We start from the raw sequence: 72,089 nt of genomic DNA, 5'->3' as shown, positions 1-72,089 counted from the left end.
TTATCAATAGTTGGATCAGTCGCCCATTCCGCACTTCTCGCAAACTTGAATCCTCAATGCGATTGGCTATGCCTACTACATAAAGAGAGTCAGATACAACATTCAACGGAACATCTTTCCATTTTACAAACGCCCATACTACTGCGAACAGTTCTAGTGTCTGTAATGAATCCTCTTTCTGAGCTTGCAAAATCTGATGCTGCCAGCCCTGCTCATCCTTCCATGTCACTGCAGCAGTTCTGGAGCGCTTACCTGCATCTGTAAAGACTGTTACTGCATCTGCAATCGGTTGGGGTGATCGCTTTGGTCTGCTTATCCAGCCCTGGTTTTTCATCCAGGACAAGACAGGAGATTGTAACGATTTTGCTATTAATGTGGCTCCATCCTGCAATAGAGCAGTTTGCAGTTCTTCAGAATTTTGTATATACCATTCCAGATCACTTGATCTTACAGGTAGCCATATGGTGTTAGGAGGGACCCCGTCTATTTGCAAAATTCTGCTTCGTCCCTTTTTAATTAATTCTGCTAATGTGGTGATTTTTTCTTGAATTGTCCGTCGTGGCTGCAACGGAGGAGCTAGCCATTCTAATACCACCGTCTCTCCCTGCTTCTCCCCCGTTTTTATTTTTTGCTGTGTTATTGCACCCATCAAATATTGGGGGCCACACATTATTGTTAGATCAAGAGGCGCACCCTCTATACGCCGATGTGTAGCCCGAGTTGTAATCATTGAGGCTATTAGTTGTAATACTTGCTTTTGTTGGTCTGTAAGCTGAATTGGTGCTGCGGGGTCTGTCCCTCGTAGCAAAGGTCGTAGTTGATTTAACAGTTCGTTAGGAATACCAACCACTGGTCGAATCCATTGCAAATCACCCATCAACTTCTGAGCGTCGTTAAGAGTCTTAAGGTCTGATTGTATTGTCAATTTCTGCGGTTGAATCGTAGCATCAGTGATATGCCACCCAAGATATTTCCATGGGCTTGTCTCCTGTACCTTCTCGGGGGCAACTACTAATCCTCTCTGTTTAAGTTGCTCCGTCAGTTCATCCTTTTGTTGTGAAGAAAATGGTGTTGACTGTGCTAATAGAATATCGTCCATATAATGATAGATTATTGTTCCTGACCATTTTCGTCGCAACGGCTGTAACGCATCGTCGACATAGAGCTGACATAGAGTCGGCGAATTTCTCATTCCCTGCGGCAGGACCGTCCACTCAAACCTCTGGTCCGGCCCTTCCCGGTTTATTGCAGGAAGTGTAAAAGCAAACCTGTGCCTATCATTTTCATGAAGTGCAATCGTGAAAAAACAGTCCTTTAAGTCCACTATGAGTAAATACCATCCCTCAGGTATCATCGCAGGATTAGGTAACCCTGGCTGCACTGCTCCCATATCGTACATCTGCTTATTAACTGCACGCAGATCGTGGAGCAGTCGATACTTTCCCGATTTCTTTTTAATCACAAAGATAGGTGTATTCCACGGGCTTGTTGACAACCTTAAGTGCCCCTGTTGAAATTGTTCTTTAACCAGCTTATGTGCTTGTACCAGACTTTCCCTTTTTAACGGCCATTGCTCGACCCACACTGGATTATCGTTCTTCCACCGGAGTGGGATCGGGAAAGTCCAAACAATGGCCATATCTATAAAGGGTGTTCTGAGGTAAGAACCATCCCCACTTGAGCAAGGATGTCTCGCCCTATTAGTGCGTGCACCCCATCAGGCAACGGAATAACAGAGACACAACATTTCACCACTTTGTCCCCTATTGTCCACTGCAGGGGTGGTGACTGACGGGCAAGTGTCAGGCCTCCGACCCCGGCTACCGTGGTATTAGTTTCAAATGTTGGCCAATGCTGCGGCCAGTTTTGTGTGCTAATTATAGATACATCGGCTCCTGTGTCAAGTAAGGCATTGATTGTTATGGTTTCTGCTTTATACTGCACTGTGACCATGTGTCGTGGTCTTTGCTGTAACCCCACAGTTAACAAAGCCACATTTCCCGTAGAGCCAAATGCTCCCTGCCCTCGCGGTTGCTCCTGCGTGGGCAAAATGCCTTCCGCAAGATGTGATAACGGAAGCAATTGTGCTATCTTGGTGCCCTTAGGCACAAATAACGGCGGAAACAACGTTTGAACCATTATTTGAATTTCTCCTTGACAGTCTTTATCAATAAGTCCCACTAATACTTGAAGTCCCAGCATGGTCGCTGATGACCTCCCTATAAGTAATGCACCCACAGCTTGTCCATTAATACAAATTGGTCCCTTGACACCTGTAGGAATGCGAACAGGTTTTGAATCCATCAACGTGCAATCTACTGCTGTTGCCAGGTCCAGGCCGAGGCTTCCTCTTGTGGCTGGTCGGAGAGGAACGGGTTCCCCCTCGGTGTTGCTGTGTATGCGGCCGCATTTTTTGTCGTCGCGGGGCGACTCTTCCCGCTGTTTTGGCCGTTTCCCGGCACGTTGCGTCTACATGCCACTTCATTGTGATTAGTCGACTGACAATTTGGGCACCATACTGCCCCAGCTCTGCAGTTTCGTCTCACGTGCCCAAAAGCACCACAACGATAACATCGGCAGCGATGTGGTGATGGGTCACTAGAGGGTGGTACTCGACCACCAGAGCGTGAACCGGGGGTTTTCAAAGGAGCAAGAGCTGCAAGGACCTGACTCTGTGTAGACTGAACATGCTGTTTCACAGCCTGTGCCTGTTCTCTCATGCTGTCACCTAATTGCTTTACTGCTTCTATTAACATAGCCTGTGGGCCTACTGGTACCTGAGCCATTCTTTCCAACCCTTCCTCAATTGTCCATGTCCCGGGTAGGGAAGCTAGTATAGTGCGAGTAGAGGGGTTGCAATTCTGAATTGCGCACTGTTTTAATATCATGCCCTTGAGGTAATCGGGCACCCCTGCCGCCTGTATGGCATTTGCAACGCGATCAATAAAAAGCCCAAATGGTTCCTCTCTACCCTGTTTGATTCCCATGTAGGAAGGTATTCCCCCTGGCTCCTTTATCCGATCCAATGCTCTTCTGGCCAGTTTCATTGATTCCTTGGCTTTATCAGGTCCCAGCAATGCCTGTGCTTCTGTCCTAAAATACGGTCCTATTCCCATCAATTCTTCCAGTGTGACCCCATGTAAAGGGTCTCCCGGTGCTCTTATCACTGCAACTGCTTCTTGACAAGCAGCGTGCCAATGGGCATTAAATAACAGCTGCTGGTGTTGGGTCAGAATTAGCTTCATTATACTGCGTATGTCCCCTGGAAGCAAGATATTTGTTCCCCAAATGTAGTCCAGCATCTGTCTCGTAGGTTCACCTTTCAGACCTGAGTCATTTACTGTGGACCGCAGCTGAGTTAACAATTTCCAGTCCAAATTCACTAGATTAACTGTAACATTACCCTGGGCGTCCGGTGGTGAATATATTACCGGGAAGGCCTCAGGAGTCAATTGTGTAGCTATCTCGTGTTCCCCCTCGCATAGGGCCTCATTTACTATTTGGTTCCACATCCTCTGCCTCTGTTGAACACCGTCTGTAAACGGGTTCGTATTTTTACTGTCTAGTTTTTGCTCTCTTATTTCCTCGGCTATCTCCCCAATTTCGTGAGTAGGAGTCAGTGGTGGAGCTGTCGGTGGCGGGGGCACGGATAACGGTTCAGAGGATGGCAGCGTTATCGTTCTCACTGAAGGGGGCAATGGGCAATCCTCAGCTCCCTTCATCTCTCCCAGTTGAGGGTTAACACTACCAGCTTTTTCCGGTAAACCCAGTCGCTCTGTAGCAGCAGCAGCGATTTTTTGCTCAGCCTGATGTGCAGCTAAGGCATAAGTGACTGCTTTCCAAGGCTTCAATAATTTTTTAGCAGTCTTATTGTCATTAATAACTTCATAAAACAATTTGTCCCCGAATTTGCGCCACTCTGCTTGTTCAAAAATTGTATCCGGATTGATAAAACAACCCTGTGCCAAACCGTATGTTAACAATCCTGGTAACTCCTTTTTGCAGTTTATTCCCTGCGTGCCTCGCTTTTCTAAGAAACATTTGAGCAAATCATAGGCCGCTTGTCTCTCCATGCCTTCGTTTATACTGTTACAACCTTTGCAAGACAAGTGACTGGCAGGGACCGTCTATAGGTGCTCCTGGGCGTTCCCGGGTGCGGGGATTACGCGTTTACGTCCCTTTCACCTGTCAGAGTGCAGGTGCGGGGATTATCGTCCCTTTTACCTCTACCGCAATTACTTCAGTGTGTCGCGATTACTTCAATGTCCTGCGCGGTACCGTACCCCGCGTCTCTCACCGTGAGTCCCCGCGTCCCCGCGTGTCCCGCGTCTGTCACCGTAAGTCCCCGCGGCCCACCGTGTTTCGCGTCTCTCACCGGGAGTACCGCGTTTTCCGCGTCTCTGACCGGGAGTAGCGCGTCTCACCGTAAGTCCTGTGTGCAGCGTTTGCGGCTCGGTGTCTGGCTACAGCGCCGGTCCGATGTCCGCTCCGATGTCCGGTCCGATGTTCCGGCGGCGCTCCGATGTCCCGCGCCGATCCGATGTCTCAGTCTCGGGCTCAGGCTCAGCGCTGTGAGGTCGCGGCGCCGCTGGCCCCGGTGCCGCACCGATGTCCCGGCGCTCGGCAGTGCTGATCCCCGATGTCCCGGCGCCGCTGGTTCCCGCGCCGCACCGATGTCTCAGCGCCCGGCGCTGCTGGGCCCCGATGTCCCGGCGCCGCTGGTACCCGCGCCGCACCGATGTCCCGGCACCCGGCGCCGCTGGTTCCCGATGTACCTGGTCTCCCGCTTTACCTGCGTTCGGATGTGCCGGTGCCGCCGGTGTCCCGCTGCGCTGCGATGTTCGCCCCGGCGCCGCTGCGATGTCCGCTCCGGTGCTGCGATGTCCTGCTCCGGTGCGATGTCCGTCTCGCTGCGATGTCCTGTTCAGGCCCTGTTCAGGTCTCAGCCTGTTCGGGCGCCATTTGTTGCGAAGCACGGACGAAAGCACGACAGACACCAGCAGAGTCAGATCATGCTTCGCCATTTTATTGCCCGAATAGCCCAACTTTTATAGTGAATTTTACAGGGGTGGACAGTGTTTCACACAAGATTATTGGTCAAAAGCACTCAGACAAACAGTTATAAGAAAATAACACCACCTGCAAGAAAAGAACCCCCCTTTTTGATTAGAAGTTAGGAAAACAACCCCCTTTGTGCTTAACGGTCACGTAGGCCTAGTCCTTGAGGCCAGCTGCTGATAACAGTATTTTCTGAGTTCCTTAATTGGGTGATGTGGGAGTCTTTGCCGTGGGAGCTTCTCACAGTTACTCTGGCAGCCTGGTTTGCTCAGCTACAGCAGGCCCTGAGATTTCTAAGGCCTACTCTGGTTGCTTAAAGCAAGCTTAGATCGAACAATTATATCAATTCCCAACACTAAAGGTTCTTGTATTGGGTTTATGTGGCAAAGTTTTGGTAGTGGGGGAGCTGCAGCAGGGGCCTCTGTGAGCAGAGCCCCATGTCAGAGCAGAGCCAGCTCCAGCCAGCTCCAAAAGGGACCTGCTGCTGGCCAGAGCCGAGCCAGGGAGTGATGCTGGGTGGGCCTCTGGGAGAGCAGAGTTAAGGAACGGGAAAAACACCATGCAGCAGCAGCTGGGAGAGAGGAGTAAGAACATGTGAGGGAACCAGCCCTGCAGACCCATAAGCCTTTTTTCAATCAGATTTTCTCCCCCTCTTTCTTCTGAGGAGGGGGAGTGAGAGAGCCGTGTGGTGGTGCTGAGCTACCTACCCGTGCATTCTGCAAGTGATCCATTCCTCCTCTAGGCTCTACTGTGTTTCTACCTAGGGAAGAAAAATGTACTTGGAACTTTGCAGAATTTTAGGAGATCTCTACTCTAGAATCCAATCTGAGAGATGTAAAAGTAACAGCTGATCATTATCTTAGTTGATCACTGGTTGCAGATTTATCATTTGCACGATGTGAAACTTTTCACACTGTGTAGGAACTACTTCTAAACTGCTGCATGACACATAAAGGCTGCATGATGGAGTTTTGCAGTGTTGGCCACATGCAAAATTAGAATAAAAGCGGTGGTTAGTGAAGAATTTATCAAGGGCAGACAAAGGCAGAGCTGCTCAATCTGTGTGTGTAGTCTCTGAATCGGAACACAGCAGGTTGTGCTGGCAGGCATCATATAAACTACAGCAGCAGAAGTGCTGTATGCAGCCTGTGAATCAAGGCATTTCATATCTCGTGCTAAAAGTATGAGTGCTTTGTTCCTGCTTCTGATGTCATATTAGAGATCAGCTGTTGTTTGAGGTAAAACAGTGTGTTTTTCCTACAGCATTTGAAACAATTTCTTGCTACCTATAATGGCAAAAAATTAGTGCTGCTGGTGAAATACACATTTAAACAAATGTTTGTATGTCAGAGAAAGATTAACTGTTCTCTTCTGCAATGAATTGGATAGTGTATGAATCAAGCTATGAAAAGTGTTGCTATTTGCAGGTAATAGATCTCTTTTTGGATCTGTGAAATTTCTAGGTGGTGGCTGCCTAGAGCTGTGCATAAAATATTCCCAAATTTATAAAAATGTTACTTATAATGGCTTTGTGATATAATCAGTTCTGTTTGGAATGTAAGTACCTTTCCTGTCGCAATGACAGCTTGCACAGTTGGCACAGTTACATTGGATATGTGGATGTTTAATTTCAAAAATCCTGGGAAGAATGCTGTACTCTGTTAGAAATAGTTTTGGAAAAATGTTAACCTTGTGTTTCCTGTTTCCATAAGAAAATGTACTGCTTGTAAACACCTGCTTTATGTCATTTGTGAATGAAAATGTTTCATAGGAAAATATAAATCTACAACTTCTAAGTTGTGCAATGTATTATTCCTTTTAGGTACGTTTGAGATATCATATGATGGGGTTGTGTTACTTAACATAACAACTTCCAGTGGAGTGGTGGATCCTGAAAGGTGGTTGAAGTGGCTATCTGTACAGATGTCCCAAGAGTCATCAAAGAAGTGATAAAGTGAGTGAGTATGGTTGATGGAATCCAGGTCTATATATTTCAAAAAATTAATTCTAAAGACTTTACTATGAATTTGTTTAATACATATACATATACATATACAAATACATATATATATATATATATATCTTCCAAGTGTCAATTCCCGTCTTCAACGCTTATTTTCATTAAATGAACTTGATGTTTATATTATCTCTGTGGAACAGTGATACACAGGTTGTGTACATGGCTGTTTTTTAGAATTTTCTTGTAAGTTGTAATTACATGGCATGTGTGCACATCTCTGTGTGCTGCTAACAAAGAGCTTCTGCATCTTCTATCTGCAGTGTTCCTGTACCTTCCACACCACCAATTTTTTCTGGATTTCTATAACTTTGCTCTTTTTCTCTTGGTTGGATGTGTTTCACTAGTCTCAGAAAACGTTACGATGTCTATTGGTGTCCATTTTCAACAGAAGGAATCTGTTCACAACCATTACCTCTTTCAAGAATACACTATTTTTAAGTTCCCACCTTGTTGTCTTTCAAATTGTAAATACAGACTTTTTAGGCACTATCAGAATTTGGAGTTGATACAAATCTGGAAAACCCTTTTCAATCCTTTATTCTTCTAGTAGCAAAAAGGGTATGTGTGTTACTTTTTTCTAGTCTGTTTCATTATATTACTTAAATTAAGAAGATCTTTGAAGTAAAGTTCTTAAAAGTGCTTAGGTTATCTATGGAGATGACAACTTGAGTTTAAATGCTTTGATTTGACTTAGTTTTGCATAATACAAAATGATTATTTCTAACATTTTTGTACATTACCTGTTACTTGCTACTGTTACTTGCTACTGTTACTGACAGAGTGGAGTTGGAAGGACGTGGCTGCACTGAAGTATGGATCAAAGCTGTTGTGGTTGAACAAATTCTGAAAGTTCTAGGAGTGTCTTCTGGAAATGTATTGGAATGCATTAATTTTGGATCGGTTTACTTTGGGTCTTCAAAGACTGAACAAATATGTTTATACAATAAAAGTCCAGAGTGTATGGACTGGGTAGCAATACTGGAAGACAATAGCATCGGAGGAGAGATGGTAAGAAAATGTTCTTTATTTTAAATTCAGTTTAGTTGAAGACACGTTTTTATTTCTGCATTCACATTCTTTTTCTCAAGATTCATCTTCTAGCAGTGTTTTCTATGTCATGCTATTTCCTAATCAATAAACTTCCTGTCACTTCTGTCCAATCAGCAAATTGTTTACTATATATTTACCTTGGAATTAAGTTTTTTCAGTATTTCTGTTTCACTGTGTGACACCGTAGCATTAATGATGTTAAGTACATTTTCCCTCCTTCTCCACCTCCTCTGCCCCTTTTTTATTTTTTCAGGAATAGTTATGCTTGATTTACTGGATTTGTTATGAGTTAGTGGATTTGTTATGATGAAGCTATATAGCAGTTGTCAAAACACATTTTGGTTTTCCAAGGTGTTAAAAGCTTAGTTTCACTTGCTTTACTCTGACAGTGAAGTAATCTGAGTGAGCATCACATTTTATAAAAAAAAGGGAGTTAAAAACATTGACATAGAAGTAGTTAATTAGCTGAATGATATGGAACTATGTTTTACTGGCATTATTTACATTATGTCTTTCTATTTGTTTTGAAAGATGTGAAACCATGCATGGGGAAAAAAGCAAAACAAAAGGGTAGTTAGAGCAGGCTGCACTGTTGATGTATCCATATTTTGATTATTATTTTTTTTTAGGGAACAGATCTTCAGAGGAGTGCAGATGCTGTTTTACAAGATCTAAGCCTCATAAATAAAACAGAAGATATAAATATTTCCATTTTGATCCTGTGCTTTCCCAATCAAGGAACCTTGCTACCTTATGAGAAGTCTTTTCTTACGTTGTGCTTTAGTCCAAAGTGAGTTAATGGTCCAAATTACAAACAAGAAAAAAAGAGAAAAAAAAAAAAGAAAAAAAGAAAAAAAAAGTTTGTCTGTTATATAAAGAGATGTGTTAGAGAAATCATTTTTTAAGTTAATATGCAGGTTGTTTTTTTTAATTACTTGATACTTATGTGTGTTAAAAGAAATTCCTTAGTGTGATACTAAAAATGATAAAGCCAAATCGGAAGTGATTATCTGGGAGATGTCTTATAATTCATTAAGAATGCATTTGAATCGGGAATTGGTTAAGCTTGTTTTGACTGAAGAATTTTATTAGATTTTTTGCAAAGGGAACTAATTACTTCTGCAATTAATTATGTTGAATCTCTAAAGATTGTTGAGGAAGTTGTGCAGTGTCGAATTAAATGCCTTTTTCAGGACTGTAGACTTATTTCATGAAGATGTCGCATATGTGCAGTGATAGGATATTTCATTACCAGGAGAACGAAACATTTGCAAGCTTTCCTTACAATTACAAAACAGTAGATGTAAAGAAACATTTTTCCTTCAAGCAAGGGGGAGAAAAAGAATAAATTGAAAAAGCAAATTTTCTTACTGAAACTCTTCTTTAAAGATTACACGCACGTGAATCTTATAGAAAACTCTTGTAGATGTATGCAAATCGAAAAGATACCAAAGGACTAGTATCATAGTCATACATGTAGTGTTCAGTTAAATTTGTTACTTTCCCATTTTCTGAAAGGAAGTATAAATTCATTTAAAGCTGTAATAGCAACAGCTGAATCAGATGATGAAAAATGGTTTTTGTTTTTGTTTTTTTTTGCCTTTTTTCTTTCATCTAGTAATTAGACATTGTGACTCTTACAGGAAATTTTGAAAGGCCTTTGGAGTGACTTGGCACCAAAACAAGATTATGTACTGTTTCTGAGATTTGAGGCTGTTGGGGAATAAAGATGGCTATCTGAAGGCCTGTGGTGATGGTACCACACTGATCACAAGTATGTTACAGAAACATATAGTCACTATCAGAAATGTATATCTGGATGATAAGATTGTATATCTTGATTTTTGTTTCTCAGTCTTCCACTTATTAGTTTTATGGGAAACTTGTGTCTATCTTATTCATTAAATATAATGGTAAATATTTGGAATGTAGATTTTTTTTTTAATTAAAATAGAATACTTTCATTTCAGTAGCTGTGATATTTAATATGAGCCAAATGTGTATTTTTTTCCTGCTTTTGTAGAGTCATTTAATGCTCTTACCTGTACTTCAGGAAGCAACAGGTATTATTTTTAATATGGAAAAGATAATTGTAGTAATAAGGAAACTTGACGCAGGTTTTGCCTGGCTTTACTTTTTTGGGGGGGATTTTACCAACTTGAGCAGAGTAATTTAAACTCAAACCTTTGTTAGGATTGTTTTCATTTCCTTCACTTAATCACAAATACCTGAGCAACATATTTCTTTAACGGAGTAAGCTATGTTAATTTTAAGTTGAATATGGAGGTATTTATAATTTAACAGAACTCTAACTCGGGACACAAGAGAACAGTGTGTCTCAGAAGTGAGTTAAGAAGAATTTGCTGATGTTCTAATTTGTAGCATGATACATACATTGCTAGGCTAAGTGTAGCCATTGGCATAGTTTTAAAGCACAGGGTTAAATACTTTAGGAGTAACTGGGGAGGAAAGTAACTCAAATAGGTAATTATACAACTTCTTTGCTTTTCTTTCCTTCATAATGCCTCAAAACTTTTCTTTTACAGGATAAGATATTTTTTATTTTCTCCTCATCAAATAAGAACATTTAAAGTGAAGCGAGTTGTTGATATCATTGGTACAGGACTAGAAAAAAATAATTTACAGGTTTTGAAGACAAAATCTTTTCACCAAATATACCTGAGCTTGATTGGTGTGTGCAAATCTAAGCCAAAAAACATTCTATTCAAGATTAATCCTGGTAAGATACTAAAAAGATAAGTGCTACATGATAAAACATTTTTAGAAGTACACTTTTAACATTTTTGGAAAGATTTTTTCACTTACTATTTTAGTTTTTAAAAAAAGTTATTTCTCTTTGGGAGTTGAGAGAATGCTCAATTCTGTAATGCATACCCCAAAAAACTATTAATTGATGGCAAGAAAAAATGGTTTGTATTTTAACAAAAATTCCTATTTTTGTTAAAAATTTTAACAAATTCCTATTTTTTCATCATATGTTTATTTAACTTTTATACATCAGAAAATGAAGGTTTCAGTTTTTGACAGGTGCCATTACACAGTGCTAATATGCTCAAGTTTTCAACAGAGAGAGGTAAAGCACAGGGGAAAAAAGTTAGATGGAGAACAGGGTGTTCTTTATTGGCTGTAAGTCACTACTGCCAAATGAATTTGCCAGTTAATACTGCCTGCTAGCTGGCTGTATCCATTGGTTCTTCCCATCCAATGAAGCCTGTGACAGCCTAAAAATATTGCAGGTTATACAGTAATTATTGGCCTCTTGATAAATTTTTCCTCATGGTATCATGTTCCCTATTTGTTTGATGAACAACCACTTAACAGTAGATTTGACTAAGCCTGTCGCTGGAGTTTAAAACCAGTCATGGAAAAATTAGCTTTTTGCAGCATCTGCAGGTAGTACTAGTACAACACCACTTTGCTGTATAGTGGCGCATCTGACTTCTGTGTGTAGATAAAATAGAGGAGGGTAGTTGAGTACTCCTTAACGTACTGCTGCCCACTTGAAGATGTGTTGATTAATGGAAAAACAGAAAGACACTATCCATTTTATTCACTGAAAGTATTGAGGGGAAGTAAAAACAGGAAGTCATTGGATGAACTGTAGAGTCGCCTACAGAACTGCTGTTCTTTCTACAAGTATCAGAGTGGTTGATAAGCTACTAGACATTTTTGGTACTGTCAGGTAGGTATTTCATATCCAGGGCAATCAAAAATTGATGAGAAACTACAGTTTTAATAAATCCCAGAATCTCTGATTATTATTTATATGAAATCCAGAATCTGTGTTTTTCCTCTTTCAAAAGTACTATTAAAATATATTTCTGTGGATCAACATCTTAATGTTTTGCTTTATATTTTGAGTCCATATGAAATACGGACTTCTAATACGTTTTCAAACAGCTCTTGATTGTATATGTGTATATGGAATCATAGAGTGGTTTGGGCTGGAAGGGACCTTACAGATCATCTAATTTCAGCCAATTAATTTCAGAATTGCTGCTCCGTGCCTGGAGCACCTCCTGCCCTCTTTCTGCACTGACCTTGGGGGCTGCAGGGGTGGTTCTCACTCCTCACTCACTCCACTCCATTCCCAGTCACTGTTGCACAGCACTTTTTTTTTTCCTCTTTCTTAAATCTGCTTTTACAGAGGCACAGGTAACATTGCTTATTGGCTTGGCTCTGGCCAGCAGTGGGTCCCTTTGGAGCCAGCCGAAACAGGCCCTTATCTAACATGGAGTAGCTGCTGGGCTCTGCTCACAAAGGCCACCCCAGCAGCACCCTGCTACCAAAACCTTGCCATGTAAACCCAATATGCAAAGATGTCTGTTGCAGTAAATACTTTCTTCAACCTTTGAGTCATTTCTGTGTTTATTCTCTTCCCCCTTCTGTTCTTTCAACTATCTTAGAAAGTATTACGATCACAACTACATGCACTAAGAGTTTTACGTAGAGAGGTAAAATTACATCCCTACTCCCCACTTACAATTCTGGAATTTAAACACCCTAAAACCTTTGCTGTAGCAAAGCACAGAGTGAGACACTGCTGCCTCTCCACTAAAATGTCCCATTGTTTTCCAGGACCCATTCTGACCTATTATCTGTCTTGTTAAGTATGGCCTACAGTCATTTCTCATCATTTGCTGTGTGTCAGTCTGTTTTTCAATGGGCTCAATGTTCTCCTTTGCAATCCAGAATACTCTGTTTGGTTGATCTGTTTTTTGCATTCTTTACCACTTCCAACCATTCACAAATGTTAACAGCACCAATTTCATTTTTACTTATTCCTGCTAATAGACTTAAAATGATGAAGAACAGAGCCAATGAAAATGAAACTAATTAAGAACTAGGACTGCTCTCTGGAGACCTTTCCTAAAAATGTCATTGTCAGTAATAACTCTCTGCTGATAAGTGCTTTTAGAGACCGGTGAGACAGTTCTTAATCCATTTAAAATGTATTTTATTGATACTGCATAATCCTAATACTTTTATCAACATGTTATTTATGGTAAATCAAATGATTTACAAAAATTCACTATGTACTTACTTTTATCAATTTTAATTGTAAGAAATAAAGCCTTTTTTCATAAAATGTTTACCACGGTTAATTATAGCAATAAATCTTTGGCTTTATTTTTTTCAATCTTTTTCATATTTCCGCTATTTTGCCAAGAACTGATGTTATCTATCATTTCCCCTGTTACCTCCTCTTCCCTTTTGACTTCTTGACCATTCATAACATAGTAATGTGTTTTTAATCTTCAGAATTATCCAGAACCAAAGAGTTATTCATACCTGACATTTGCAGAAGACAATCCTAAAAGTCCATGCTTTTAGGACTCTTGGGTGTGAGCTATCTAGGCTTGCTAGTGGAAATTTTCTTCTGCTAATATATGCTATTTAACATCCGTATTTACCACTAATGGCATGATTCATTTCACCTAAATTCATCTAAAATTAGTTGTCTAAGTTACAATTCCACAATAGAGAAATAAAAGTAAGAACTTCCAGAGTGTCAATTGATTCTATCTATCCAGATGTAACCTGGAGAGAATCAAATATATTTAAATATGTACCAGTAACATTCCTGTAAATACATAGATTTTAATAACACCGGGTGAACACACATTGAATAAATATATACCTATATGCTTGTACAATTCGGTGTAAAGGGAATTTTCAGGAACCCTGAAACAAGTATGCAGATGAGACCAAGCAAACTGAGCACAGTGGTGGCCTGCACTGCTACAAATAACCCCAAGTAGAGCTACAGGCTGAGACATGAGTGGTTGGAGAGCTGCCAGGCAGAGAAGGACCTGGGAGTGATGGCGGACAGTCGGCTGAATATGAGCCAGCAGTGTGCTCAGGTGGCCAAGAAGGCCAACAGCATCCTGGCTTGTATCAGAAACAGTGTGACCAGCAGGGCTAGGGAGGTGATCGTCCCCCTGTACTCGGCTCTGGTGAGGCCGCACCTCGAGTACTGTGTTCAGTTTTGGGCCCCTCGCTACAAGAAGGACATCGAGGTGCTTGAGCGAGTCCAGAGAAGGGCGACGAAGCTGGTGAGGGGCCTGGAGAACAAGTCCTACGAGGAGCGGCTGAGGGAGCTGGGATTGTTCAGCCTGGAGAAGAGGAGCCTCAGGGGCGACCTTATTGCTCTCTACAGATACCTTAAAGGAGGCTGTAGAGAGGTGGGGGTTGGCCTGTTCTCCCACGTGCCTGGTGACAGGACGAGGGGGAATGGGATTAAGTTGCGCCAGGGGAGTTTTAGGTTGGATGTTAGGAAGAACTTCTTTACCGAAAGGGAATTCCCTTCTTTAAGCAGGGAATAATCATGGTTCAGTGGGGTACTAATCTGCAGACAGGATGATTTCCATGGGCAGTTAGGAAATACGAAGCAAGTTTTTGAATGTGCGGATATTAACACGAGGTAGAGAATGTAGTTAAGAGTACCAAAAAAGCATGAGCTATTTGGGCATTGGAGTGTTTGGGAAACAAGCTGAAAACAGTATGGAAGCCCAAGAGTAATTGGAAAATTTATAACCAGAAGCAGAACAATACAAATTGTGTGAATATGATGCAATCATGGATGGCAGCTATGTTATGGGATTTCCAGGAAAAGGACACTTGGTATGGAAAAGAGTGGACAATTCCCAGAAGAGGGAGTGACCTAAATCAAAAACTAAGTGACGCACAGGCTGTTGTTTGGATTATACTACAAAGTAAAAGGAGACATCAAAAAGATTTTAACCAAAAATCAACTCCAAAATAAATTATTAGCAGTAAAAGCAGACATGGCACAAATCATGGTTAAAGTGGAATTAGATGCCACTCTTCGGAGCAGTAGCAAAGGAATTGGAGACCTCAGTAGGAAAATTAGTGGGGAGCTGGGATTATTGACCATATGTCTTGCTTTTTACATTTGAGCTGAATTAGACCTTTGTTAATTTTAGTAGACTAGTCAGCCCACTAATTTTAACTTAAACACTTCAGGGTGTTCCCACAGGTATCTTGGTTGGAAATCACCTAAAAAAAAAAGAAGAGATCATTGTGATATAATTCCAGTGTTGTTGATGTGAATCTTCATTCCTCAAATTCTAAACCAAGCACCATATACTTTGTTAGTTGGCTTGAAGTATTTGAGAATTTTCAGCAAAGATAAGCAAACATTTACTTTCATTTTGGGTTGATCTCAACTAAATATAGTGCTGGATTGGCTCTACTGACAAGGGTGCTAGATCCATCCCATTTATACAAAAAATGTGTTTCTTGTGTAAATTTCTGGAAAAAAAAAATAAATAAAAAATATCTCCTGTTTGCCACTAGTGTTCCTGTTTGTGACTATTCTCTGCTTATTTATCCATTCACAATCACTCTCTAGGCGGTCACCTATACCTTGATTAATTCCAGCAAGATTACTCTGCAATTTTTCTAACCAGTGGTCAGTTAAAAGTTCATGGTTTCCATTCAACTGGCTACTCTACTTATAGCTAGCATTGTTGTGGGTTTTTCTGTTTGTTTGTTTTCAGTTCTCTTCAAGTCACAGTCTCAAAGAACATATACCTATGAGTATGCTAGACAGCCCCTCATCTCAGTTTTTATTGCCAGCTTTTGCACTAATTTTCAAGCAGCTCCCTTGGTCATTCTGCTGGTGCACCCTGCCTGTCCAGAACTTTGGGAATGTACATGTACTGCTATTTGGGATTTCTGCTTTATTCATAAGACTGTGCAAAACTCTTGCATGACTTGCTCTCAACACAGCTTCATTTGGAATTTTCCATTGATAAAATGCCGCATTATATAATTGCATTACAGTTAACTGTGTGGTGGCTCTTTTTATGGGAACAATTTCCATCCACTTTGTAAAAGCGTCATAATGACAGTGCTGGTTTCCCCAGGTGGTCATCCAAAGGGGTGCTGTGTAATCAGCCAGTATCCTGGCCCAAAAAATTCCTGCACTGCAGCTGGATTTGTCTTGGATGTATTAGAGCATTTACAATTGCTCACTCCAGCCAGCTGTGCACCTGCTGCTCTGTGTCAGCAATCATCACACAGTAGTGACTCACAGAATCACAGAATGTCTCATGTTGGAAAGGACCTTAAACATCATCTAGTTCCATATCCTGCCATGGGCAGGGACACCTCTCACTAGATCAGGTTGCCCAGAGCCTCATCTAACCTGGCCTTGAACACCTGCAGGGATGGGACATCCACAGCTTCTCTGGGCAACCTGTGTCAGGATCTCACCACCTTCTGAGTAAAGAATCTCCTCCTAGCCTCTAACCCAAATCTCCCCTCTCTTAGTTTAAAACCATTCCTCCTTGTTCTGTCATCTGATGGAGAAAAGAGTCACTCTCCGTCTTTTTTTATAAGCCCCCTTTTCTACTGAAAAACCTCAATGAGGTCACCCTGGAGCCTTCTTTTCTCCAGGTTCAACTGCCCCAGCTCTCTCAGTCTTTCTTCACAGGTGAGGTGCTCCAGCCCTATGATCATCTCCATGTCCCTCCTCTGGACTTGCTCTAACCGCCCCACATCCTTCTGGTGCTGGGAGCCCCAGACCTGGATGCAGCACTCCAAGTGGAACCTCACAAGGGCAGAGCAGATTGGGGCAGTCGCCTCCCTCTACCTGCTGTCCACTCCTCTGTTGATGTAACCCAGGATGCAGTTGGCTTTCGGGGCTGCAAGCACATACTGCTGGCTCATGTCAAGCTTTTTATCCACCAGAACCCCCAAGCCCTTCTCTGCAGGTCTGCTTTCAACGAGTTTTTCTCCCAGTCTGTACTTGTGTCCAGGATTGCCCTGACCCAGGTGCAGCGCCTTGCACTTGGACTTGTTGAACCTCATTAGGTTCATGTGGGGCCAATTCTCAAGCTTGTCCAGGTCCCTTTAGATGGCATCCCTTCCTTCTATTCTATAAACTGCATGACACAGCTTGGTGCCATCTGCAATCTAATGTTTTGCTTTGCCAGGATAGGCTTATTAATGAACGGATCAAATCAAATTGTACCAGACCTACCCATGCTCACAGACCATCTTCATCTGCTCGTATTATTTTCTTTTTATATATTTCCTTTTTATTTATATTGTGAAAATACCAACTATTTATTTAGAAGGGAATCTAAGTCCCCAGAAGCCTAACTTTCCAAAAGTTGGAAAACTATGGAGTTAAAATTTGGAGTAGGGAGTTACATATGCTTCACATTAACTCAAGTAACATTTCCATTAAATTTCCTAATTATTCAACTGGAATATATGCTGAGCAAAGCCTGTTTAAGCAATGGACTGAAAAATAATGGAAAGTGAAAGGGAGAGGTAACATTTTCAGTACTATATTAGGAAATTTAGGTGTAGTGAATAGAACACTGAGTACTATAGATCTTGAATTCTTTTGGGATAAATTATCAGTGATGGGCAATGATGTGATTAAAGCCTTCCTATAGAGAAATGAAAGATAAAAGATTTCAGGACATAGCCAAGGAGAATTATCACTCCATGAAGAAGCTGTGTTGTCATTAGTTTCAAATGCTATATAGATAGCAGACGTATCTGACTGCAATATTATTAGGTTCATGTGGCTTGCTGATATTAAAATACGTTATTGCAAGGATTAATAAAAACAAAGTTGAAATAATTAAGTATGGAAAGATTCACCACCCTAAACTGTATATTAGAAGATAGTAAGCAATTAAGTGTAGCTTTATGACATTGTCGCCTGTGTGGAGCTGTGTCACAGATACGTGAGGACCACGCATAACATGATGACCCTCGGACTGGCAAAATCCGTACTAGGTGGAAACTAGGTGTTCCTCAAGAAGGAGCTGAATGGGTAATTTCAGAAAGGTACTACAGTGGCATTCTTGCTGTAGAGAAATGGAAGCAAACACTCACCACAACAAATTACTGAGATCTAGAAGTCAACTGGTATGGCCTGAGAAGAAGATACTGTTGCATCTTCAGAGTAAGACCACATTTTAAAGTCAAAACCCACAATTTACAAGGAGTTTTATGTTTCGTACTTACCATATTTCAGGTGTGCTACCAAACACCATTCTCCAATCGCAATGACTGAAAATAACAAGTAAACCTTCCCAGTGGATGACAACTACTACTGTAATAGGAACAGCGGGAGCTGAATGGAAGAAATCATGGAAGAAAGCTTTTCATTATGAATCTGTAGTAAACCAACCAAACCAAAAAGAAATTTGAATATAATCAGCAAGAGATTACAATATAAGCATTAGAGGTTAAAATCGCAGTTAGTAATTCTTGGTGGGACAGGGTATTCTGCAGCCCTACAGCATCTAATCTGTTATGTGTACTCTTTCATCCATTACTGAGCTAGCAGCAATGCAGGTTATGATTTTGTATACTATATATACTATATATAATTTGTTACATTTGTTATCTCAAGGTTATTTTCAACAAGGCACTGAAAAATCGATACTTTATGAAGCAAATCCAGAACGTTTCCTCAAAAGAACGATGATTATAAGCAGGCTGAGGAGTGAACAGTTTGATCAATGGCACTCTTAAGGTGATTGTGATTTGAATAGGTCACCATCAAGGAGAGAATTATTGTAGCCTGAAGAAAAGCAAATAAATCTGAGCACATCTCGCTAACATTGCTCTAAGTACACAGTATTAATAATACATGGATGATGAAGTATTACGTACATGTAAGCCTACACGTATAATCTTGAAAACAGGGCTGTGCAAAGTGAATTTTCAGGAATCCTAAAACAAGAATGCATACATGACTGAGTCACTGCCCCTAGAATAAGAAAGTGACTGCAAAGTGCTGAGGTTATCAGGAACTCACATCTGGAAGACGGTCAGAATATGTCATCGTAAAGAATGACAGGTTCTGCCTGGATAAACAGTGGTTATACTGTCAGACACTATTATCTTGATGGCTGCTAAAAGAATCCAACAGGCACCTTATGCGCTAGGCCCAATCAGTCATTGTATGGGGTGGGAGGACATGGGAGAGGATAGTCACAAAATTTTGGCACAGACAGAACCTCTTGAAGCTGCCCCTAACTGCCACAAGTGCAGGTATTGTTTTACTGCCATCAAAGAGCAACACAATGTGCACAACTGGCCTGGTTCCTCACCCACAGTGCCCGGTGGGAATGTGGATGCTACGGTCCTAGATACAGACTGTGGATTAATTTCCCCTCCGTAAGTACGTGCTATTGAGTGGTGAGAAGGTGCAGCTGGCTAGCATGACAAGCTGCAATTCGTGGAATTCCCTTCATTCTAACAGACTGGAAAATACTTTTTCAATCTTCATGTATTATGACCAGATTCCTCAGATTCTATCCAAATGGAAGAAAAAAAAAATACATCTATTGAATAAACAGTATTTCTTTTTGCTCTTCAACAATGTCCACCTCCCTGTGGCAATAGATGCCAATTACATTTTATATTCTCTATGCCTTTTTGTCTTCAGACCTTCCAATCACATCTGTTCTGATGCGTTTCTCCCTCCTTATTTTTCCTTTCTTGTAATTCCCTTTTCCTTAATTTGCAATTCATACATAGTAATAGACATTTAAGCATTTTCTTTCTTTAATTTCTTTCTCTCTCTCTCTCTTTTTTTTTTTCCCTGTAATTTCTTTCTTCACTTACCACTGAACAAAATTAAAGTGTCAAACAACACTTACTCAACTTTTTTTTTAGACTGTGGAGTCAATCTGTTAATGGGTTTGTTTCACAAATGTATGTTTTTGTGGTTTTTTGTTTGTTGGTTTTGTTTTGTTTTTTCCTTAACACAGCATATCCCATACACTTTCTTATCTTTGGAAATAAATTTTCTATTTGAAGAATATATTTTTTAAAAAGAAAACATAATGCTGAATGTGTCTGTCCATAGTTTGTTCATGATAGATGTTGTAACAGCACTGGTCCCAAGGTAACCATCAACTCCAATTCCAGAGATAGTTCACTCACTTTTAATTGCCCCATTGGAGTTCAAAATAGACGTGTGATTAAGGAATTAAGCAGCTCATCCAGACTTTACTGGATCAGACACTGGATTTGACCTACATCACAGTTCAAACAACAGGTCGGGGACCAGCTTGCTCTCTCATCTTGGTCAAGTGAAGCTTTCTCAGAGAAGTTGTCTGAAATATATCATGATGTATCTATGATTCTATGATCACTGTGAGAGATTGCTGAACTGCTGGAAATCCCATTCAGAGAAACGATGGCCTTTCCTGGAGAAGAAAGAGGTGCCTCGACAAATATTGGGGTAAGTGAAACAATGCTGCACAGTTCTGAGTGGCCTTGCGCTTTTAGGTCTGAAGTTAATAGGCAAGAAAAAGAAAAGCTTTTTGAGGCATATCATTCAGTTTGAAGTTGTTCTTTTGAGTAAGTAGCTCAGAGAGATCAAAGGCCTACTAATATAAATCCTAAAAGGCAGGACAGAAGTGCAGCAAGTCAGATATACTCAAGTGAGACATAAATGACTAGCTAAATTATTTAACAGTATGAGTAATGTTTTCTCTTTGTGCTGCCACTTTTTATGGCATCTAAATCAATTTATTTCCCTAAATAGATCCTGGTGCTTTGCTGCAATAACTGGAAATCACTTTCACCTCTTCAACTCCATCACTAAAAAATGAAATTAGATTTATCACTTCATTGTAAGTTTTTCCAAATTATGTAATTAAGGAGGAATAATTCATTCAAAACTATGAAAGGGCCAAAGCTATTTTCTTGTCTCAGAGGAATTACAGAATTACCTAGGACTCTGTAACTTTGAAATGGCTGAGGTTATTCCTTTTTTTCTATAGTCTTAAGTATGGCTTTCATTATTCACAGAATAATGAAATAAATAATGATATAATGAGCCAGCTGTAACTTTCCTTACTGAGATTTAGTATCCATATTGACTATGCTTTCCCAGTACACCTGGGAATGTGGTTGTTTGCATGACAAAGATACAAAACCTCTTGTTTTATACCACTTTATTCCTCTTCCTGCAGAGGTCTCTAGGACTTATCCACATCAGTATCAATGAGGGCTTTGGCAGAACTGCTGTAGTGAAACCTGTCAAAGAAGTTCACTAGAATCTCTGTCTCAGAACCAGCTCTTCTGCCAGAGGCTGTTTTCCTTGGAGAAGAGCTGGCAGGGTGAGAATGTGCACATACTTCAACTCCTCCAGAGCAAATGCTTAAACTGTCAAGATGGGCTTGAGCTATAACACCAAACTGCAAGGCAGAGGAACTAAAGAGCATTTATTTCTGCCAGATTTGCAGCAGGGTGGCAAACTTTTGCAGGCTGAGAAAGCCAGGCAATATATACTGTCATCAATACATCCCTCAGCCAGATGTTGCCCACGTTCTTCTCAAGGTTGTACATCATAGCATTGCAGTTAAAGAAGAACTGCTTGTGTGAGTACATAAGTCCCTTAAGTGCGTGGAAGAGCATGCCAAACTACAGGGTCCAGAGGCAATTTGCGTTTGGTGAGAAAAGGCACAGCTAAGAGATCCTGCTGGAAGCTTTCAGAGGGCATGGGAAGGCCCTGAGCAGTGCTGACTCAGGGCCACTCTGGTTCCAGCACAAGGCTCCCCGTGCCTGTGCACACAACTTTGAAGAGCAGCTATACAGCATGTTTACAACAGCCAATAGCCATGTATCAATTTTCAAGGCTGCCAGACATCCGGAAGGGCAGCTGACGTGAAAAGCTGACATGAAAAGCTAGCCTTTTTTTGGGGACATAGTATAGTCTCTGAAAGGATACTCAAGTCCCTTCAGGGGCTTGGGCCCAGGGACTCACCAAGAAAGCAATGAATATCACTCTCCTAGTATCTCAAGAGTGAACAGATGAATAATCTGACCCACAGGCATGGATTCATATGTAGCTGGGACAGAAAAGATAGAGAAACCTCTTTTTATGACAGCCCTCCTGTTACTGGTATCTTATTACAACTGATGGCAATTAATCAAGCGTTGAAAACTCCAGAATTACTTGTATGTGAAAGAGAAACACCAGTGCTGCCTTATGATAGATGCTGTGGTGATATGCAGAATACAGCTTGGGCATGAACAGTACTTTTGGCACGTATTGCAGGTGTCTGTAAATATGAGATGACATTTACTCCACAATCATACTTCAAATACACATCCCCCACATCATCCCAAAAACAAAACAGGGTTAGAGTGGTCCTATTATTACACATGTAATTCAGTTACTTTAATCAGTATGTGTCCTCATCAACAGAGAGAAACCAACATGACATTAGCATTGCAAATAATTTTTTCTTAGATCAATTGATACACTTTTAGTTTATGTTTGTTTAAACACCTTCATATTCTGGTATATACAGAGCAGTATTTTCCAATTGGCAAGAATATTTTAGACACACTATGTGTAAATACACATTTTCATTTGAAGAATAATGAAACACTCTAAGAGAGGGTATAAAATACCATAAGTTTTCAAAGAATCGAAGAATGTACATGTCAGCAAAGTAATTCAAAATATGTGACTCATCAGGTTTTAACATAGTTACCCAGAACCGCAAAAAAAAAAAAAAAAAAAAAAAAAGGAAATGCAGACAGCTTGAAAATCAGCTGAATTCATTTTAGAACAGGACCCTCATGCAAGACTGCACTCAGATTGTATTAATGCTACTGGCATTTGACAGAAGATTACAGCGATGGCTTGTTCACATGGAAAATGATGGCAATAAAAGGTAAACTGTGATTCTGAAGTGCTTCAGTGGCATTAATTCCAATTCATATGTGGACACTTTTATCTCATTATAAGAGGGCTTTTTTCCAGTTTTGGCATTAATTCCTTTGGAACTAATTTCAACTAGACCAGAAAAAGCCTTTCTCATACTGGAATATGCATCTCTGCAGACAGCTATATTAGTACGGCCGTGTTAGCTTCATTATGCCTCCATAAATACCTGAGAAAACGTTTAGAGTGGAAAGCAGTTGTGGTTGTTGTTATTAACTTTTATTTTTGTGGTTTAATTGTGACTTCAGAATGAGTACATTAGGTGACGTCCATCTACCTTTGCAATCAACTGATCTGTGAGTTTATATACATTGCATTTTCTCGTTTTTATTAATTCTCTCAGCTGAAATCCAAATAAGAGTTTTTCCATTTCAGAAGACACAGCTTTTAACACCTCTAAGAAGAGATTAATATAATGTGTAAGTTTATGAATAATTCTGTGTCAAATGAACCATTGTACAGATACGAAATTTATTATTTTTCTTAGTCAGTGATCCTTGGCAATAGGTATGTAAATATTTCAAATATTCAAATGACAGATGACAGCAAGGCAGATAAATGACCTTTGATGGTCTGTGATGAAGAACAGTGTTCAAAACCAGGACCTCTTCTGTATTCAGTCCTACTCATCCTTCACAACACAGAGTTGCAAAGTATGTTACTCATCCAGATATCCGAGTGTGATTTTCTGTATGGTACTGTTATAAATCTGACAAAACTGTAAGAAAAAATAGCACTCTTCCACTCCGATTTCATATACACACATCCCAAGTCACAAAATACTGTCATCATTATTCCTAACTCATGTCTAGTTATCCAGGGTTTTAAAATCCTACCTATTGCTGTCATAGATAAACAGCTTCCACTTGTGACCCAGATTTCCAGCAATGAAGACCTTAGTGGTGTTCATTAAGTATCTGGTCTCCATCAGGTTTCAGGATATATATCTACCCTTAGGATTGTGTATTTTTGTTACTGTCATTACTTTGACTACAAAATTGAGGCCTGGTTGAACCAGGAGGTAGGAGTAAGCGTGTGAACAGCCTTCCTCAGGAAGAAGAATTGAGTGAGATCCCGAGGTTGTCCAACCTCCCAGCTCTGTGTGTTTTATCTTCTGATTTGTAAGCTCCATCACCCCAGGAGAGATCGACTGTCTTAGTAGTTCATGGACTGAAATTCAGCCTTTAACATAGCTTAGTCTTGTTTTTTCAATCACTTTAAGGTTTAGCTCTGAGGCCTTGAACGAACAAGACAAATACCCTGGGACTGTCTGGAGGAATTAAACACTATCTTGACATACGCATGGAAGACTAATACCACCAAGGAAGTAAGCCATTATATGTTGTACCAGGAGGAAGACAAGCACAACTTACACATCTCAGGAAATCAATGAATTTTAATGAAGACAGGTCTGCAGTGTATAGCAATATGCTGCAGCCAGGACCCACTGGGTAGTTATCTGCAAAGCATATTCCACCCCTCTGCTGCTCACAGGCTGTTATCTTTTCACTGCTCAGAGTAATGTTCTTTCTTGAATGATTATTTTACTCACCGGTGTTCATCTGACCCACAGTCTATTCCCTCAGTCCATTCAGCCTCAGAGATTTCTTGGAATTAAAAAAAATATATATCTCAAAGGATAAGAAAGATGATTAATCCCTACAAGCTCACAGACCTCCATGGATATTTTTCTTGTGCTAACGATTTCCATTATCTTGAGAAAACAAGGCATTAATAAAGCAACAATAAGGAAAGGGAGCATATTGGCATTTCAATAAACAGAAATGTAGAATAAACATTATCGTTCAATATTTTAAAAAATTAAATAATAGGAGTTTTTCTGAAAAGAAAAAAAATGTTATGGAGGTGATAAGCAAGTTAGTTCTACAGGGACTGCCTAAGCCAAAGAATAAATCCCATCCTGAATCCTGCACTTAGTTCTGTGCCCACAAAAACAAGGTCTTCGCTAGCAAATTCAAGAGATCCAGGACTTCACAGGCTGTTTAACCCTCTCTGTGATGCGCAGTAAGTGAAATTTACTTTATCGTCCTTTTGCATTATGACTGCTTTTTAAAGACTTCTCATCTCTGAGAGCTCGTCTTGCCTGCAGAGCCTCTGTTGACTTCACAGTTTGAGCACAGCAATTCTGGCACAGCAGCCTTGTGAAGATGCAGCATGCCTTCGCTGAAGAGGGGTTTTCTGTCAACTAGGTTATGTTTTTTTTCCCCTGCAATATTAATCAAGCCAACAAAACCTCTCTTCTGCAGCACAGCTCTATCAGCAAGGGAGTACGATTATTTTCACACTTGCAGCTGAAATAACTCTGCTGGCAAAACTCTGCCATGCAGGTCGAATCTGAAAAACAGCTGAGGGAGGCCATATGACTGATAATAAATAATACACGCTCTGAAAGCCACTGCAAGTTATTTAGTTTGTTGGATTTAACGGGACGTAACCGTCCCATGACAGGTTTTCGTTCTTCCTGATAATGTAGTTTCTGTGCAGTGTGCATAACTGTGCCAGGTACTAACGAGATCGAAACCATTATAATGAGCTGATACAGTACCGTTTGCCCAGTGTACATTTACGATTGCAGCCAGTTCCCTCTAAGCTGCCAGAGAGACATCTCTCAGTTGTAAGCAAGTTTACTACTCCCATTATAAGCACCGTCTCAGCACTTCCCGTGTGTATGAGATAGGCTGTGCTTCTTAAACTCCTTTCCCATGGGCACCCCTACACAGATTCTGCAGACAGATGTGGTCCAGAGAGACTGGATACGAGTCATCTCCAAGCTGGAAGCTGTGTAGAGCTGCTGTCACTGGGCAAAGCTAATAACCCTTGTGCGAGTACATGATCTTGGGCTCCAGCATGTGCTAAAACATTGTCATGGCTTCCAGTCAACTTAAGATGTGATGCGAGCAAGCTCATACCTGCCTGTAAAAGACTGATGTTTAAATCTCTGCAGAATGGGATGCTCACTGAAACTTTCTCAATGTACTTTGAATGTTCAGGGCATAATAAAAATTGGGGGATCTGCCAAACAGCTCTGTAGTACTTTGCATATTTTGGGATTATTGCAATACCAGCAACTGGAATAAAAGCTATCTCTGCTATGTTCTTAGAAGAGCTAGTTTTTGAGGTCTTATGAGTACGCAAACTTAAGTTGCTTACAGTGAAGTATTTCCACATCTGATGTTTGCACAATGCTATTTTCTTTAGAAAAAAAAAAAATCAGCCCTAATAATTCAGACATTTTTGAGAATAAAGCTAGGGAGTCACATCATTTTACCCACATTAAAAACAGCCCTGCCAGCCTTTCCATTGAATGTTCTGTTTTACCCAGCCTGTGGTGCAGAAGCTTGACCTTTATCTGGGGGGTAATTTTTATGTCAGGGAGTTTTGGCAACCTAGTGAAAATCTCTCTAACTGAACAGTAAGAAAAAATAATCTTAGATTGCACATACTGGTAAAGTCTCACTAGAAAACTAACTGCAATCCATAAAGAGTCTAATGTTATTGAATAGCCAAACCTTCGAGGCTCCTCAGACTGACCAAACTGTGTGGTATCTAAAGGAGAACGCTTTTCAGAAGGGCTTTGGCTGTGTCTACTGCTCACCTTGCTTTGGTGTGCAGCCAGTGGTTGAACATAAAGAAGGAAACTCTTCTCTGTGATCCGGAGAGAATTTTTTTCATCTTAAGTCACTGATTTAAATCATAGATTTCTAGTCCACAAAATTATCAAAGCCTACTTTAGAAGACACTACTGAGAATTTTTCCTTTCTGAAAATCCTAGGTATCTATCTTCAGATGGGAAACATATTGCTCTCTGGAGATAACTGTCCTCAGCGACTAGAAAAGAGACCCTACACATCTAGCTTGGTCTGCTTGTAGGCAGCTACAGAAAAACAAGATGAATCTCACTTTAAATAAGCCTTGCTTATTCTGCAGATTCAATGGGATGCTGATGTTACAACTAAAGACCATCTCATAACACAAGCACAAGAAGCCGTCAACTGAGATTACACAGACCTACACATTTCCACCATTCCTGACTTCTGGGATCTTGATACTCATCTCAGCGGTGTTTCTCTACCTGTCCTTTTGTAGTTAATGCAGCCCCCAACGCTGAGCACAGTTATCTTCTGAGAACTACAGTATGTGACCAGTCACAAAAAAAAATATATATATATATACATATATAAATATGTTTAAGCTTATAATGCCATTAAAGAGGTTTTCTTATTCAGATCAGTGTCCTTTTGAACCTCTGCTCAGTTATGCCTATGTTGGAATTGGATGCCACATATCCCAGCTACTGGAATGCTGCTGCATTAACAAAATCCCTTTCCTCGCATCTGTTACTGCTGATCAATTACATTCTTGAAAAAAAAAAAAAATCCTGGATACATCGCTGATTGTTATTTTGTCTCTATTGTACAGTACAAAAGACATGTAAAATGTTCGTATTATGGCAGGAACTTTCAGTCACAGCAGTTCTTTGACTGCAGAGTTTTTGCTCAACCTCCAGCATGTGTTTTGTGCTTAACGTCACACAGAAAAAAATGAGCACTTACTTTATCTGTGAAACAGGTACAGAACAAGCTCAAGCTGCACAAATTTACCCAGTGCCAGTAAACTTACTTCCTCCCACTCCACCTCAAAACAGGTGGGGAAAAAGCAGTCTTCTCCCATGCAACGTGGATGTTGAACTCTGCTCAAGTCACCTAACACTATTGTGAACACAGCCATCTACCAGCTCTCGGAGGAAAGCCCATGCATATCTGGAGAGGCCTGATTGCACTGATAGGGCTGACTATCCCTGAGGGTCTCCCCCAGCCCTGCCCATGGGCCCAGGACCCCGTTTCCCCCAGTGATGTTGCAGCAGTGACACTCTCCAGCTGCCCACAGCCCTGCCCAGCCTGGTCCTGCACTGCCTCGGCTGCTGGCCCCCAGGGAGCGCCCAGCTTTCGCTGCTCCCTGGCAGTGTGTCCCAGTGGGCTGGGAAGAGCCTTCCTCACTCCAGAGGGTTTCAGCTGCTGCCCTGCCCTTGTATAAGAGAACCGGTGCTTTCAAAAGAATGACTTTCTTATCACTTTCTATAATTATTAACATTTTTTTTGTTTACCCTTAGGCTCTCAAGGTTTGAGTTGACTCTCTGGAAACTCTGGCTTCCAGTTAAGAACAGAAACCAGATTCTGATTCTTATAGAAGCCTAGAAACTTAAACGTCTCAATGCCTTCTAACCATAATGCAAACAAGCCTCTTACGACATTTTAAAACACAGCACATTAACTTCTACTTTGCATTAACTGAACCTAGTTGAGGCTGTGGTTGATTATTAGGTATTCTGGCACGGTTAGGCTCCTTTAGGAAAAGGTGTGGCTTTTTCATTAACGTGGAGAATATTTATAATTTCTAGAAAACTCACAGTGGGATTTCATTGAGTAAGGTCACTGCGCAGGGCACCAGTTTAAAACAAAAAATAAATTGATCCAGTTCTTAAATGATAGAAGAACAAACACACGCAATAAATCCTCTTAGATGGAAAACTGCTGGTGTTGAGCCAATTGTTCCTGTTTGTTTCTTATTTTGTTTTCTTTGTGAAAACAACTCCTTAATTTGCCACCAATAATACCACTAAGAAGAAACTTCATCCTTCCTAAGAGTTGCTAATGTTTCTATTTGTGTAGAGTAAATATAATAACAACACAAATCACAATCTCTCAGCCTAATTAGGGAGACACGCTGGGGATAGCATCTTGGCAAGCTCATTAGGAGTTTCTTGATGCAGTCAAATTTGTCCTGTCCATAGTTGCCAGGCACATTATAAAGGGGAAAACAAAACTTTGTAACTGCTCTTCCCCTCTATGTTAGATTTTGTCCTGAATACACTCTCTTTGTTCTACAGGAAGCCAGCCACAAAGGCTGATGGAGTACAGAAATGCATGTGCTGAAAAGAATACTATTAGTCAGTGCTGGTCATAAATTAGCATAATTCCTTTCTTTGAAATTGCTGTACTGTAACTGAGAGTGACGAAACAGTCAGACTGTTCCCTTTTTCTCTATATTATGGAGTGCAGAAAAACACAACTCTATATTTGAAGAACTTGGAAACATGCAGAGACTACCTGTCAGTAGGTTACCAAACCGAACCTCTAGGTTCAGGTAATTTTTGTGGGTGACTATTGATTGCACGGTACTCCCAAAACCTTTGTCATCTTTCTGTCTCTCACAAGTCTATTAATACCGATGCACCTCAGAGTTCATTTCCGCAGTGTGGGTCAGTAAAATCTCATTGCTGCTACTACAGGTGAGGTAACAAGGAGCATAAGAGCTGGAATAAGGAAGGGAAGTGGTGAGGATGGACGAGGTGGGTCAGAAGTGGGCATAAGCTGAAGGAGGGAAGATGGAAAAAGGAGGCAGAGGTTAAGAAAAAGGGAGAGAGGAGAACTAGAGAGAGGGGAAAACAAAAAGGCAAAGGAAGCTCTCCTCCTTTCAGTCTCAGCACGTAAGCAGATCAGCTCAGCTGTCCATGGAACTGCATCCCAAACTGAAGTCTCAAAGCTGGAAAGCATTGGCCTTTTGGTATATTTGACAGTATTTTCTAAAGTGCCTTTGATCTAGAGATTTTAAAGAACACTGTGAGATTTTGAGCCCATATTTAAGTTGAAAACATTTTTAGAGCAAGAATTTGCACACTGAAGACCAACAGAGAAGAGCAGCACTTTTGTAACACATATATAAATTCAATTAAAAATAGCAACTATCTGTGTTGGTTTCTTTTTGCAGAAAGTCTAAAGACGAGTTGAGAACAGATCATTTTGTTTAGATTCATTGTGTAGCACAACGTGAACATAAGGATGAATGGAAATGTATTTTTAACATCTTCCATTGCAAGTAACTTCAGAAGCTATCCAAGAGAAAACATAGTTTCTCTTGGATAATATGAATTTTAACCTGATATCAGCCTTTTAATTAGCTCTCAGAGCTAACAATTTGAATGACTCAAACTGAAATCAATCATTAGCCGATTGCAGCTATGGTATAAATTTCCAAAGAGAGCTCCCAGAAGCAATCAAAGATGCTTTATATAATCTTAAACAATTAATATAAATACTCTCATAGATTTCTTACATTTGGAAGTAATCAAGCCTAGGAACAAATTCATTGACTTTGGATCACTATTGAACTGCAAAATAAATTACTTTCCATTTGTGTATTTTCAATCTTGTATTTAATAATAAGCACGTGTATGATTATTTAAAGGAAAGCAATAATACATAACAGTAATAGGATTGATTTTAACAAGAAAGTTGAATATGGAATCAGGAAATTGAATTTATTTTTACAATATCTGGTTGTTTAATGGAGATTCAATGAATACAACTTCAGACAGCAATAGAAAAAAAAAAAAAAAAACCACATATATTTTCCAGACAAATCAGAATTTGTGCCTATATGTTGCATTATTGATAAAAAATAGGGCATAATGTAATAAAACTGCAACTACAGAAGTATTCAAATGTCTGTTTATTTGGACTGAGTCAGACTTTTTTTAAAAATCTAAAAATGAAAGCTGGTATAGATTACATTGATCATTCACTGTTTTAAATCTGCTTTCAAGGGCTTATTCCGAGTGTTGAGTTAGCAAAAATTACACCATAGCATAAAAGTATGATCTTAATTTTGATATAGTGATTTTGGTAAAATCACAATGATCAGGAAGAAAAATACAATTTTTTATCTCCTCTACTTGATACACTAGTTTAAATTGTTTTTCTCCTAAAGCCCTAAGTCTTTTCTCCTAAAGCCCATCTAAGTCTAGATACAGTATCCGATTGTACAACAATATAAATTTTGTGACATTTTTCCTTCGGGTAGTATAAAAGCTGTGGTTTTTCAAATACTTTGGATTAAATATTTTTTCCAACGTGTTTTAAGAGCACGACATTACTTCCCTCTTTGTTGGAAAAGTTTGATATTTTGCTAGTCCTGAGTTTGAACAGACTGCTTCATAGCTGAAATGTAACAGTGACAGCTTATATACTACCAGAGGACTGGAAGTCAAAAATAAAATGGGTTTGCACAAAACTGCCACTGAACGTTTATAAAAATTTGTGTCACTTGGCACCGCAACAGATAAGAAAAGGGCTACAATAAACCACCAAATTTGCACCCAGGGAATGAGATGTAACAGCAAAAGGCTAGGAAAATGTAGCCGTTCCTTTTAAAGGCTGCAGATGGAAATGATCTATGTTCACAAAGTCCATATTTTGTCAGGAGGCTCTTTAGGGAAGCTCCCAGACACCAAGCAGAAGGTCTCTACTAGAGAACACAGAGCACTGCTTATAGGAGCTATCTAAAGGTAAATAGCTATCTAATTCATCAGGACTGTACATGACAATAGGCAATAAAGACATGTAATATTACATGGTTTCATCATGTTTCTCTGTAAAAAATATTTTCCCCATACTTCTCTTAACACCTCACTACAAGATGCAATGACGTTAAAGAGCGATGAGGTTGTCTTCAATTAGTCTCTAAGCTGTACTTCTAACAGGTAAGCAGACATATCATAGGTACCTGACACCTTCTTTCTAAGGTATCTAAGGTATTTTTCTGGTACAAAAGCTCTTTGTAAAATACAGGCAAGAAACCAGGAATTCAGTTTCACAGATCGGATCTAGTTCAGAATTCCATTTAATAAAACAGAGAATAAATAAGATTTAAACGGAGAGATTCTTACAGCCAACAGGTTTCTAGACACCAAATAAAGACAAGGGGGAAGACAAAACACTAAGGATTCTTCAGGCTCTTCCAAGCAATGGAAATATATCTGTTGCCATAAATAGGTGAAATCCTACTGTTTGCTGGATTATAAATAAGAAAAAAAAAATAATCCTATTGCAAGTAGACATTTGAATAACTATTATTTTCAGTGTGAACAATCAGCTTTGCTTTTTCTTGGCAGAACAGTGAAAGCACCTGGAAACATTTAGAGAAAGACCACACTCACATATTGTGTTGTCTTATCTTTTTTTTATCATTATATATAAATCCTGGTTGTGATAAAAGGAGACATTGTTTTCTGTTTTGTTTTTGTTTAGTTTTCTTTGTTTGTTTTGCTTGTTTATTGTAAGAAAGTGATGTTTCCTTGTGGTTTTTGTTGCCCAAAGATCATGGCGTGTATGTAAAAAATAATTTTTTTGCTTGTAGAGTAGGCACGGGTGATGGCTTGTTGCTAAATTCAAAACTCAAAGGATCATCACTGTGTCCTTGGTGTTGCCTTTTACTGCAGACTCCCTTAGGCAAAGTCTCAGCTTTGGTCAGACCTGCAGGTAGGGACAGGTGGAACTACTTCATTACAGATGGGATGAATACTTGGGGAACCAAATTTCCTCATCAGGAAATATAAGATCCTTTCCTATGTGATGCTATGTGAGAAACCTATACCAGTACTTGACAGCCAAATACCCAGTTTAAAATAACACTAACGATAAAGAACAGTGATAACTTTATCGTATGGCTGCTGTGATGACAGGTTGTTGGTAGACCTGTTGTAGTCAGTTGGGTTGCTGGAGATTTGCATGGATTTGCTGGATACAGGAACCCAGTAGGTTTTAAGCTTCTAAATATTCTTAATATTCCTGTGGGCTGGGATTCTTTAATCCTACACATATTATATAAACATAATGTCTCTTGCAAAAAGTGCTTTGTGGTTTACTGGTAGAAACTTCTATCTAAGAACCTGACAAGACTTGAAGAGATCACCTAGTGATCATAATCCTACTGTCCCAATTTAGGATCAATGGCAGTGTCACTCCTGACAGGTGTATGTCTGTCCTATTGATGAAGACTCTGCAAGCTATTCAGGCAACGAATGCCACTGTTTTGTTTAGATTGCCATGAGAAAGACTTTCCCAATATTTAATATAAATGTCTTTTTGTCCTCTAAATGTCTTCCTGTACACCCAGGACCTGTGGAATTGACTATTTCCTTCTTTGGAAGAGCCTGTAAGTACTTCATGACTGCTATCACATCAACCTTTAGTTTTCTCCTCTGTAGACTAAGCAATCCCAGCTCCACCAGTCTTTCCTAGAAAGTCATGCTTCTTAGATCTCTGGTCATTTTTGTCTCATTTAAAATTTCCCCAACTGTCCAACAAGAAAAGCCACTTCTTATGTTCTTCAGTCTACTACTGTTTATAAATCCCACTATGAATTTCAGGACAGCCTCACATTCAACTTATGATCTACCACATCATCATCCATCCCCAGATCTTCCTCTGACGAGCTGATATAGCACCACAGCACATTTGTGTAGGTGATTATTCCTGCATAACTGTAGCACTTTTCATTTGTTTCAATTGAATCTCATCCTATATTTTATCAAAATTATTGTTCATTTTAATCCCGTCCTCAAATATACCAGCTATTTCTCCACATATTATCTGACAATGTAAGAATATTTTCCATTTTATTACTCAGTGAATGAACCTGGACTCTGAACAAATCCACCAAAAGCTCTCTTCACAGTGAGATATTGATAACTACTCTCCAAGCATCTCTTGCTCTTCCTTCGAATTAAGTTGTTGAAAAACCATTCCTGGTTCATCCTCTAATCATTAACATGTTTACAGAATGACATTACCTTTTCTGTTGTTTGCTCTATGCCTGCATATTGCTGTCCTATAACCTTTCTGATTAAATCCCTACATACCCACACCATTTTTTCATGCTCATTTTCACTCATTTGACACTTTCCTATTTCTGTGTAGCTTTTTTTTTTTTTTCTCTTTATGATCTCATCATCTAGTTGAGATGATTTCTTACTGCTCTCCTATAAACCACAGAGATGCAGACCACGGAACATCTTTCAGAATCCCTCCATTAGCTACAGATCCAACAGGGTAATGAGCTATAAAATAAGAATACAACCTTTTTCAGGGTTGCTGTGTATTACCAAGTTAACGCAAAGCAACAAAGGATGTGTATTTACCAAAACAATTACCTTTAATTTTAGATCTACTTTTGCTTCTGCTCTTACCACAGATCAGTTATTTGCCTATATGACTGTTAGCTATGTAGAAGTTAGCATTACCCAAACAGGAATTGTCCACCTTTGTCATTCTGCAGTTTCCTCAGATACACAGAAACATTAGCTAAAGCGTTTCAAAATAATCTGTGAATGAATACATGCAACTCACTAGCTCTTTGTAATACTAAGAAGGATAAGCCTCGGAGCCAAAGGCAAATAATTACTTTGCTGTTGCTGATACAGAAGCTCAAACGTGATTTCATGCAGGCTTGGGTGCAGTGAACTGAAAGCCTCTTATTCACTCACACGCTTACTCATGAACATCAGGAGTTAGCACCTCACCAGGGGGCCTCTGCTTGCTTGCTTTCCCAACAGTAACCATCACATGTTCTCTGACATTAAAATTACTTTCATCGGTCCTTTCCAACCACTTGGTTAGGTTAGTCATAGATGGCTGTGAAAGAATTGCTCATTTACCCTGAAGTCCAGCGTGGGCACAACTTAGATGTCTGGAGTGCCTCAGGGCCCTGCAGCCAGGCCTGGGGGGCCCAGGTCCATGGTGGGCTGGCCACAAACCCTGGCCCAGCTCTGCTCACCACCTCTGGGAGCAATGGGAAAGGGCTGCCAGAGGAGGCCTCTGCCACCCACAGCTCTGTCTCCCTGCTCCTCACCCTATGGCAGGTGCCTGCTGCACACCAGTACCGTAAATCATGCCTAGATCCCTGTTTTGCAGCTAGGCCTGTTCTACGTGCACTTAGTTCCTTACACGTGCCTCTTTTACTCAAAACATGTACAGTTTTGGTTCAAAGCACAAGACCTATGTTTCAGACCCACGGGCATAGTCCTAACACCTGCAAAACTCTCGTCTACAAGGAACTGATCTGGAGGCAGACTCACAGACAAGCTTATTTTGTTGCCCTAGTAAGGGCACATAATTTTCAGTTCCAAGATTTACTACAGCCCTAAACAACTTGCAGATTCATGTCATGCAATGCTGGGGGCTTTGTGATTTCTCTTCTGTAGGGTGGAATTGTACAATTAATGCACCTGTTTTGTTTTCATTCACTTCCCTTTCTTAGTTTCTTTTTCTTTGTGCCTGTGTTTGTTTTCACACCACAGAAGAAATGCTCAAAATCATAAAAATAAGTATGGCACTTTCATAGATCACCAGAATCAAACTAAAATGTATGCGATAATAGTATGTCTTCTACACAATCTCCTCTCCTTGTTGCAGAATATAGAACAGGAATAACACTTGCAATTACTGTGTAATGTTTGGCTTTGTTCAATAGCACACGTGTGATCTACTATGACTCAGGCCTTCACAGATGCAAAACGGTGCTTTATGCACAATACACAATACAACCAGAAGACACAAAAAAATCCTGTCAGTGTTTGGGAAGGGAGTGTAGCTTATCATAAATTACTTTCTGAAAGCACAAAGCCATTTAGATGTGAGTGGTCAGTCATTCAGAACACCAAACATTCCGATGTCATTGTGCTGCAATAATAAAGGATTATACATATATAAAAAAAAAAAAAAACACAACACTGAGTTAATGTATTACATAGTGATTTCTAAGCACGCTTGGAAATATCCCAAGACTGTATATTTAATGCATGTGATATATATACACAAAACACAGTTAGCAGCTTCACTGTTCAGTGAAGCTTGGCAGCCGATGTGAAGATTTTGCAATGCAGTGTTTCAGTGGAGAAGCAGCTCTGAGCAGAGGCATCCAGCAGGGTTAGGGGTCATTACAAGGCAACGTACTTGGCTCTTTGGGATCATTAGTCATCCGTGCTGCCATTCCAGACCAACTCCTCTGGATGATTAAGAGGCAACTTTAATGGACTCTAAAAGGCTAACCTAGCCCTACATGGCTGAGAGGAATGTTGCTCCAATCCAAGATCTCATGGCAGAAGGACTGGAGGGTACAAATGGCTGAATACACTGGAAAATTCCCACAGCAGCTATTGATTCTTTGTGCCATCTGAAGCTTCAAAATTAGATGGTAAAACAAGACCAGGGGATAAAAGGAGGAGGGACAGTCTGTGTTGTTTTTTTCCTATTGAAACAGCCCTTTCAGCACAGAACAACAACATGTGTGATATTTGTCATTTGTCATGAGATGAAAAGTCATAGAGCAGGAAATGTTGATTAACGAGGACATTGAGTATGTGTCTGACAGCAACTTTAGAAACCTCCAGTGTTTACCATTGTTTGCTTTGTTTGAGGACAAAGAGATAACAAACCAGTTCCATTTCTGTGGAAGAGTAGCATCTAGGGAAATGCTCTAGTGCAAGATACAATTTATCTGTGCAAATATAATATGCAGTGTAAAAAGGAAAACTTTGCGAGTTTGAAACACAGCACCCATACTAAACACGCACCATTCTGGGCAGAAATAACACTTTATATCTTTTTCCTTTGTTTGTTCCAAGTTCTATATTTAAAAGTATTTTTAATTCTAGCATATTACACACATAAAAAAAATAATCCATAAGACATTTTATTTATATGTGCACGCTGTGTCTAAAATTAGGGTATATACTATAGTACTGATGAATGTTTCTTTCAAGAAAACAGTATAGTGCCAGTTATCATGCAAGCCACAACTCTGCTTCCTCCTATATTTTTAGGCCTCGTCAACCTTTTCACTGAGATTTTGGACTCCCATCTTCCTTCAGCTGGCATCCTTGTTAGTCCCACTCTTTACCCTGCTCTCAGGCTACAGGGTATATGATAATTGTTGCACTCCAGAAAGGTCTGGCTGGATTCTCACTTTATACCTCTTCTCTTCAGGATATAGGAGCAGAATTCCTTAGGGTAACCTGGAATTACAAGCAATTGTGTAACTGCCTATAACAATCCTTTTAAAAACAAATGAGTGTTTACTCACTGAGATGAACATGAAACTTCAGATATGACATAAAACTTCAAAATTATTTATATTTCATAATAGAAATTAGGGATAAATTGAGGTTTAAGACCTTTTCATGAAAACAGAGAGTCATTCAGCTTAACAAGGAGTTGAGAGCTTTGGGTGGCAGATAGGTTACTACTGCTGTAGTGAGTACCTGAGTGTTTATATAAAGTGGAACACCTCTAAGAAGTGAGACACAGCTGTTTACCCACCTCATGAGAAGTAGAAAAGCAGGGATCTTAATTTGTTTTCAATTCCAATGAAAATACTTAAACAGCAGATCTATTGCCACCACTAATGCATCTCTTTCTGTCAGAAATTCCACCTTGGAAGCAAGATACCTCTCCCAATTTATTATTATGCTATATCCTTAAAAATGAAAATTTCTGGAGAGAAAGTCTACATAACTGTAAGCTTCCCTCATAAGTTCTATTTAAGGACTGTTCTGCTTTTATGCCTCCTCTACTTCCAGTAAGTCTCAATGAGAATTTGTTCTCTTCCAATATAACTGTGACATTTCTTGTCCTCCAATCACAGAGTCCTTTTTAACTTTTTTATTGCCCTTTTGAGATTTTGGCTCAAAGCCTTCACAAACAAACTATGCAATGTGTCTGGAATCAAGAAAGTACTGCATAATTATTAAGTTAAATATTGTCTCTTATTCCTTATAAAGAATTTTTTGTCTATAGCCTTTTCCGGTTATTTCCCAGTCATCTGCTACTAAATTAAATAGGTATGGTCAAATACTACATAGTTAAGCAACCTGTGGCAAGCATTCATAGATTATTACAGAAGAACTACCTGCCTTCCAAAGAAAGGCAAATGCAAATTTATCACTCTTTGAGACAGAACCTACAGTGGTTTGTACCTGCCTCCATTGTCCAGCCAGACTGCAGGGAAATTGTTTAATTCCAGGCATCCACATGGCTTGGGGGTTTCCTTCACTCCTTAAAGATTAAATTAACAATTACCAAAGCTTGCCCATTCCTCATACTAGAGTCTGTGGATCAGATTTCATGTGTCTGTTTGCCTGTGAGAGAGCCACCACCAGGGGAGTCCCTCATTTTGTCTGCTATGTGCACCAGGCTATTTGGAAGAAAACAGACCAATGTCTTGGTTGATGAAAATAACAGAGAATAGGAACTCCTGGAAGTTCTTTTTCATTAGGCATCAAAGCATTAGAATCAGGTGCCAAGACGCTGAAAAATATGTTAAGCTCTAGATTCAGGATGGGGCAGCCTTAGCAGCATCAGGATTGGGAGTCAAATCTAAGATCTGCGACCCATCCATATGCACCTCCTGAGCTCCAAATGCTGCAGCAGCCTACACCTACCCCTATGCAAGAGCAGTTGCCTTCCTCCTCATTCTCTCTAACAGCAGCACCAATTTGCCAAACCCAGGTTCCAGCCAACTACATGGAAAGGAAATAAAGAGGAAACAAGAAGTGTTGCTGCTTCACACCGCAGTAGGGAAGAGGTGGAGATGAGAAGAGTGGACTGCTTCTGCTGCCATGCAGTCAGAGGGACAGAATGAGCTACCACATATCCTCGGTCTCCCTAACCAGCAGGGACAATTGCCTCTCAAACACCTGTGTTAGGCTGTAGCAGGCAGAAAGAGAAATTCAGCATTTTACATGAAAATTGGTCCTCGTCACCTACAAGAAAATGCAAAAGGCCAGATGCGAGCATTCTGAGGAAGGCATCTTACTCTCACGTCATGTAAGGGAGCCTGCTACTATTTTTTGTTCACACCACGGAAATTTCAGTTGGTATTATTTTAGCACAAACTTGAGGCCATTTGTCATTCTGAAGAATATTCCACTCCAAGATAGAAAGTGTATCTAAAATTTGCATCTTTCCCATCATTTATTTAGTAAAATATTTTTAAAGTTGCAGCTGAGTCATAACGTGCCCTTTTATTTTTATTGCATTTGAACCTAATTGGTATATGTATATTGAATTACACCACACAGTTTCATTTCTGAAAATAAATAAAACATTAGGTTAGTGAATTATGTGTCTGTAATTCAAAATAGAGGATCTGGTGTTTCATGCCAAAAGGCAAACTCTAAATGGAAAGTGAAGTTATCTGTATTGAAAAGTAGTAAAAATCCTATAACTTAAAGTATATCTTTTGTTCTAAAAATACATGTTTTCTCTGAATTCCTTCTTCATAGCACTGGAAATGCCTTTTTAAAACAAAAAAGTATGATCAACATAAGCAAAAATAGCGTTTGTCTCACTGTTGCAATCATTATTTTTGAGGAGGGTTGGTTGATACTGGATTGGGTTGTTATTGGTGGAAGGTACTAAAGATGTAGGTCTGATAGACCTGGCAGAGTCGGCTAGATAATAATTTATATGGGACCTCCTGAGGGCCTTTTGTTGTCAGGGCCTTAGCCAAGTTTCAAAGAGCCTAGGTATTTCGTCTGCCATTGATTCAAAGGAGTTGAATTTCTAGATAATTCTGTAAAAGTACTTTTATTTGAATTCTGATGGTCTCAACTGACATATATGAAAAAGCTGACTTTAAATTAGAAGTCAAGATCCACTGAAGACGCAGAGACATGCCTGAACTATTGCAAACCGTGTCTCAGCTTTCCATTACCTACACATCTATGTGGCCAAGCTGTTACCTCACTCCTTTTTCTCCTGATTGCCAGTCAGATAAAGTTAAAACGTAAAAAGGAGCGGGACACAGCATCGCAACCCACTATCAACCGAAAACCATTAAGCACAAAGGCGGCGGCAACATAAAGCAGGAAAAACACTGTATTTTCTGTATATTTCTTTTCCCTCACCCCCTCAACCCCCTGGGGACAACATGGCGGCGCCCCCGCCCCTCACCCGCTGGGCGCGAAGCCCCCCCCGGCCATGTTCTTGGGGGCGGGGCTTCCCATTGGCCACGCCCCCTCCTCCTCCGCCCGGGCCGGGTGGTGGAGGTGCCCCCCCCTCCCTCCCCGTGGCGCATGCGCCGTGCGGCCGCCGCCGTGCGGCGGGGAGCCGGGGGGCAGCGGCAGCGCTGGGGCGGCGGCGGCTCCGCGCCTGCCTCGGGCGGTGAGTGCGGGGCGGCGGGCAGCGGGCAGCGGGCAGCGGGGGGGATGGAAGGGGGTGGGATGGAGGAGAGCTGCCCAGGGAGAGCGTGAAGGGAAAGGAGTGTGCCCGAGCTCCCGATCTGCTCGCCGAGTGCTGTGCAAATCGGCTTCGAGTATTGAATCATAAAATGCTCCTGTGTCTGTGACCATTGCTGCCTGAACGCCTCAGCGCTTGGCAAATGCTTCCTCGTCTAGGGGGAGTTTTGTAGTTGCTGTACTCCTGTGTGAAGAAGGTGGGCTCCTTATAGGCAAAAAATATATATATATTTTTTTGTGTGTGATCCTGTTCAGGTCTTTTGCTTTCAGGCTCTCAGTTCAATTCTGAAGTTCTCTGCTGCTTTCCCTTGCCCTTTCATAAACTCCTATCAACTGTGTTTCAAGAGCGCTGTCTTTGTCTGGCTCATGTCACTAGTGTCTATTTATCTTCAGCCTCCAAAGACAGGCTGATTTCCCCCCCGTCTCTCCCCACATCCCTTGCTTCCTCTCCCCTTCGACATTATAAACAAAAGTACTTGCAGCGCACAGTAGAAAATAATACAGAACTGGTCAGGGAGTGGATTAAATGACCTCATGTCTGTTCTGCTGCCAGCTATTTTTGTTCGAGTTCAGATGTCAGTAACTGTTTGACCTCTTGAAATCTAATCTGACAATACCCAGGCTTTTCCTTGTTTACCTTTGTTCTATTCACTGAGTCCCGTTCAGTAAAATGTGAGGCTCACTTGTAAAGTTTGAAGTAAGCTTATACCATTCGCTTTTTGCTATTAGTTTTGATGGTACTAATTATCAAGTGACTTGTGCTTTAACCAAGGTTGCTGAATATCATTATTAAAATAGCTACATTTCAAAAGCAAAGCCTATCCGCAAACAGCGTTAAAGAAATTGCATGCTAACCACCTAAAATCACACCCTGTGTTTTGGCTTACTAGTCATGTATTTGTTGAAAGCTGATAGATGCGTGTTTCAGGCTGGGGCTCACTTTTAAAGATGTTTTTAAAGATTATTTTTTTACTTTGGGTAAAAGTTACACACCTTTTCAGAAATACATTCGTAAAAACTGACGAGAAACATTTCTACAACCCAGCTCCATTATGTTGGAATTTAGGGCAAAGACTCCTAAAACAATACAGTGGCAAATGAAATGTTGCCTGTTCTCAAACTAAGAGTGCCTCCTTGTGTAATTTTTTTCTGAGTAGACGTCCTAGAGGCTTGAGATCACTCAAATCTTATCCATTGCACTGTGCTGTGTACCTGCTCAGTGGAGGGTTTCTTTTCAAGCATTTGAACCCACCTTCTCACGTTGCTTCTGAAACAACTGTTGAAAGTTGGCATCTCGTGTTTTATGATTATCCACTCAACATACTTCTGGTTTTTCAGCATAGCGGTCAGTCTGCTCCAATAAGATTACTCCAGCAGTGGTCAGGTTAAGTAATACTAAAACACGGAGGGAAGACATGTGAAAGGTAATACTGGAATAGGTTAGCATAGTTCGTTTTCTTGCCTGAAACTGCAGAACTTCTGTTTTTTCACAGAACTGTAGATTATATGAGATGTTTTTTGTTTACAGCAAGACATTATCTGCTATTGTTGTAATTCTGGATATTCCTGTTCCTCTGAGCTCTTTGCTTCCCTATAGTGTCATAATAAATTCCATGAATCAGTTTCAAGGATCAGTTTACACCAATTCCTCCTTAAATCCCTGTCTCTAAATTAACTGCCTAGTGTGTAGTATCTGTTATGATTAGCCATATTTCTAAGTGTTTACTACTCAACATGGAAGAATTATTCCTTTTGGGCCCAAAAGCATGAATTTGTTAGCTCAATGGGTTTTTTGTTAGGTGGTTTATAGGAATGCTGCCAGACAGGGACATTCATCAGACGTGAACTTCTGCACCTGCCTGTGCCTTCAGGTTTATCGGTGCGCTATTTACTGACCTTGTGTGTATTTTTCAGCTCTTATTTGTAGAGTCTTACTCTCCAAGCTATTTGCTAAAGCTGGGAGAGGAGAAGCACCTTCCTGCTTGTTCTTTTTTCCTTTGTCCCCCTTCTCACTGCTGAGGGAAAGAGGTCTCAGCAGCAGTATCATTAGCAAACTCTTGCCCATCTTCCTATAGATCTGTCCTGAAATTAGCAGCTGAAATTAGCACAGCCCTTGACGTTTTCTGTCAGTACAGCTGAGCAGTCTGAGTGTCAGCAGTGAAACGGACTCGCTGTGCTATTTTCTGTTTGCTGCTGCTGCTTATCAGGGCAGTGGGCAGCAGCAACATAAAGGCATGGCTTAGGCTGGGGAACCAAGTGCGTGGCTTTGTAAGCAGCTTAACAGATCTGAGTGTGCCCTGCTGCTTGAAGACAAGAGTTCTTGCTTTTTCCTTCCATCCCTGTGAGGTTTTGCGTTTTGACCACCTCCCCAGTAGTAGTCCCAGTAGTGTGCAGTCAGCTGGACCAGGGAGCTGATTTGCTTTAAAACGGAAAGTCAAAGTGACTTGTGGGCTCACACACACGCAGAAGGATTTCCACTGGGCTAGCTCTGGCCTGCTGGCCACAGGGCCACCAGCCAAACCCCATGGTGTTGGCTCATGGGAGGGAGCAGGCTGTTGTGGGGGGGACCACCTGCCTGGACAGCAGCTTCATTTGGGATTGATGTATGTGGACTCTTAGCAAAGCATCAGCATTTCAGTAACTTTCTCTGCTGACATCCTGAGAGAGCAGCAGCAAGCTGCACAGAGGGGAAGGCACAAGGAGGATCTTTAAGAGGGGCAAGGACCTGGTGAATAGGTCTGGGGGAGCAAAGTCCAAGTGAGGAGCGAGGTGAACACACTCGTCCTTAATGGAAAGGCCCCTTATGCCAAGCTATAAAGACGTGACCAGCTACAAGCTTGCCACATCTGTGTTGTCTTGGAAGAAATGAAGTGTCAAAGCAATTTCGCTATGGCTGGTCTTCAGGAACTCTTGGCAAAGGTTTGATGAAATTTCTGGGCAGGTGAAATGATCTACAAAGAAATACAAAAAGTGGAGATGCAGCTGCTGGTGGGCAGAAATCCTGGGAATCTTCTCCATTGCCTCCTGCAGTGTATTTCTTATGTAAATGTAAACAGAATTAACAAAAAAAAAATCAGTCATCTATTTGTTTGCATTAGAAGACTCCTCTCCCACAGTCCTTAGGTGCTGGGGTAAGTGTACAGCTTGTAGGGGCAAGGGGAACACCTCCCACTGCCACCTTTTAAATCTTCAAGGAACAAATGTTAGATGTATAGATGCTGGTAGAGGACCTTTCTGTTGCAATAAAGTTTTCAACAATTAACTATTTTAACTCTGTCTTTTCTCGACTTAACTAAGATAAATCATATCTTCAAATATGCTTAATTTTGCACATTAATTTGGCATGTCAGTGTTTAAGTGACTTCAACATTTTTCTTGCCCTAAATCTTTTAAAACTGATTTTTAAAGCCAAAATTGTTCAGAATTGGTTTTGTTCCGTACTTTTGCATGCTTCCTACTCATAAGCCAAATGTGTAATGTACTGAATCACTTTCTAAGAAGTAGGAGATTATCAATAGTTTTATTGTTCTAGTTCTGGGAGGTGCTCTAGTGTTTCCACGGTGCTGGAAAGTATCAGAAATGCTTTGTGTGTATGCTGTGTTACTGGTGGTTTTGTGACTACTGGAACTCATGTGGCTTTGTTTTCTATGGATTTATGCCATGTGGTTGATCGATGATAGGCTGTGACTTAAAGCTTTACTGTGGTGTTTATTTCGATGGTAACTTCAAGTCTTTTCTTGAGTTACGATGTTCAAAATGATTCCATCCTCTATGCTGGTTTGCTTTTTTGGGGAAAACTTTTGTGAATACAGCTGTACTTTTCTACTGTTCTGTACTAGGTGATTGAAAAGGACCAATGGGCTAGAAGACATGAGGAAACCCCAGATAGACACACAGCCCTCTTGCTAAAGGAAAGCAATATAAAAATAGGAAAACTGTGTCCGCACCCTTTGAAAAGAAATACTGTTGAAGTATTCCACTTCTGCATTTCTAGCAATTTTTACAGAATTGCAAGTGTTTAAAATGCAAAATGGTACTTGATTTCAGTCTTTCTAAACCAAATTTAATTTATTATTGAGACTTGAAGGTAACATGAAGAATGCAAAACTAGTTAACCTATAGGTTGTCTTCAGTGGTAGATGCAGTTTAGGACGTGATACTTCTTTTCTGCAGCAGCCTTTGAGTGCAAAGGTGTAGAGGAGGGGAGAGGGAGATGGGTGGAAGAGTTGTGAAGCTGCAGCACAGGGCACAGAACTGCATTAGCCCCCCCAGTCCTATTAGAGGGGTTGAAGGGGTGGGAGTTATGGGAGAGGAAGTAGTGGTATTAAAATACAGATGTGTGTGTGTGTAGTGTGGCTTTCTATGTGCTCTTTATGTAATTCCCTAATGGGACGCAAAAATTCGTAAAAATCAGTAAAGTAGTTGTGCCTCATTATCTTCTTTTTAGTTACCATATAATTGATAAGATGAAATATCCATTTAGAGCTTCCATATAACTCTTCTGGCACTTCTGTGCAATTTGATTTTTGGTTGACTGGAAAATCCCATTAAAACGTGCTCTGAAATGCCGTCATATGTGCCTTGCTGCAGGGGAAAACAGGCAGGGTGGAAACTTGTATTCAAACATGCTGATGGTGCATAAATATTTGGAAGAGAAGGCTTTGTTTGCACATTTCTCTGTAAAGTGCTGCACTAAGCTAGAGAAATTACTTTGTATTGCTTCTGGATAATTTTTCTAAATTAAATGAGGTGTAAGACATTGGCCTACCAAGCAAGTGCTAAACGGAATTTACTTACAGAGCAGAATATTCACCTCACCTTTTCCTCACTGCAGAAAAGCAAAATAAACCTTACGAAGTAGCAGGCTTAGGTTTATTATGAAATTATTGTGTGCACAGCAAAGATGCATGAATTTATCCAGGCGTTTTTTGGCTACAAAAATGCACATTCTGATCTCCCTCTCCCTCCCTCCTTCCCTATCTTCCCCCCTTTTACTGCAAAATACCAGGAATTTAGAGGGAAATAAAGTAGCTATTGCTTCTTTCCCTTCACAGCATTGTAACAATTTCAAGAAAATGTTTGGGGAGTAGAGGACAATCTTTTTCAAATGTACAGAATCATCAGGTCTTTTTTTTTTCCTCCATCTGCAAAAATAAGGCTTGAATATTGGATACAGACTGATACAGTTGGAGGTCAAATTTTGTACAGCCAGCCTGCGTTATTGGAAAATCTGGAAAGATATTATTTGTGACATTTGGGTCATGGTTTTGCTTTTTAAGATGTGTTGGAGAAAAAATATAAGAATTTCCAAGTAGGAAAAAAAAAGTACATATTTATTTAGCCATGGTCATTTGACCTTTTCTGAGTGGCCAAGCACCATACGTGCAATGAAATTACAGTCTTGTGAACAGGCTCTGCCCAGGTGCTGTTGCTTGACCCTTCTCTGATTTTTGTATCCCAAATAAAATGTGGCTTTCCTTCATATCCCAGTGATGGGCAATGCCAGACAAATACCAAGTGACGCCTCGCCAGATCTTTGCTCTTTATAACGACCCTGATGTATCCTGCAGTGCTAGCAGCTTTATTATTGGCCGTGAAAAATATGTTTAAATGTCACTCGCAGGGGGGAAGGAGAAGAAAGTATTTTGCCTTTCCTGGAGAGGCACAATCTGAAGTAAACATAGTAATTTTTTCGCCTCTCCTCCCTGACCTATAAATGCTTTGAAAAGGCTTTATAAAACCAGCAGGGTTATAATCTACTTTCTGCGTACCGTAAATGTGTCAATTTGGCAGGGAGAGGTGGGACCCAGAGTCTGGGAAGACTGTAGATAGTGGAGGGCAGGAACCGCTGAAGAGACCACTTGCCACTTATCAGCTTGATTTTTATGTGCAGGTATTTACTTCCCTGGTCCTAACCCAGCCATAAACCATTTTGGAGAGGAATGGAGCAGAGTTACTCATTCCTTGCTGGGCACCAGATCACTTCCCTTCTTTTATAGCCAGATAGTTACCAGTAGAAGTATATATGCTGCCTCTGAAGATGTAATAATACCTGCTTTCTTTGAAAAACCTTTTAAGATCCGAAGGCTGGCTGGCTCCTGAACCTGAGGAAAGGGTTGAAACACTTGGAAGCTGTCTGGCCATAAACGACATAAGATCCTAAACTAGGTATTAATAACTTGGAGCTTGCTGGAAGCTAAATGCTTAGCTGTTTTAGCATCCTTTTTAGGAACTGGATCAACCCAAACATCAGCCTGGCGTTGTGTGTTGTGCCAGGAGCTGTGGGTGAGATGCCACGGGAGGTGTCTTACGGCAGAGCATGGGCAGAGCGATCCTTCTCTTGGTGTTTTGCTGGACTATCAGTTGATGAGGATCTTCCTGGGGTAGAGCATACAGCTGGAGATTGTGTGTTGCAGAAGTTGCCAAATCTATATGCCATTTGTTCATTTTTACTTTTTTTTTTTTTTTTTTTAAGCCATTTCAATGTTTGTCCTCAACACTGTCTTGCAGCAGCAAGTCCCCTAACTTAGGTACTGTGTGAAAATTAAGGTCGTTGTACTTATTTACATCCACATCAGCTCAGGTCAGTGGGTGCCCTCTTGATTCTCCTATCATGAGAAATAATGGATAGCTGTAATGTAATTACCTGCTCTGGTATGGTCACAAGTGTATAGCCAAAAGACCGATTTGCCCTGACAGGCTGTCTATGTTCTGATTAGATCACCCAAAATGTCTGCCTGCTTTAAAGTGAGTGGTTTGTCATACAGAGATTATTCACACCCAAAGGAGTTTTTCCTTTTTTTTCCACCTTTTTGTTTTTTTTTTTTAAAGCAGCATGTAGTTTTTAATCTGCTCACATCCCAGTTTCTAACTAGAGTTGGGAGCTTTTGACTCCTGTCCCTCAGTTTGTTATCTGTAAAGCAGCAGTAGATGGTTTGAACTGCAAAATGGAGGTTGGCTTGTTTGTAATTTACAAAACGTGCAAACGTTTCATTTGCATGAAATCAGGAGCACAGAACAGGAGAGGAAAGTAAAATGAGAGCACGTTCAAAGCTGCTTCTAGTTTAGGAAGGTAATGGGTGAAAACACTCTAAATGAAGCAGTCTGCAGCAATTCTGATATAGGTCGTGTGGTTCTTTTCATGAAAGGAGTTAGCAGCTGCCACTTTAATAGTGTAGAATAAGAATTTATCAATGCATTATTTAAAACTTCAGCTGCCTGTAAATGAAAGGCAGAAGGATCATAATAGAGTTCCCCTGGCTTATTATAAATTGACTGTGTGTGCTTCTTTATTATTCTAGAAGCTGGTAACAGATATTGGAGAGAAAGTTACTGAAAGTGCTTATAATGGTCATAAACCAGATTTTAACTTTGTTGTCTGTAATAATAGGTTTCCACTACGTGTGGGGGATGGTTTTTGTCTGTGCAGTTTTTCGAGGGTGTGGGAGGTGGCTAGGTTATCTCCCTGCTTACCAGGTTAGCGGATTAGCTGTGTCTTTTTTTCTTCCCCTCTGGTCTTTCTGAGCAAGCACTGGCATTTCAGATTTTTAATTCTTAGATTGGGTCCTGTGGTGTCCTGTGTATTTGCAATGCTGTTTGTTTTTTTTCTTGTAATTAGTTTTAAGTGTGTTCAACATGTCACTTCAGCTGAATTTGAATTGAGTTTAACGGGTTAACAAGGTTGAATTCTTAGAGCCAGAGCATTGTTTAATTTCCACAGGGAGCCTACAGCTTTTGAAGATAAGTGCATAGATGGCTTAAGAAATCTGTTGTACTGTGTTGAGGGATTTTTGTTCTTTTCTTATTTTTTGTTTCCTTTTTTTTTTTTTCTTGAGTTTTTAATGTTTTGCCTTTTTTTGTTGTTGTTGTCATTTTGCTTGTTGGTGTGTGTTTGCTTTTTGTTTTTTCTTTTCCCCTCCATCTGTAGATAAGCCTGACATTTTTGGGTGATGTCCTAAAAATGGTGGGTTCTGTCTGGGAGGTGTTACTCCTAACTAACACCCCAGCGATTGTTTTCTTTCTTGAAGGAGAGTCTTGTGTTACCTCTATTTTTGACTACTTGTTTGTCAAAGTGATTCTGTAGAAGCACCACGGGAAGTTCTGCCAGACATTCACTGCTGTCCCGTAACGACCTTTAATTCTTTGCTGATGAATGGTTTATCCAGAGCTTCCTTCCTCAAAGCTTCTTAACTACTTTGAGTGTAGTCACAGGCTACATACACACTGGACATATCTGCAGGAGCGTTTTGGCTCAGATTAGGAGTGTGCTATGGAAGCAAAACTCACAATTGTCGCCACTTTCCGTGCTTTGGTTTCTCATTGCAGAATCATTTCAAAGCAATCAAACTGAATTACTGTTGGATGAAAGTAAACCCGAAGATGTGCTCTGAGAGCATACCTAATGCAGCCCGACAACCGCACAGTATTCAGCACAAGGAATCAAGCAGGAGCTACTGCTAAGGAAAATCTATACCTTTCATGTTGTGTTAATGTTGGGTCCTCATCACCAACTGTTTTGTCTTTCAGACTTGCCCCTATTGCTCTGCAATCCTTGCATGAGTGTAGGCACTGATAAGAGACAAATATAGGGTACGTACAGGTTATTATCCATGTTGCAGATAAGAGTCCATCTATTCAAGTTTTAAATTAGGATAGATAGTATTGAAGTAGCTGACAACTTGAGTTTGATTTGGAAGCCATTACTGAAAGAGCAGTTAGGTCGTGGAGCACCAGAACTATGATGAAGCTGTTTCCCTGTCTGTCACCTTTTGCACTTTTCTATTTCAACAATCTGAGTTCTCTTCCATTCTCTAACGCGTGTTTTTGTGACCTGTTTTGTGACTGTTAACCAAAGCACAGTATTCTCGGAGACCTCCCATGTGCTGGTGTGCTATTTCCCTATTTTCATCTCTCCAACTTTTTGGACTTGGCAGCTTGCAAAGGTCTGTTCAGTGTGGGGCTGTAAGCTTACTGCCTGCCTACCTCGTGCTGGTGAAAATGGGTCATGATTTGCAGTCGTCGAAGGCACGATACCTCTTGAAGGGCTTCCAGAAATGGTAAACCCAGACTTATACTTCACTGAGAATATTAGTGGCTTTTCTCTGTTCTTCTTGGTCATCGGTATTCAAGGAAAACTTGTGGGAGCACAGAAGTAGAAATCTCAGTGTCAGATTTGGTTAAAAGGCATTGGGGAAGCAGAAGTTGGAATGGTTAGGTAACACATTATCACTGGTTTTTATTCCATACAAAGTCAGGATAAAAATACATCGTACTGTGACGGCTATATTTAATCATGCACTATTCCCACTTTAAAAAAAAAAAAAAAAAAAAAGAGAGAGAGAAATCAATTATTGCAATGTCAACGTTTAAGTGGGTTATCAAATTAAACACTCCAAATTTGTATTCCCAAAGCAGGGTGGTAATGTCTAACCTAAAGCAACGTTTTTCAATGGCATCTTCCAGAAAATTAAAGTGTCTGAGCTGCTGCTATGTAGGCTGATGAGAAAGGCATGGGCTCTTGAGCATTGGTGCAGTTTTGGTTTCAATACTGCTGGTTTCGTATTCAGTTTTAAGCATTCAGTTATTTCTCCCAAGAACTGCCCAGATGGTCCCTGTGCAATTCAAAACAATGAAACTAACCAAAGCTCTCCCTTGCCAAAGGGAGAGTGGTGTTACTTCTCTGCACAGATGTCCTGCTCGCCAAAATATGTGTACTGGGGAATTGTTCCTGTCTGGTTTTGAAGGGCAGGGGAAGGAATAGATGTCTTAACTTAGAGTAATTCCCTCTTTGAACTGGGGGAGCCTGTGAGTAACCAGAGAACAGGCAGCCAGAGCACTATCACAGCTTTAAAGTGACAAAAAACACTGAGCAGAGAATGGGTAATGAAGCTGAGGCAGAAACTTGGACTTCAGCCTCAGCCATCTGAAGCGTTGCCCAGCTGCAGTCATGAGCAGCCCTCTCTCTGTCAAATGCTGCTCTGTGTGAAGAGTTGTACTTGTCGCACTAGTTCTGTGAGCGATGATTTATTCTATTGATTTTAAGACATAATGGCAGTCTGCTAACTACAAGCGTCTCTTAGTGATTTAGTCTGTGGTTTCGATCCCTCTGTAATGAAAATTAATGTGCTATAATGCTGTGATTGGATAGCATCTATAAAGCTGAAGGGCTTTTTTTCCAGTTCTGTTTCACTCCTACCCTTGTTCTTCGTAGTCTCGGGTGGGGTGAATCTTGTACCTTTGGTAGTAGTTTCCAATGGATTTCGTCCCTCTTTACTCCCAGCCTGATTCCATGGCAAACCTCGCTGCTCCGGGCAAATCAAACTTACTAAATTTCTCCCATATACTTTAACTGTGGACTTCCTGCTCAGAGAAAAAGCGATATATTTCTACCGTGTTTGAATCCATATAAATCCTTGTGTGCACTTTTCCTGGAAAAAAAAAGGTCTTCTAAAAAGACCGTAATGAGTAAAACTGTAGTCTTCGGTAATGCTTTTTTTCCAAGGATGTAAAAGCCAAACGTGGTGGAACTGGGATTTTTAGGTAAGCACATCCCACGTTTTGAATACATGGCAGTTCGAAACTTACTGTCTGTCTTCCTGTGTAATTATTTACTGTTTTCGTTTATTCTTCTAAACAGACCTCCCACAAGAGTATTTTACGTGTTTCATTGCACACGATTTAGGGCTGGGGACTAGAAAAGCATTGTTTATGTTTGGACTGAACATCTGATGTTTTACTTAGCAGTGTCCCTTGAATGTATTTGCTTTCATAAAATGCTCCAGAAGATCCTAAATATTTATAGTATGAAAAATTTTATAGCTCTGCGTGGCATCTGGTTGTAAACTGTTTCCCAGTAGTCTCATTAATTGTACGGGTTACAAAACTAGGCTTAACAACTGTATTCCCTGCTAGGGTTGTATTGCAGGATGGAGAAAAATAAATAAATAAATAAATAAATAAAAATCCACATCCCTACCTGGGTACTGGAGTGCACGTTTCTCCCCTGTTGGGAGAAGAGCCTGCTGGTCTTAAGTGTTGGAAGTCCCTGTTAACGCAGCAAGTGGGAAATGGAGTGAGGCAAGATATTGCTGCTGCTTTATGTTATCCCTGAAGGATCCTTTCCTTCAGGACGTGTTTTGTTCTTGATGTTGTTTTTCTCTGGAATACATGACAGACAGTGAGCAAGAATAGCAAAGGCAAATTGGACTTGTGCCCTCTGTCAGATCCTTTGCCCTTTAACGTTATGTGGTGCACGTAAGTTTCAGTCTAACTTGTGGGCAGGAAATATAGCCAGGAGAAGAGTACCTGCTAGCAGAATGTGGTTATTTTAATAAATGCAACAAAATCTTGCAGAAATATTATCTTGGGCCAACAACTTTTGTTGTTGAAATTAGTTATCCAAATTTATGGGATATGCTGCATTTGCTAGAATATGACAACCAGCTTGGGAGCAGTTTATAAAAATATTCTATGATTCGTGCTCATACATAGTGTGTACAAAGCGTGAGCACTACAGGATTGAGGAAAACTACTTAGGTTAGTTATGGAAAAAAATGTTAGCTTAGTTTGTTGCTTCAGTGTTAGTGTCATAAACTGTCATGCAGAACACTTCTCAGTGAGATGCTACAGCCCTTTGGTGATGAGCACAGTAGTGCTGGTAAACAGCACAGGCTTCGATATATCTCCTTTGCTGTCTCATATGGGCTGTATACCTCGTTTTATTTCCCATTGAGTCTTTATATTTTCTATCAGAGGTGGGTGATTCGTCGTTTTAGTGTTTGTTTTTTTTTTGTTTTGTTTTGTATTTTTTACCATTATACTGATGGTCAAGCATGTGCTCAGAAAGGATCCCCTGTTGAACAGTCGCTGGTCAGATACATCAGCTTGCTGCTGAACTTAATGCTCAGCTGTAGCACTACCCATGCCGTCTACTGACATCCAAGACTGACTCTTGGATGAAGAGTGTTTCCTGAAATAACAAGCATTAGTGTCACTAGTAAGATATGATCTGTGGCTACTTTGTTCTTGCATTGGTGTGTGTCTGTGTATATATATAAATAATTAAGGAAAACATTGCTCTGACACCATAGGACCATCCTAGCCTTCAGTGAGGCTCTTGAAGACTAAAAAGCAGGAAACTAAATTTAAGAAGTTGTCTAGAGGAGCAAGTGAGTCAATAGTAGGTCAAGATGTTCCTGTAGTGTTGCCAACCCTCTTCAGTTTTATTAGCTGGTTTATGAAGGGAAAAAAAAAAAGAAAAAAAAAGATTAATGTACTTGTCTGCATTCAAACCCTTTTTCCAAACAATCTTTGAACTATTTAGTCAATTTGAACTAAAACTGTTGGGGATAGAGGACTCAAATATTATTAATCTCTTTCCCTTTGGGGGAAGGGATGATTAAGTAGAGGGCAAAGGCCCAAGAAGTTCTTCTGCAGTGGGAAAATCTGTTGGGTGAGCTGAAGCTTTCTTTCCTGCCTGTGTAGCAGCAGGGCAATCAGTGCCTGGGTCCCAAATCAGCCTCTTGCCCAGCAGGTGATGGGATGGAGGAAACTGGCTGTGAGTTGTGGGAGCTGAGGGAGAGCAGGAGGCTTGGAAACGAAGAGGTTTGGACAGATACAGAGAGGTGCGAGGGAAGGCAGGGGAGCATAAAAAAGAATGATGCACTTTTGGAGGAAAATTGATATAATTAGTTTGAGGGATCTCTAAATACTGTAATTGCCGTATAAATCTAATGTAGGCTGCTGAAGGGAAGTTTTTGCACCACGGTGACTGGAAAGATGGATTTGATGTCTCCTGGAGAAGGCTGCACTGCTTCCTTCTGTAATGAAGGAAAGGTGAGAAGAGCTGTAACTTTTGTGTTTTGCTGCCAACTGAGCAAAGCTTCATTTTATCACTAGTTCATAATATACTAGCGTCAATTTCCAATGAAGAAAAAAGGTATTTTTTTCTCTTCTACACGCTTCCCATAGTTTTGCAATCTCTGTATGTCAATAGTCTGATTTTCATTCCCAAATATTCCGATGTACTAAGCTCCTTTTGTACATGATGCACATACATGCAAAGGCAGCACTGCACACCTAGACAGTATAAGACTCAGCTCCTGGTGGAAAACTTCCCTTAGCAGGGAAGAGGGACACCGGGGCCCACATTTTCACCAAACCTCCCTGTAGGCAGAGCCATCTGGTTGTGACTCAGTGAGTGTGGATGGGGATGTATCTTCTGTATTTTCTTAAGTGCTGATGTTGAAATCCACCCTCAAGTTATTTGTTATAAGGCTGAAATATTAAAGACTAACCAAAATGTAATAAAAATAAAAAGAAGTTCCAGTTAAGAGGGAAGAAGCTTGGCAAGATTCACTTCACGTACTGCGTTACAGCAGCTGAGCTGAGGGTGGGAGAGGGTCTTGCTCATGGGTCTTGCTCCTCTATTGCTCTTAATGCTGTTTGAGGAGCTGTTGCAAGGAGGCTGCCTGAAACTGGAGGATAATAAATGGGGAAAGAAACTCATGTTGTTTCAGACAAAACAAACAGTTACCAGTAAACAGTTTTTTTTGTGACCTGTTTATTACTAAAAGTTTGGCAATTTCTTCAACACAAATATTTGGGTGGTAAAGATGGGACTAACCAGAAAGCTGTGTTAATCTCAGTTTTATTGAACAAGCAAGCATCAAAGATGTTTGTCTTTGCACAGAGCAGTCTGCTGAGAAAAAGTAAGGCTAATGGAGGAGACTGTATATGTCCTGAAAAAAATTGTAAGCCCTCTGCTTCTGTTACCCTACCATACTTAGTAATGATATACTAAACATGGTGGTGAGACTTCAGTGCTTTAATCTTCACTATTTATTTGCATTTATTTACCTTCACAGGAACTTGATGAGCTTGCTTTAAAATCAGTCTACTCCTCTGTCCCACATTTCCTATGGTCCCAGTCCTACAGTTCTGTTAGCAGACTGGGATGTTTTTGTAGAGCTCCATTCACTTCAGCAGCATTTCTCACTAGTATTGCATCCTGCTCTTGCTAGACAAATTAGTGTTGGCAGGGCTGTGCTGGAAGCCTTAACTTTCCCTCTTTATTACAGCAGCTACAGCCAAGATTTGTACACTATTAACACTTTTTTATGGAGATGTTTGCCTGTGAGGTTTTGGTTTTAAGGAGATTGTGGGCAGGAGTATGGGATGGTATGTTGATGTGTAACTTGGTCTCTGAAGTAGAACTAATGCTAATCTTTAGGAGTTGGTAATGTATTAGTAAAAAATCTTTAACCTCATGTGGTGTTCTACCAGCCTGGTTAGACAGCTGCACCTTTCCAGTCCTTTGCTGAAAGCTTTTATTTTCGTAACTTTTCTCATACTAATGAAGACTCCAGGAAACTGAAAACAGTCTGTCAGCTAGCTATTGCAGCCTTCAGGTGTGGCTCCTGTTGGCTCTCTGCCTGGTGGGTACAATGAGCTTCAGGCCTTTTCTTGCCTGAGTGCATCTTTTGTCTGTTCTCCTTCCAAGATGAGGTATAATGTACATGTAAGTTCTTGTAGGCCAGGCTGGGATCCTTATATGTATGGCAAGATCCTTTGCCAAATTGCAGGTCTTGTTCTACCCTCGAACTTAATGCAGGCATCCCGTTTTAATCACTAGCCTCTGAATTTGCATGTGTTCATTCTGATCTCAAAAATCTGATCCATAGACTGGAGGTGATGAGCTGACATGATGTTCTCTGCAGAGTGAATTTGCATCTTAGATAAGATACAAGTAGTTTAACCTTTTAAGTTGATTTGGGTAAAACAGAGGTTGCAGATTATTTTAAAATTATATATACATATTTCAGACAAGTATCTTTGCCTATTCTAAATATGAAATGCTTTGAAAAAGGTTGAAGCGTTCACCCTTTCTCAAGAGCCATCATTTGTTGGATAGCACTCTTATACTACCAAGGCTAATATGTATGCAGGAGTGATACAACTCAGAATGGGATAAATCTTTACCACAGGGTTTCCAATGCTATGATACATTTCTCTCGATTCCCATATATTATTATAAACTTTTCCCAGTACATCATGATTCACAAACTCAACAGGATGTTTCCTCTTTCGTTTTCAGATTTGATATTTGCAAGTTCTGTGCCTTGACAGTAATCATCATGGATAGTGGTAAGTTTAACTTTGATATGAATGTGTACTCTTTACTTTTGCTTGTGAAGCTTTGAAGCCTTCCCCAAGAAGTACTCCCCCTGATTTGTCCTCCACTCAAAATCCAAATCAATTTGCACAAAAATTGTTCTGTGCTATTGAACTGATTTTGGTATTACATATGATAGAGCTCTTTGTCCAAACTAAACTGAATTGGAATTGTACTACTGTTCTGACATACATATGTAGACCATAATAATGAGTATCACAAACTCATTTGTGGATCTTTGAAACCTGGCTGCAGAGCTGATTTTCCAGCCTTGCATCCTAAGCTTGTTTCAATAACCAGGTTCTCACAGCAGAAGCTTTCTAAGTAGATGATCAAAATGTTTTTTCTTTGCTCTCCCTTGTGCAAACCAAATAGTTTTAAGACCACCTACAGAAAGACTCACATTTATCAGTAGCTGCAGCTTTTTATTTAAAGTGCTTACTTCTAGTATTTGCTAGAGGTTTTAATCTGCTTGGGTGTTGGTAAAGAGTCAGAAAAGGGGAGTGTCAACAGCAGCCTCAATAGAGCTGGCTTTGGTGTCCACAATGCCCTTGGCTTTGCTTCTGCAGCATTTCTGTGTATCAGGATACTTTTCCCACACTGCAGCTCCCTATTTCTCTGTCGCTACAGACCTGAAGCCAATTTTCTTTGTGATAGCTTCAGCTGGCAGGCTGAGACATGTTTATCCTCACTCATGCCCTTGCCTGACTCTTCTTGATTCTGGTTGACCTTCACCTTGCTAGAATATCTATTCGCTGTGTGAATAGAAAACCACAGGTTTTCCTGAGAACATATAATAAATTGATCAGACTGTATTACTCTCTCCAAAAATAGTGTCAAATGAAGACTTTGGAAAGGGTTTTTTTTGTAGCTTTCTGATGCATAAGAGCTTGCTAAAAAACAAGTATTAGTTATACACAGCACTGAGTGCAAGCATGTTTGAGAAATAAATGTATTCCAATGCATTATATTTGGTAGTTGTATACCTTCATCTATATTCTATAAAAATATGAGGAGGAAGAAGAGATTTTAGATTGTTTCTGTGTCTATCTTAATACCAAAATCATTATTTTGATTTTTTTCTTTTATCTGAATTTGTAAGCTAATCTCCTTGACAAAGTGAAAAAATAAGTTTAATTGTACTTCTTTTATTCTTGCCACTCCATTCTTCCCTAATCATTTTCAGCTTTGTAGTAACAGCTGCAGTGAATTCAGCCATGTTATAGCTTGGTTAGGTGGACAATCCAACCCAAAAAGTGTTTTGTTTTGTTTTTTACACCCTCCTCTGTAATTATAACAGAATGTCTCCATGATGACAGTCATAGAATACTAACAAGTCAACGTGGTTTCTGCAATGTGGTGCCATTATCTCTCTTCATAGGATTCATCAGGCAATGAGTGATTCTTATTAAATCACCATATTTCAATCAGTATCTCCATTAAGAGTGCTTTGATCGGTGCATGTTTTTGTTTCCTTGCAGCCTTGGTATTGACTTCTCAATGAGGATTTAAAGTCATAAGGGGTATGCAGAGCTTTAAAAATGTCAGATCAAAACTAAGGAACGATTTTATACTTCATTCTTTCCAGTCTTGCAGGGTCAAAAGCCATTCCTGGTCTGGACTAATCACAGAGCGTTATTTAGCAGATACATTCAGGGTTAACATGGTGTGGGGTTTATTAGCCTCAGTGGGCTTTTTCGTCCTTTTGAGATATGCATTTTCTGTGCTGTATTGTGAGAGGAGACTTTCTGAATGTGAATTGCTAAACAAAAAAGGTGAATTTTCTTCCCTATTGACCATTCTTGAATATTGAATTGTTTTAGTGCTCTGCTGTTCTTTGTCAATGCATTTTGCAGGAGAAATTTATGCTTTGCTGTTTTTTCGGATTTTTTTTGGAAAACTAAACTATTACCTAGAAACTCATGACAATCTGTAGTGAATGCAGTATTTCATGGTATACCAGCTTTTAAACCTTCACTGTGTTTGTTTCTTTGAGAAATTGGAAAGTGCATGTAAAAACAAAGATTTTTATTTTTTTTCTGGGAGCCAGATGTTTCAAAACAGGATGATGTCAGCTACCTGTATGTTTTCTCTATTTCTTTTCCCTCTGCATCCAGTGCAAAGCTATCGTAGTTTTTCTGTTTTCGAAGATGGATTCCATGTGTGAAATGAAATTCCCTAGGTTTTATCCTCTGAAGGAAGGGAAGCTGTTGATTTACAGTGCATTATCTACTCTTCAGTGACGCTACTTTTAAGAGAGTTTTGGCTGTAGCTTGTTCTACTTCATGAATGCCCACAAGAGTTGGTGAGAAGTGGGTAGAGCATGGGCAGTTCGTCCATATACATGGCTGCATGCTGGCTTCCTGATGTGGCCAAATCCTCCTCCTCATCACTCTTTGTGATTGCTGAGGCATGTGGAAAGCAAGCTGGTTCTTCAGGCCTAGAGGGGAGTCAGGAGGACTGTGTGGGAGATAGAAAGAAGCTATCTTTTTTTTTTTTTTTTTTTGAAGGTATTTTTAAAAATTAATTTGTGTTGTTTATACTATGTACTTACACAGTAAGAGATGCTCTTGCATTTGTCTGTGATGCTATCAGAAACCAAAATTGCAGTAGGAGCAGTTGCAGAGTTGTATGTGCTGAATCTCTGGCAGCATTATGAATAATGTAATTTGTATAGTGCATGCACATACCACATGTATTCAACTGAAAGCATAGGAATGACTGGTATATTGCAGTTTAATCTTCAAATATTTAATCTTTTTCAAAAGGAAGATGACTGTCTAATGACTTATAACAAAGTACACACATCACAGAGACTTAAGAGAATAAAATTAACGTGAAGTGGGTGAGCCTAACTGTGGTAGTATCTTCATTGCTGAAAAATGCTACCACATCTAAGTTATGAGAAAGGGGAAGTATAGTGACCTGTCTTTGTAGACTTGCTGTAAATCCTGCTTTAGTATTCAAATAAGATGATTAAGGAAAAAAGTAGCAAACTGATTCTTAGAAAGTCATAGATAAATCATTGTTTAAACCGCTTAGTTTCTGTTCTTCTGCAGACAGTGAGAGTTTGTCTTGTTAGCATACTGGAGGTCCCAGGCTAGCTGTGAATGAACCAGTGAAGAAATGGTAGCATAGGTCAGGAAGGCAGTATGGGTGGGTTAGTATGGACGTGCATTAAATAACAATTCCCTATTGCTAGCAGCGAGAGGCCAAGGGCGGTGTTGAGTTGGCATGACCTTTATGCTTCCTGACCTGAAATACCTGGAAAAATTCTGCACTATTCACTGCAGATACAACTTCTGAGTAAATCAGTCTACTCAATTTTGCTATGTGCAACATCAGTGCAATATTCAGTTGTTGTGTGTTCCTGTAGAAGTCATTTGGTCAGGGAGTTTGACAGAGAAATTGATTTTTTCCCTCAAGGAAAGGATCAGAAGATTACTTCCAGATCTCTTCTTTGAATAGAAAACTAAGGAAAGCAAAGAATATCTTTGTCATAACTGTGATTGTCTTTTGGGGTTATTTGACTTGATTCATCAAATAAAGTGGGTTTTGTGTATGATTTAAGAAAACAGACTACTTCTACATCCCCAAAAGAGTTGCTGTTTCTTGGCTGACATTTCTGGAGTGAAGGCAGCAAGTCTACTTCAAAGTTGCTTAAGAAAACAGATGGAATTAAACTTTGATAAAGGCAGCTGTTCTGGTGTGTATGACTAGGTAATATTCAGAAATATTTATGTCATCAAAAACTTCTGAGTATTCTGACTGTGATACCCTCAGGCAGTTGCAGATATCTTTTTTGATGTTCGCAAGCAGGTTTTGTTTGCTCTGTGTCATCTTAGTTTAAGAAATTACTTGAGCTGAGCATATGCCTGTCTGTTCTGAGCACTCTTCTCAGGCACAGGCTTCAGTCTTGTTTAAGCCTACATGAACGTGATGTGGAACTGGGGTCCATCACGTTTATGAAGTAGCAATAACTACTGAAATTGTAGTCTCAAATGCTCATAATAGTGAACGAACCTTTTATCATGTTAAATAAAGGGGAAGACTTCGGAAAAAAGAGATTTTAGTTTCTCAGACGTGTTTTCTTTGAGTAGTTTTACTATGAGGTTTTGGGTATCTATTTCAGTAGTGACCTTTCTTGTCTTTCCTCTTATTCAGTGTTCTTAACAGAGAACAAAGCCAATTCTGTGTTAAAAAGATATCCAAGAGCCAACAAATTTTTGGAAGAATTAAAGCAAGGTGATATAGAACATGAATGCAGAGAAGAAATCTGTACCTATGAAGAAGCAAGAGAAGCTTTTGAAAATGAAGAAAAGACGGTACGTTTTGATGTATATTTGTAGATGGGTGGGGTGTTTTGATATTAATTTTGGGGTGTGCTGAATATTTGTATGCTTTCTAACATTCCCCTAGATCCGTTTTTTCCTTTTGACATTGTTCTTTAAGCAAATAAGGCCTACAGGGGAGATGGCTAGACTCCTCCACAGCAATAAATTTCAAATCTTTCATCCAAATTAAACTGAATTTGAAAGCAACAGAATTCTCAAAGATAATTATGCTCTTAAAAAAAAAACGTGAAAATTGGCAGCTGAGAAGAAAAGGAACATGAATAAATACCCCACTTGAGGAAATGTGGACAAAACTGTTATTATGTAGTTTGGCAGCACTATTTACTGAAATAGCATGTGTACTGGTTTTTGTATCACCACACTCTTAAGTCTGACCTACATATCACGGATGCTGTTGTGTTGCTTGGATGAAATGATGGCATTGGGACTATTACAGGGAATATATAGAAGCAGAGGTCACAAGTGTTCACTTACCTTGCCCCTTAACTTATTTATGGAATATGTTCACATGAAATGAGCACACAAATCAAAAAGTGTTCCATTTTAAAAAGACCTTTATATCCCATGTGCAAGTGTAGCTGGACAAAGTGTTCAGTGGCTAGATAATTCAGTCTTAAAAATAAGAATAGATAAATGTCCTTCTTAAAAGGTAACTTCTGCAGGCCCTCTGAGTGTATTGTTAAGCAGCAGTGATCTAAAATATGGAAAGAGTAACAATTTCAGTGCTGCTGTATGTTATGCAAGGGCAGTGATATATTAACTTGACTGGAATGAAGCAGATACTGCCCACACAGAATTGTTATGCAAGTCTGTTGGCTTCTCTAATTAAAAGAAGCTTGTGGGCCAATGGCTCTGCATGCAATAGCTGCACGTTATACCCAACATATCTTAAATTTCCTCCCAACTAATAAGAACAATATGTAAGCTTTTGATGGTGTCATCTGACATATTTAATGCAAAAGTCAAAGTTTCCATCTCTCATGTTTTTGCACAGGGAAATTGCGCAGGCAAGGCTAATAAGCAATCAGGGAGCATTATGAACTTCTTTCAGAATTTACACAGGTGATATGTCCTAATCCTCACTGGCTGTGTTCTACATTTAAAAAAAAAAAAATATATATATATATATATATATATATATATTTAGGTTACTGTAAAGACCTAATGGACACTTCAAGTTCTTGGCATCTCATTGTTTGTGGTCATACACGGAAAGGTGGAAAAGGCTGGAATGAAAGGTTTTTTTTATTAAAATTAAGTAATAAGGATGTATGGTGTCTCTGCAAATCCTCTTCTTTCCAAAGCTTTAAAGTGCATGCACAGACGTGTTTTTTGCCTCCCAAACTTGACTTGGTGTGGCTATTCCTAATGATAGCTCACTGTGTAATTAAACAATAGTGCGTACAATGACACAACTTACGTAAGATCTAGCACAGTATCGCTAATAGCCTAGACACGTTCACCAGCAATATGTCAAACTGGTGACCAGCACTGGGACAGGCTCCCCAGGGCAGTGGTCACAGCACCAAACCTGCTGGAGTTCAAGGAGCATTTGGACAACACTCAGACGTATTGTTTAATTTTAGGTAGTCTTGTGTGAGCCAGGAGCTGGACTTGATGATCCTTGTGGGTCCCTTCCAACTCAAGATACTCTATGATTGTGTTGCCTCTCACTTCAGCTTGTTTTCCACTACTAAATGTTGAGGAACATGCTGTGTTTCGGTAGATACCCTTTCTCTTGCAGAGGTATTTGAGAAATACTAAAGTAGAAATTGTTATGCTTCCTGTTGTACTACAACCTTTGTCGCAGTGCAGAGGGAAATACCAATGAGGTCCTGATCCATTATCCATTTCTACTACTATATCCTTTTTGTTTAGTTGCTTAATTCTATTGTTGGTACCTTGCTAGGGTTCCAAACTCCGCTAAAGTGCGGTCATGCCCAAACAGCATTGTTTACTTAGGCTTTATTTGGTCCTTTATCTTGCAGTTGTATCCATCCTTAAAACCATTTAGTAAGACTTGATTTTGGGGGATGTAGGTGCAGTAGATTGAGGTTGTAATGTAGTATGTTCATAATAACAATGATGCAATGATTTCATAATATAGATAGACTGGAATTCAAGAAGAGTATGTAGCCTATTTATCTCATGGTAACTTTCTTTTATATAATCACCCTTTTGTATTTTTTTAATCTTGTCCACTTGGTTCTTTGTTTTTCCTGCAACCTTCTGAGGAGGTGGGCTACATCTGATTTTGTAATATTAAAATACCAAGCAGTCCCCTCAGGTTATTTTTGATGAATATCGGTTTTCTTGGAATTTAGCATTGTGTACATTAAGTATACAGGCAGATGTCATATATTGAATGCCTTTAATATTGTGTAGCATTGGGGACAATATCTTCAGAAATGTTATATAAAATGATAATGATAAAGATGATATTGTCAGGATAGTAAAGGCTAGAGCTGACAGGAAAGAATTTGCAGAAGTGTGTGGTACTGATTGTGGGGGAAAAAATAGAAAATAAAATTCAGTGTTGATGAATGTAATGCATGCTGGGGAAAAGGGAATGCTTCTTATATGTACGTTTGCATTGTGAACAAGATCCAAATTTATAAATCATCAGTGAAAATTTGGCTTAGTAATGCCCAGCAGTCAAAAACCTGAAAGTTAAGAATCCTAGTAAAGGCATAGAGAACAAAATGGAAAATGCAATTACACAGCTGTGCACCTGCATCTTGAACATATCATGTACAGCTCTGACCTCCCTATCTCTTAAAAAGATAAAATAAGTAAATAAATAAAATAATAAATAAAAGAAGTAGCTGGGGAAGCTCCAGAGGACCAGAGAGAAGACTAAAGAGATGAAAATACTTTTATAACAGCAACGTATTGGAAATAGTTGAATCAGGGAATTTGTGGTAGATGTCTGTAAGGAGTATGAAGATTGAACAGAGGAGTTGTTTGACATTTTTTCTGACGGGAGAGATAAAATGACCTCACAGGAGATGAGAAGGTGCAGATTCAGAGCAAATAGACCCATCTCTTCTCACCACAGGTAGTGGAGCTGTGAACTGCTTTGCCACAAGACATCTTGGATGCTAAAAGCTTACATAGCTTCAGAAAAGGAGGATATAAAAGAGTAAAATAATATTGGTAAATCAGTCTGGGACCATTGAATAAATGATCAGCTTTGGCTGAGGGAAGTTTCTGAAGTACAAAGATGTAAAAGCTGGGAGAGATCACTGCCTGGCTATGTTTACGCTCTTTGTGGCAATCTGTGGTAACTGTTGTCAAAAGATAATGGATTACATGAACCCTACACCTGACCTAAAGCTATTCATATGTAGAAGCTGTAGCATACAGATAACACTGTATGTGGTTGCTAGTCAAAAGTTGTTGGGAAGCTTAAAGACTTGCAGAAAGTTTACTGTGCAAAATACCTGGGAGTGACTGAAGCATTGGTATTCATTTCAGTTCCATTAACTCATTTTTTTAAATGATACTGCCTGAAGATTTTTTCTTTAAAAACATCACAGATATTTGGAAAATGCAGAACACTAACACAAATTTTATTTTAAATATTGCAGAAGTGCAAGATCCACTGTATAGCTCTAATCTAGGAAAACAACTCAAAACAAAAAAAAAAAAAACAAAAAACACTAGAAAGCTTAGAAAGCAACTTAAAACTTGGCACCAGATCTAAAATGATTTGATCAAATAAGGCTTCTAGCATCAGTTTGTATCTAATTGTGAATGCTGGATAAATACCCAGAAGAGAAGATGTGAATTCTTTCCTGTCATCTGAAATTGAGTGAAATTGAGGGCATACCAGAAGAAAACAGTGTAGCAGATACTCTCGCTGCCCCTTATTGCTTTGTTCATATCCTTTACCTACTGAATGCTAAACACTCTTCTGATTGGCATATTATTAGTCCAACTTTAAGACAAGTCAGACAACGGATCAAGAGTCATTTGAGGTTCACAGTGCTGCCAAATGTAGTAAAGGCCTCTGCTGAAATTCACAGCAGTGTGCAAGACTCTTAACGTTCATGTGGACCCCTTGTTTAATTCAGTGTTCAGATCCAGTTGACTGAAGTTGACTCTGTTCAGAATAGATAAAAAATAGTGAAGTATTAGACATACAAGGGAAAAAAAAAACTGACAACTTGTCCATAAATGTCTGTGTGTGATGCCCTTGAGAGTTCTTTTTGTTTCAAATTGGATATGCTAAAGCAGTAGGAAATATGCAGAAAAGTAGTTCTTGGTGGTAACTTATTCTAGATGATGATAAGTCTTTTCCATTGCAAGTTATCTGATTCTGTGGCCTGCTTAACTTAGTTTTTCAGCCCAGCTATGCAGTGCTTGAGGGTAAATGATTGCTGGAGTGTCCTTTTCATAAATCACGAGTTCATAGTTTTCTCAAGTAGAAAGACAGTCCTCTTTTGTTTCCTTGGTTTAAGAGACCAACCACTACGGAAGGGATGTTTGTGCTGTAAGTGTTCCAACTTTCAAATTACCCTTTAACTTCTGCATGAGTTCTGCAGCTGCCTCCTGGGATTTCATTATTTCCCTCTCTTCTTTTTTCATAGCAGATTGTACCAACTCCCACACTGTGCAAATTCATCCGAGTTCCCCCTGGTTCTGTCTGGTGATGGGCATTATTTGACTGACCAGGTAGCTTGTCCTCCTTGTGTGCCATCACTTTACCATGCAGCACAGCTGTGGGATGACAGAGCAGAGGGGGGAGCTGCTTGGCAGCTGGGTAACTCGAAGCTGCAGTATTAGTTTGCTGCACTTCCCATAAATTCTGGAGCTAACAGTCTTTGTGGTTCGCTTTGATATTTGGCTTGCAAAACTGCAAGCTGGAAACCTCCAGTTTAATACACTAAGAAGTTCTTTTTTAAAGGGGAAAATTAAAAGAAAACATTTTTCAGAGTGACTAAACAAGTGTTTCTTAGCAGTTTTTCACCGGGGAGGAACTTTATTCCTTTGTCTCTGTAATACAGCTGCAGACCTGAAACACTGCAATTTTCGGCAGATGAGTGCGTGTCCGAAGTGCCTTGGAATTTCTTTTGCCTCGCTCGTAAATGAAAGTGGACACTAAACTACTTTAATCCTTATGGCAATTTAAATTCTTACATGAAGCTCTTTATGCACCTGTCTGGTCACCATTAACTTGACCACCCCCCATCATGCCACCCCCCTCCCATGTCACCTATTCCGAACTGCCTGCCTGCCACTCTGGTGACAAGAGTGACAAGGAGCAATGCTGGGATGTCAGCTTCATGAAGGAGGTACAGGGACACTTCTCCAGCAGATAATGCTGAGCTAGAAGTGATGTGGAAACTTTACTAAAATACCAATCACAGTTTACAATCCTTACACTGTAGATGGTGCATTTCCTCTACAGTGTCCAACATAAAATACATTACAAAAGCAGAACTGTTTTTTTTATTTTTCATCAAAAACTACTGTTCTCCTCTACGTAGTCTTTAAAAAGATGCACCCTTGCATAGTGTATTTGCTGATTTTCAGTAAATCTTTGCAGTTTTTGCCTCAGAAATAAACATTGTGTATCATTCCTTTGCCACTGCTGAGGTAGCAGAGCAGTGAAGTGGGAAGCGTGGTTCCAGTACAGACAATAGTGGTTAATAATGCTAATGAATCATTTTTCTGCTTTTTTAGTTGAGAACATATTTATTATTTATTCAATTTAAGATTTAGTTTGTTTTATTCAAACCAGCTGGAAAGGTAATAGGTAACAGATCTTCCTAATTGCCTATTGATTTGGTGGGGAAAGATGGAGTGTTTGGTTTTGTTTCTTTTCTTTACTATCATGCAGAGAACCATAGGCCTCAGCTGTGCAGCTAATTTCATTTTTTTTAATGTTATTTTTTTTTCCCCATAAGCTTTCCCAAAGTCAGCACAATTGCTCTGGGATTCACTGTGGAACAGTGCATCCAGGCACTTGTAGAGAGGTATTTAGAGGGGTTAGCCCATCTTCCAAGACTTGCTTGCTTTGTTTGAAGTCAGTGCTGCCTGACTTAGCTGAGATGATTTAAACCAGGGGGTTCATATCAGTGGGGCGTTGTGATGACTTGCAAAATGGCTTTGTTCTTAACTTTAGTATATCCTTTGTATATTCTTAGAATTATAGTGAGCGTTTTACCCACATTGTCCAGGTCCCAGCTTTGCACAGGGCAAGCTTAGCCTTCACGCTAAAGAGGCCAGACTGCTTCTGGACTCAGGCTGAGATCAATTTGGTGGCAATACTTATGTAATGCTGCTCATGTGGCAGCAGTCCTGAACTGAGGGGGGATATAGATCTGATTTGTTTGTCCACAAAGTCAGTCTGCAGCCTGAATTTACTAATAACTGAGAAATGGCAATGTCATTTTTCCTGGTGAGTATTTTTTTTTAATTCTTGCATACGATATGTGTGTTATTTAAAGTAGATGCTACTGTGAATATGAAGAGGTCAGGTCTCTGCATTTTTTAAAGGAAGCTAAAGAGATCAGGATTTCTGGCAGGGATTTTGGTTTTTTAATTAAATTATACATGGCTATAAAACACAGTGGAAGTATTTATTGATAGAGATCATACATTACAGACAAGGATGACTACATCTTTGAGGCAGGGTATGTTTTCATTGTAGTAGCTTTGCATAGCATTCACTCTAGAGAATATTGGGTGGTGATGTGATCTTTGTGCTCCTGTTTTTGCATATTAATAATATAGCAAAAAGTATTTAAAGTAGTAGTATCCCCCTTCATCTTTTTTTTCCCTTGTTTGTATTTTCACTTTTCACTGTTCCATGTACCTGTACTTGTGTTGTCAAAGTTTCTAGAATATAATAAGTAAGCCATGTAATATTCTCACATTGATGAAGCTATATTTAACTATAAAGAGAGGATTTGAAGCAACTCAGAATATGCTGACAACAATTGCTTTATGAGCCAGAGGATGGGAGAAGTCTGATTTATGAAATGACAGTTCAAAATAGTTGTGCTTTGCTAAATTGGTCTGACATTCTGGAACAATATTTCCCTGTCAAATTGTATCAGTGCATTATAATTAAAAAATAAATAATAACTTTGAGCTTGAGTGGTGCTGAAAAATCTTGATCCACCCCATGGCTGATGTGCATGCAGATTAGATTTCCTGCTTATTCCTGTCTGCGCTGCAGGTTTTTAAATATTAAGTGCCAATACAGGATTGTTACAAGTAGCAAGGAATGGGTGTTAAGAAATATTTTTAAAAAAAAAAAGCCTTTTGTATCACTGGACACATCAGAAGAAAATTTGAAAATTTATTTTGTGTGCTCATTCATACCAGTTCTCATTTTGATCATCAGTATTTGAAATGCCATTTTTTTCCTCATTCATTTGCAACTGGTTGATTAAAGTGTTTGTTTTGTTCTTTTGCTTTTTACTGTCTTATCGTTTCTGACGTATCCTGTCTTGCTCTTCTAGAAGGAGTTCTGGAAAGTCTACAAAAATGGACTTCAGGGAGAAAGTAACACAGGACATAGCTGGTATTCATTTTACCTTGCATTTCCATTAATCATTGGCCTTTTCGTTATCCTCATTGTCATTTTTGTCATATGGAGATGCCTGTTTAAAAAGAAAACACGTAGACAGTCGGTGTACGTGCGTAGGGGAGCCCACGAAGCGATGGGTGATGGTGCTGTGTCTGACGGCAGAGGTTCGCTTCCGCAGCCTCTCAGCATTGTTCATTCCCCACAGGAGGAAATGTATGAAGTCAGTGGGCTCTCTCCTGGAGGTCTGAGCTTTACGGATGCACAGTCAGACTCAATATCCACAAGGCTGTCAAACTGTGATCCTCCTCCTTCCTATGAGGAAGCCACTGGTGAAATCAGTATGAGAAGTGAAACTGAACAACATTTAGATCCACCCCCACAATACGAAGACATTGTGAACTCCAGTTCAGCCACTGCAATTGCACTATCTCCTGTTATCACCAGTACTAAGTAAAACAGGAAAAATGCTATGGACTTCAAAAAATAAAAATAAAAAAAAATTACTAACCGTTTTGTAGCACTTTATCTTGGCTTATTATGCATTTCTGTAATTTAATGGACCTGTATAATGAACTTCCATTTTTTGTTTAAGAATCACTTTGTTTTTTGGGTCTTGGATTTCTTTTTCCTCTGTAGCGGGTCTTAAAAGGAACCTGTATTGAGAGTGTAAGTGCATGTACAAATGTGGTGCTCTGTCGTATTTCTCAAAAGTATCTTTGCTTTGAGGGATGTCACTTGTTTTATTCCAAATGCTGTCCACATTCCCCACGAGATTTGTGGAATCCCCTTCCCTTCTTGATGCAAAATCTCAGAATTGCCTGAGATGGGGAATTGTTCGGCAATGTTTTAGAAACTTACTTACACCAAAGGGGACTAATTTTTCAGTATTGCCTCTTGTCTGGTCATTTCCTTTTTCTCACTTGGATTTTTATGTGCTGCATCCTATTTGGGGCCTTTAGGTGGTCAAGAGCAGTATGCCTTTGTGTTCAAACCAGTATATTAGAGTATGCTGGCTTAATAGCAATAATTTCAGAGCCCTAGCAGAGAAGGTGAATTCTAAAGCTTTTGCTTTTACAATTCATGTTTAGAATCTAATTGAAGACAGTAATTAGTGAATTTAAGAGTACTTTTTTTGTTCTGCTTTTCCTTTCAGTTTTCCTATATGGCTTTTATTCCTGTGCTCTAGGGATGAGAAGTGTGCATATGTTAACTTTACAACTTGAAAACTGATGCAACACTAAAGAAGGAAATGCTGAAGATTGGATAAAATCCTGCTTATTTGGAAGCATATACCAAAAGTAGCGTAGTCTTAACTGGGACCAGGATTTTATCTGTTATCCATAGATGTATGAACCCAAAGATATTCTGCTTCTTTTTAATTGGAAAAAGCAAAAGCATTTGGTGTGTGACTTTTTTTCCCCAACAGTAAGCCCCTTCCTCAAATCCTGATAATATTTTGCCTCTTGCATACTTAGATGTACCATATGTGTATCTTGTATTAAGGGCTATAGAAATCCGTTGAAGGCATTTTGGTACCTCTTTTCAACAGCTGAAGTATTTATTACTGATTTCACATTTGCTTGTTCAAGTAAGGTGCTGGGAAGCACACTAATCTAGGCTGGCTGCAGAAACAGTGTGGCCAGCACGGCTCAGCTATCTCTATACGTGAGCTGTAGAGTTTACCTGATGTTGGGCCAAACCATGAGGACCCACTGTGTTGCATTTCTAAGAACACAACTAAGAATGGACCCAAGTGTTAGTTTGGAGTGACTTTTCAAGGCTGAAGAGATGTGTGTTTCTGTCAGGCTTGATGCAAGTTAAAGTAGAGGCTTCTATAGAATTTCAACCAAGTGGTTTAGATACTATTGATAATTGAGCTGATGCAAGCTGTAGTGTGGTGGTTCTTTTTCCCTGCTTAATTTAGGAGTTGATAATTCAGTTTAGCTTATCAGTATTCATTTCAATTTTTTCTTCTCACACCAACGTAACATGGCATTAACTTCAGTATTGTTGTTTTCTACTAATCAGCTAGCACCAATTGAAATGTATTTAGCCCTGAAAGATTACCGGGTTATGTTGGTTTTCTTAAAACAAAAAGCTGAAGCTGTATCTTCTTCCAAATGAAACACCGGTGCCATCCATTTCAAACCACTGCTAATGTCCTCAGTTAATTTCTGAGATGCATCCTGGCATCTACTATCTCATGGCACCTTGGCCCATCTTTTATCTAAGGAAGTTTACAGAAAATGGCCGAAAAGAAATGTATGATCATACATGGATGTGCTTAGGCACACTTCTGTAATGATGTGATACAGTGGATTGACAAATGAAGTTAGGATCCTGTGATTAATTTTATATTCTCATTTTTGGCAAAGAGTAGGCTACCTAAATTGTCTACTGGGGTTCTTCAGTCGCAAAGGCAAATTTATTGGAGTTAGTGAATGGAACTCCAGGCCAAAGTGTAGTAAAAAAGATAAGACTTATTTATATTTATTATTTATGACAGATATTGGGCAGATGATTGCAACATATTTTGGGCATTTGTGGTAAGAATTGCCTGGATCTTGTTTTTAGACTGTCTGACCTTTTCTTTTGAAGTGGTTTTAGCTCTGGTGTAAAGACCTAAATTGCCACTTGTAGAAGTTAAAGCTCCTTTTATACTGAGCAACAGTTATACTGCCTTTAGCCAGACATTACCAAAACAAAGTGCCTCATCTCAGTCTGCAGGAGCCACCTCAAAGAGCTGGTATCAATGTCCATGCCATATTGGCATCCTCTGTGCCTGTCAGCACAGCTGGCAGTTTTAGCAGTAACTTTTCTGTTTGGATATATGACTTTCATGTAGGAAATGCATGGAGATCACCAAGTTCACATTAGGTCATTCAGCAGCTGTCTACCCCTGAACATGGGCAATCTGGTTTAGAGATGAGCCACCTTTTTTTTTGTTGTCGTTGTTGGTCTGTATTCCACTACCAGTTTTAATGGCTTTCACACTTGATTTCTTAAGTAGAATATGTTGCTGCATCCTGGAGATACTTTTATGTGCAATGCAAACTTGTTTGACTTCCCAAAAAAGCCACAACCAAATATTGAAAATGATCTGTGACTAGACTTTATTGGACCATGCCTTTTCTGCATCCATGCGCGTGAGTATGAATGCTATTTTGGGCTATAAATTTAAGTCTTGGTGAATAAACTTTCATAAACAAATAAAATCTGCATGTGTCAGTTATCCAAATGTATTTCCTCTGAGACATGAACAGCTTTCTTCTTGTTGGAATAATGTCAAATTACCAAATATTTTGTTTTTCTTTGTGAAATGCGGGAAAGTAATTTAGACTTGTGGCTGGCTTTTTTGATCTGATTGAAGAATAAAATTTCTTTTGTAGTGGGTTTTTATACAGCTTTGTTTTCCAGGGCACTTGCTGAGTATTGTTATCCTGTAATTGCATTATCATGCAATAAACATTATGAATTTCTCTTTGTACTTCTCTGAAGGTTTTCCAAGTCTGAAATGCAGTACTGCCTTCACTGATGACATGAACAGTCGGGATACTGCTTTTCCAATTTTGAATGTAACACTAAATTTCATCTTGTATTAGAACTCAGATGATTTACCCACTAGAACTATCTCATATTTAAGTGTCACTCTTTAAGAAATTATGGAAATTAATTGTGCTTAGATGATGATTAGCATTAGTGGAGGTTGTTCTGTCTTCACTGGGTGTAAATAACCTCTGATTACAGTATTGAGTATTTTAAAGGGATTTGGTTTACATTAAATTATCATATTTAAACATTCTTGCCTATGTTTATAGAAAATTTTTTGTAACATTTGTTTTTGGATATGCTAAATAAAAATTTTTAAATGCCTCGAGTGCTTCAAAATATCAATTCTACACAACTGTAGTATTAACTGTATATTCAAGTGGTGTCCTTTCAATTTCCATTGATTGTTAAATGTACATTATCAGTTGCAGTGAATCAAATTTTTTTTTTGATAATTTAAAATATAATTTTGGGTTTGGGTAGATTGATGAAAATTAGACTTCTGAAAGAATATCAAGATGTGTGAATTTTGTTATTTTCCATTAAAGGAAAGTATTTGTTGTAGCCATAGTTAAATAAAAGTCACAAGCAGAGAGGGAAAGCAGAAATTATTCTTTGTTACAACAAAAGGAAACAGTACACAGTAGAAAAAAATGTAGTCAGGATGACTCAATTTCAACATTGGCTTCAGCCATTTAAAAGAATGAGTGTAGAATTTTGCATCGGCTCTGTGATTCCTTCTGCAATGAATGAATGAATGATGCTTTAATAGCAATAAAAAGACCTTTTATAGTGATATGTGCTAGAAACTAAAGATATCCATTCCAGCTGAGAAACTTTGTGTCGTCCTTTTTCACTCAGCTGCTGGTAAATGAGATACATCCCTGGTATTTTTCACTAGCTTACTGTATGACTGGAGTCTGCTGAAGAGGTAAGTGAAGCATTACAGAAGGCAAGTCATGAACACAAGTGCAGTTTTATACCAGTCATTTAAAAAAAAGAAAAGTGCAAAAATAGTCATAAAAGTGCAAAAAGAGGAACTGTGTGGAACTTCCCAAGCTGTCATACGCATAGTGTAGCGCTTCACTTTCTTTGTTGGCATGTTTTTATTCACAGAGCTCAGAACAATGTCAGTGGAACAGAGCGCTGTTTGCAGTTAAGTGACACTTGCTGTGCGTATACACGTCCAGAGTCCTGACCACACATCCATCAGCACTGACTAACATGTTTGCACATGGCTCAATGCATGATTGCCTCTGCCTGCCTGGCTTCTAGCTATTGAAATGTGGAGGATATAATGCTGAACTGGTATCGTAAATCTGGGTGTCTATAAAAACCAAGTCATCACTCCAAGTTACTGGTGATGAATGTTCATTATTTGTTTCGTATGCCTTGAACACTGTTCCCTGTTGTTCTAAATCACACTGATAGATTCCTTTTTATCTTTGTATAATGTGAACCTTGTAAATATTTCCTAGTG

The 72,089-nt window shown here is 39.7% G+C and overlaps 1 protein-coding gene and 1 long non-coding RNA gene across 4 annotated transcripts in view; both read left to right on the top strand.

The window, feature by feature from the left end:
* LOC137850174 (uncharacterized) overlaps positions 1 to 8,072 on the top strand; it is a 19,362-nt gene extending 11,290 nt beyond the window's left edge. For all 3 annotated transcript variants that reach the window (XR_011092327.1, XR_011092325.1, XR_011092326.1), the window contains exons 5-6: positions 6,881 to 7,012; positions 7,858 to 8,072. This is a non-coding gene — a long non-coding RNA (uncharacterized lncRNA). The remainder of the gene's footprint in view (positions 1 to 6,880; positions 7,013 to 7,857) is intronic.
* A 31,760-nt stretch (positions 8,073 to 39,832) lies between these two features.
* PRRG1 (proline rich and Gla domain 1) lies at positions 39,833 to 70,933 on the top strand. Its single transcript, XM_068686615.1, has 4 exons — positions 39,833 to 39,916; positions 55,085 to 55,134; positions 59,327 to 59,487; positions 66,993 to 70,933. The coding sequence occupies exons 2-4, from the start codon at positions 55,125 to 55,127 to the stop codon at positions 67,512 to 67,514; spliced, it is 693 nt and encodes a 230-aa protein (XP_068542716.1). The 5' UTR covers positions 39,833 to 39,916; positions 55,085 to 55,124; the 3' UTR covers positions 67,515 to 70,933.
* Positions 70,934 to 72,089: the final 1,156 nt, after the last annotated feature.

The sequence above is a fragment of the Anas acuta genome, chromosome 1 (genome assembly GCF_963932015.1).
Source record: "Anas acuta chromosome 1, bAnaAcu1.1, whole genome shotgun sequence".
NCBI classification, from domain to species: domain Eukaryota; kingdom Metazoa; phylum Chordata; class Aves; order Anseriformes; family Anatidae; genus Anas; species Anas acuta.
This window is presented reverse-complemented; position numbering and strand designations above follow the sequence as displayed.

Bases quoted from the DNA above. Each gene is read 5' to 3' on its own strand.
- PRRG1 (XM_068686615.1), top strand. The intron at 59,488-66,992 runs GTACGTTTTGAT...TTGCTCTTCTAG, and splicing joins TTGAAAATGAAGAAAAGACG to AAGGAGTTCTGGAAAGTCTA.